The sequence below is a fragment of the Oryx dammah genome, unplaced genomic scaffold (genome assembly GCF_014754425.2).
Source record: "Oryx dammah isolate SB20612 unplaced genomic scaffold, SCBI_Odam_1.1 HiC_scaffold_29, whole genome shotgun sequence".
Taxonomy (NCBI): Eukaryota; Metazoa; Chordata; class Mammalia; order Artiodactyla; family Bovidae; genus Oryx; species Oryx dammah.
The window spans coordinates 42,493,462-42,554,561 of record NW_024070213.1 but is presented as its reverse complement, the minus strand read 5'-3'; the positions used below and the strand labels follow the sequence as shown (position 1 = coordinate 42,554,561).

The 61,100-nt window shown below is 46.0% G+C and overlaps 1 protein-coding gene across 3 annotated transcripts; it reads left to right on the top strand.

The window, feature by feature from the left end:
- The first annotated feature begins 505 nt into the window (after positions 1 to 505).
- On the top strand, positions 506 to 35,021 carry LOC120858551 (ubl carboxyl-terminal hydrolase 18-like). Of its 3 annotated transcripts, none has more exons than XM_040234680.1 (11): positions 506 to 585; positions 15,560 to 15,670; positions 16,718 to 16,814; positions 17,866 to 18,011; positions 24,979 to 25,058; positions 25,308 to 25,454; positions 25,780 to 25,875; positions 26,300 to 26,467; positions 31,861 to 31,992; positions 32,463 to 32,512; positions 34,073 to 35,021. In XM_040234680.1, exons 2-11 carry the CDS (start codon positions 15,667 to 15,669, stop codon positions 34,116 to 34,118), a joined length of 966 nt encoding a protein of 321 aa, XP_040090614.1. In that variant the 5' UTR covers positions 506 to 585; positions 15,560 to 15,666; the 3' UTR covers positions 34,119 to 35,021. The 3 variants fall into 3 exon arrangements, with proteins under 3 accessions (XP_040090614.1, XP_040090613.1, XP_040090616.1); XM_040234679.1 differs by having other exon boundaries at positions 517 to 760; XM_040234682.1 differs by lacking the exons at positions 506 to 585; positions 15,560 to 15,670; positions 16,718 to 16,814 and adding an exon at positions 17,476 to 17,583.
- Positions 35,022 to 61,100: the final 26,079 nt, after the last annotated feature.

Here is a 61,100-nt window from a genome sequence, read left to right as displayed (position 1 = left end):
AGCAGCAGCAGCAGCAGCAGCAGCAGCAGCAGCAGCAGCAGCAGCAGGGAGCCTGGCATTTCTCAGTGTACGTGAGGTTCTAAGGTGGAACAGTTAGTTCACTTTCTGTTCCCCACCAGCTCTGCGTCACAGCGGGTTCCCCGTCCCCGCCCCCGCGGCACCCCAGGGGCACCAGAGGACAGCGCGCTTCGTCTTGCATCTATCTACCGTCTGTCATCGAATCTACAAGCCAGGCAATTTTAAGAAAGAATAAAAATGCTGCCACGTGTATTACGAAATGCCAAACGATTGTAATACACCTCCGAATGACTACGGAGATCTTAAAACGTCCAAACAAGAGCTTATTCTAGGAACCAGTTTAGGCCGTGTTCTGCAAACAGCGCGGACGTTTAAACGCGAAACCACGGACTTCGCGTTCACTAGCCCTTCTCCGCTGAGTTTCGCTTTCAGTTCGCAGGAAACGAAAGCCTAGCGCCAGGGCTGGGGCGGGGACGGGGCGGGGACGGGGGTGTGGGCGGGGACAGAGATGCTGGTGCAAGGGCGCCCGTGCGCGGCGACCCAGAGGGCCAGAAGTAGGGGACCGAGGTGAGTAGGGAGGCGCGGGGACAGCCGGGGGGACCGAAGTGGGGGGACCGAAGTGGACGGACCGGGCGTCGCCCGCTGCGCCAGCCCCGCAGCCTCCTGGAGGGCCCCACACTGTGGCTGTACTTCCCCCGCATTCGACTGGGCAGCACGGGTCTGACGCTTGGCGGCTCTTAAGGCAAGTTTGGTGGTGAAGATAAGGCGGGGCTCTGCTCATTGCCTCGTGGATACTGATGGGATTTATTTGGGCTCCGCGGATTATAATAATGGTCTGTATTCGTTAATAGGTGTATTGGATCGATGCAGTTTCCCCACGCTGATGTACTGATTTAGACTTTTTAAAATTTTTTTTAAAAATTTTACTTTATTTTACTTTATATTACTGTATTGCTTTTGCCATACATCAACATGCATACGCCACGGGTGTACATGAGTTCCCAATCCTGAACCCCCCCCTCCCACCTCCTTCCCCATACCATCTCCTTGCATGACTTTAATTAAAGAAGAAACTGCAAAACTGTCTAAGTTTGTAAAAAAAATTCCAAAAAATGCAGACAAACCTGTGAGATAGAAATAAGGTTTCTTTTAATCCTCAACTCGCTATCATTTTATTGGGTACCTTGCCAGAAATTTTTATATGTACAACTCCAAAATTGCTCTGTAAATTTGCTTTCCCCCCACCTAACAGTATATTATGGACATCTTTCCACGGCAAGAGATACAGTCCACCTCATTTTAAAAACTGGTGAAAAATATGAGAGGTACGTCTTTCTATTTAAACACTTCATGGACGTTTAGGTTCTTTCCTGTTTTTACCGGTATGGATGATACAACAGTATCATTTATAGTCACAGTTGTGTGAATATATAAGCATATTTGTGGAAAGTTCCTATAAGTAGAATTGCTGGGTCAGTGGGCATACAAACTGAGAAATTTGAAAGATTTTGTTAAATTGTGCAAATCAGAATATTTTAGTCTGAATTTAGACCTTTAAACCTAAAACTCTATTCTATGACCCCTGAAAATCTGGACTTAAAAGTGTTTTGAAAATTAAAGCAGAGCCTTTACTTTCATGCTTTACAGCACTGAGGTAGCTATACTTTGAAATCATTGAAATAGGGGCACATATTTAAAATATTTCTTTTTGGTGGCTCAGACAGTGAAGAATCTTCCTTCCATGCAGGAGACCTGGGTTTGTTTGATCCCTGGGTTGGGAAGATCCCCTGGAGAAGGAAATGGCAACTCACTCCAGTATTCTCACCTGGAGAATTCCATGGACCTAGGAACCTGGTGGACTGCAGTTCACGGTGTCACAAAAGAGTCAGACATGACTGGGTCACAAAAGAGTCAGACATGACTGAGTGACTGACACATACTTTCCATTTGGTGTTACACTGTGAGGGTGAGGTGGGGGCTTCAGCCTGGACATTTAGGAGGTCTGCTGTGCTCATAGGAACCAGACAGGCCATCAGCTAAGAAGTACATGGCTTCATCCTGGTTTTTGGATTTCTATCAAGGAACTGGGGGAAAAAAAAAAAACCTTTAATTTTTTTTAACCAATAAAAATTTGGTGCACAGTATGGATGCTTTTATATTAAATATAGTGATGAGCTTGCAAAGAGGTTTCATCTGGAGTGTTCCAGTCTGTGTGCCCAGCGCATTACCGTTCCTGGAGCAGCACACACCAACGTGAAATGTGAGATCTAGATCTGTTGCCATGGTGGGTTGCGTTTGGAGTGTGAGCTGCCTCACATACAGTCCAGGCATGTAGGTTTTGTTCCTCTTTGGGCATTTAAGGACGGAGCTGGTTTTCCTTGCAGAGAGTCTAGTAGTGAGTGAAGAGCCCAGTTATAGCCCGGGGCCAGCCCAGGTTTCCTACGTCGAGTCTTAGGCTGTTTCTCTGAAGTCTCTGGTTGTTTCTGTGGCTGCAATGGTGGCTAGTCTAAGCCAGCTGTTTCTGTCCTTCACATTTCCCATTTATAAGCGTAAAAATTTTAGGAAGAGTGGGTTAAGTTAGTTTTGTTCTTTGGAACCTAAGATTTTATTAAATAGGAGACTATTTTTCAGAGCAATTTTAGGTTCACAGCAAAATTGAGTACACAGAGTTCCTATATACCTTCCGCCCCTCCAGCCTCCTCCACTGTAAATAGTTGTTACAATTTATGAACGTAGGTCATTATCATCCAAAGTCTGTGCTTTACATTAGGGTTCATTGTTTTGTGCATTCTATGAATTTTGACAAATGTATAATGGCATGTATCGACCATGTATCAGTCAGAATAGGAATAGTCTCACTGCCCTAAGAATCCTGTGTTGGAGCCCATTTTTCAGTCAGGCATTGAGTTTGAAAATTCAGCATCCTTAAAATATTCCTCAGAATATATCCATTCTCCTTTCCCCCATCACCACTTGCTTAGCTCACTTTCCCCATCCTTCTCAGATCTTTAAGTTTCGCTTTCCTCTCTTTTTTGCCCCACCTACCTGTCTCCTCTATGACTAGCTTTGACGTTTCCTGCCTTTCTCTGTTGACTTTTTGGGATCTGGCCTCTCACCTCTCCAGATGATACCTCTACTGGGTTTTACCGTCTTATTTTCAAGGCTGGCAGACTGCAGAGTAATCTCTCTGGAAAACAGCCTGATCCCTTCCTACTGTTTCATCAGATTTCCTTCGATGTGGTCTCAAAGTCCTAGGTTTTGCTCATGGAATTGTCAACCGCCATCATTTCTCTGTCAGTTTAACTTTTCTAGGCTGATCCTCATTAGAGGAATAACTGTTTATGACTATTGAAAATATTTACTAAGAAAAGAGAGAGTGTTACTGAGCCATTTAACATGAGCCTATTAATTATGCCACTTATATTTAGCAGTTTCCGAGCTTCTTATGTTCTCCTCCCTTCACCTTTTATAAAAGGATTGAGAAAAAATTGTAAAACTTCTCATTCCTAATTCACTAATTTTTTTGATCTTAAAATAGAAACACTATTGCTAACAAAGACTTCCTTAAAAGATTTTAAATCTTTGCCTTAAATGATTTATTGCTTATTTAAAATCATATTAATTATAAGAAATTAAGAAATTAGAGAAATAATCCAGGGAAAGACAAAAATGATTTGTAACCAATTGGAATTACCCTTTAATGACATTTTTGATATGTTTTGTCCCAGTCTTTTTTTCTCTGTGTGTGTAGTTATATTTGATAAAATTGAGTTCATACTATGTAATTTGTAAAAATTACAAAGAAAAAGAAAGAAAATAGGCTGTAAAAATGAATTTTGGTGAACAGTCTTCACATAGATCTTTGTATGTGTCTTTATTTCTTGAAGCCATAGTCCCAGAGCAGAGTCATGTTAACCAGTAGTCTTTCAGCTAAAAGTGTCAGGAACTCATTTCAGGCTAATTTTAAAAACAGGAGAGGGGGTTCTGAGTGGAGACCTCTGGGGGCAGGCATCTGGAGGCTGGGTTGGTCCAGGGCCTCAGCTGACCGTCTCGGGTCTCTGTTTCCTTCTCCGTCTCTTGGTTCTGTTACCTGTCATTGGCTCTTTTCCTTGGCTGGGGTTTTTTCTTCCTGTAGTGGGAAAGATGGTCTGATTTACAATCTTCTGGTCTAAAATCTCATCTAAGAAGTCTAAAGGCTGATTATTATCAGTCCTGATTGGGTCGCGTTTCCATTGATGAAACAGCCACCATGAGCCCTGTGAGGCCAGGCCTCTGAGCCAGGCAGTGGGTGTGGGCGCCAGGCAGTGGGTGTGGGCTCCACCCAGTCTTCATAGTCTAAAAGTTGAGAGTTTTTGTAAAGAAAAAGTGAGTCTGCTACCAAAAGGTGGGGTACTGGGCTGCAGAAATGACAGCTGTCCACTGGAGTCATTTTTGAGATTGTGGTGGGCTTTGCCGAGTGTGCGCCCAGGCTGACTGTGGTTGTCTACTCCTCGTGGCCATGTGTGGAGGAGGAGCTGCTGCTCTGCACCTAGCCTGTGTCTACACAGGTGACACCATGAGATCTTCACTGCTGACGCCTTAAATGGAAATAAAGCAGCCAGGAAATCATGCCCCTTTAGGGAGAGCAATACTGGAACTGAACTGAAAACAGTCTTCATGAAATGACTTGAAGGTAGCTGGTCTGCACACACACCTCTGTGCCAGTGGTCAGCCCCCTGAAACCCGAACTTGGTCAGTGCTTGTCCAGAATAGCCTCTCAGCCTTAATGTGCCCGTAGGCGCATTCACCTGGGAACCTTGTCAAAATGCAGGTTCCAGTCCTGCCTCTTTAACAGACTTCAGGTGGTGCTGATGCCACTGGTCCAGAGACCTGCCTTTCTAGTGACAAGGTGTTAGACAAGTGGTTGCCAATATTTCAGCAAAATGAAAGAAAACCTCCCCTTCAGAAAAGAATTATACTCTCAGTATCCATTAATTGAGAAAACACATTGGAAATTACTACATATTCAGAAAAGCTTTTACACCTTTTGGCAGAACACTAAAGGACTGAGTGTTAAACTCAATGTTTGGTTACAGGTGAGGCCATCTGCCTCTCGCCTGTGCTGAAATGCACTCCAATTTCAGCACATTGCTGGGGTTGAAGAACGGGAGGATCTTACAGCTGGTGTCCCCTGAGAACTGTTTAGATTCTCAACAAGGCTTTTAGTGTGGTTACTTCTTCAGTAGTTTCCAGTGAACAAACTGCAGGTGCTAAGTTCTGCAAACTACAGCATTAGGGTGTGTGTGTGTGTGTGTGTGTGTGTATTATTGTTTGAGTAGCCTTTTAATCACATAGTGTCTGCTATTCCATAATGTTTGAACATCTTATAGTAAGTTTGTGACAAAACCATTCCAAAATCTCTGATGAAGGATGGCAAAACTGTCTCGCTGTCTTTCTCTGACCTTACATTCTTCTGTGCTATAGTTACCTCCTGGACACATACTGAAGGGTGTGAACAAAACACTGTATGCCAGACTTGCCATATAATTTGTGGGTCCCCTAGTAAAGTAAGAACATGGGGCTCCTTATTAAACAATTGCGAAGAATTTCAAGACTGCAACAGGGGAGCGTTAAACCAAACCAGGCGCTTCTGAGTATGTCTTTGAAGCTACACGGGTTGTGTACTCATCAAGCCAGCCCTTGACTATGTCTGTGACTGCCAAACCATTCATAGCCTTCATCTTGTTTGTTCCACTGTTGATGACAACTGTATGACATTGACATTTAAAAAACTGCTTTTCCAGTCTATATATATTTTTCAATCAGACTTTTTAGGAGAGAATCTGACTGGACTCACCATTAACCCATCATGCTGTTTAAAATAGGCTCTGGTTGTTTCTGCCTGTTCAGATGCTCGGTATATATGATATAGAAGTAGCACATTTAAAATAATCACTCTTTATTTGATGTGTACAGCAGAATGTTATTCAGAAAATTTATTTCTAGAAACATATTTTCCAGAGCAGGTTGTCCTTAGGATTCATAGTTTAGGTAACTGTCAAAAGTCAAGCATTTGATTTCCAACCATTGAATTGAGTGACCATCTAAAGTCATCATTCAGACAAGAGTTTTTAACCTCCGCAAGTAGACCAGATCTTAAAAAGAGTGCTTGATTCATGTCTATAGTCTGTGATTTTTGAAGTTTGACAAGTGTGAACAAATTGTGTTTTTGGTGTTTGGTTTCTTTTCAGATTTTTTAATATTGTTTCTTATACCTGCAGTGAATAATGATTTATTCTTAATTTTTTGTAGATATTTTTGGAGTTTTTCCTCCTGATAATAACTGGTAAAACTGATGTTCTGGTTTAAATTCATCTACACAAGATCTGAAGTATTTGCAAAAAAAAAAAAAAATTGCAGATATGGTTTTTTTCTTGAAAGACTTGTGACTTAATTGGAATTACATAATTAAAATTTAAATACAATTCTTAGAGATTATTTTGTTTAATATGAGAAGTCTGACATACCAAACAATTTTGCAAAGTGTAGAATTGTTACAATCTAACTCTGTTATTCTAAATTACTTTAAAATTTAATAAAATTGCCTAAATAGCTTTGTAAATCAGCTATATTCTAATAAAAAATTTTCATAAAGTTGTAAGCCAAAAAAGATACAATATTGCCTGTAAGCTATTTAGCAAACTTATTCACTCTCTTTACTACAGGTATTTTCCATTTCTTTTCCTTTTTTAATATTTTAAAGTAATTTTATGCATATAATTAGTGGTCCAAACCATTCACTGTTGCAGCGTCTTTCTTTTGCAGTGAAAATTGTGCTTTAGTGTCTCAACATAGAAAGTGTATGAGATTCTCTACCCTAAGTTGTGTGGATCGTTTGCAACTGGATCTTCAGATATTAACAGTCAGTCCAGGTGACCCCCCTTTTCGGTCACACTGGTCACCTGGGTGGTCACCACAATGGCCATTCAACCATGTGCCAGTGCAGGGACACCGGAAGGGACACTGAGCTAGGCGCTTGGTGGTCGGCCTCTCAAAGGCTGAGGCCAAGGAGTGGATGCATCTTAGCTGAATAATAATAAAAGGGAAGCCATGCTCTGGTACTTCCTACCCCAACTGAAAAATGGAAGTCTTCATACAGGGTTTAGCGTGCGTTTGGATACAGTGCCACTTTCGTCCAGAGCTTTGTCTGTAGATGGGAACGACTGGTCTTTCTGTCAGATCTAGGGTTTGGTATTTTGTCTTTTACTATCTGTTCTTCAGTGTGTGCTCTGCTCTGCAGACTGTCTTCAGCCTATGTCTACCCGGTCATTCCCCTGCATCCCACTAGGGGGCGGGGCTGACACACCCACATGATTCCGCTTCTGCTTTGCTCGCTGGAGACAGTTCTGAGGGAATCTGCCTTTAAGTTTAGGGTTCTTCTTAATTAACTTAAGCAAACTGAGTGTCTTTGGGAAAAATCCTGGGAGTGATCTGTGATTCAGATTTGTCAGCAATAGGTCAGGTCTGCCTTCCCTGCTGGGCTGTGCAATGTGAATGACTCCTTCATACCCGGGTCAGACCTGTCTCTTCACGCCTGTGTCTCGTCTCCTCAGACTACTGCCCTTGACTCCAGGTTCTAATTAATTCATTAGCTCCTGCTGCTAAGTCGCTTCAGTCGTGTCCTACTCTGTGCGACCCCATATATGGCAACCCACTAGGCTCCAGCGTCCCTGGGATTCTCCAGGCAAGAACACTGGAGTTGGTTGCCATTTCCTTCAATGCATGAAAGTGAAAAGTGAAAGTGAAGTCGCTCAGTCGTGTCTGATCTTTGCCACCCCATGGACTGCAGCCTACCAGGCTCCTCCGTCCATGGGATTTTCAGGCAAGAGTACTGGAGTGGGTTGCCATTGCCTTCTCCGATTCAGTAGCTCAGTTCAGTTCAGTCCAGTTACTCAGTTGTGTCTGACTCTTTGCAACCCCATGAATAGAAGCACGCCAGGCCGCCTTGTCCATCACCAACTCCTGGAGTTCACCCAAACTCCTGTCCATCAAGTCTGTGATGCCATCCAGCCATCTCATCCTCTGTCGTCCCTTTCTCCTTCTGCCTCTAATCCGTCCTAGCGTCAGAGTCTTTTCCAGTGAATCAACTCTTCCCATGAGATGGCCAAAGTACTGGAGTTTCAGCTTTAGCATCAGTCTTTTCAAAGAACACTCAGGAATGATCTCCTTTAGAATGGACTGGTTGGATTTCCTTGCAGTCCAAGGGACTCTCAGGAGTCTTCTCCAACATCACAGTTCAAAAGCATCAGTTCTTCAGCGCTCAGCTTTCTTCACAGTCCAACTCTCACAACCATACATGACCACTGGAAAAACCATAGCCTTGACTAGACGGACCTTTGTTGGCAAAGTAATGTCTCTGCTTTTGAATATGCTATCTAGGTTGGTCATAACTTTCCTTGCAAGGAGTAAGTGTCTTTTAATTTCATGGCTGCAGTCACCATCTGCAATGATTTTGGAGCCCCTAAAAATAAAGTCAGACAGTTTCCACTGTTTCCCCGTCTATTTCCCATGAAGTGATGGGACCAGATGCCATGATCTTAGTTTTCTGAATGCTGAGCTTTAAGCCAACTTTTTCACTCTCCTCTTTCACTTTCATCAAGAGGCTCTTTAGTTCTTCTTCACTTTCTGCCATAAGGGTGGTGTCATCTGCATATCTGAGGTTATTGATATTTCTCCTGGCAATCTTGATTCCAGCTTGTGCTTCTTCCAGCCCAGCATTTCTCATGATGTATTCTGCATATAAGTTAAATAAGCAGGGTGACAGTATACAGCCTTGATGTACTCCGTTTTCTATTTGGAACCAGTCTGTTGTTCCATGTCCAGTTCTAATTGTTGCTTCCTGACCTGCCTATAGGTTTCTCAAGAGGCAGGTTAGGTGGTCTAGTATTCCCATCTCTTTCAGAATTTTCCACAGTTTATTGTGATCCACACAGTCAAAGGCTTTGGCATAGTCAATAAAGCAGAAATAGATGTTTTTCTGGAACTCTCTTGCTTTTTCCATGATCCAGCATGCCGGGGTCCAGCCCCGGTTGATCCAGGGAAATTCGAAGCGTGGATGGCGTAGGCGAGGAAAACTTGTTTATTAATATAATATTAGATTATGAAGAAATAGTGTAGTAGGAAAATTAAGTGGAGAAAGAATGCTGAATAACTTGGCTTACGGGGTAGGCCAATAAAGTTCCAGACAAGGAACTTGCACCATCTACGTTGGGCCACCGGCACCCACGTGAATATCAAAGGGTGCCCCACCTTAGGCTCCCTTTCTCGCGGGTCTTAAAAGCCAGGACAAGTAAGTAGACTTGGTGAGCCGCCCCGCTCCAGATGGGAATTCAGCCTGAAATTAGAGTAAAGAGGAGACACAGGGGAAACCAGTCCAGCGACTCGCCCCAGCCTTTATTGTCTAGAAAGGCCTTTTATATCTTTTTGATTGTACATAGAGATCAATGGGTAATACAAAATTATGCAGTGTTAGCAGCCGAGACTCTTATCAAAACCAGGCTTTTCTCTCTGCATACCTAGTTGTATACACAAGTCTTAGGTAATTTACATCATCTTCCAGCCAAAAGGGCCAGTTAACATTTTACAGCCTATTTTCTGATAAGGGTTTGTCAACCAGAAGACTTATTTGTGTTGATCTTCCGAAAGTCTGGTGCCACTCTCAGAAAGCACTAAATAAAGTTACATTCTTACATAGCAAAGATACAGCAACTTATAACAAGTAAAAGGAGTACAGTGATTTATAACAAAAGAAAAGTAATTAACTCAAAAGTTTAGTGTTGCTAACATCAAAACTACTATATATCTTTTTCCATATCCCATTTACATTGATTAACATCCTCCCAGGTGCCTAAAAGATAAAGAATATGGAGGTCTGGCAGCAATCATTGAGTCAACAGTGAAATCCATCACCAATATGATTTTTAGCTCTTTAGAAAAGGCTCTGTATCTTTAAGATGCTTTTAAGCTTCATGCCTCTCGCGGTTGGGGGGCTGTAAGCAATTCACAAGCTGTAAGAGGTCCGGGGGAACCTGTTGGGCAAGCTAGAGAGTTATCAGAGGGTGTTTAACTGAAACATCCCTTTCAAATGCAGAAGACTAAAGCCCTGATTTGACTTTTTCCAGAGAATATCAGAAGAGCAGAGTACAAAAGCCGGCAGATTTTTGTTTTTTTGGGGGTGCATGCTCAGGAAATTCCAGGGGGAAACCCTGAAGCCTGATCACGTCCTTCCATTTTGTCAGGTTTCCTTCCTCATGACCTTGTCACGGGCGGGATTCCTCACGCTGGCCCCCGCACCAGCAGATGTTGGCAATTTGATCTCTGGTTCCTCTGCCTTTTCTAAAACCAGCTTGAACATCTGGAAGTTCATGATTCAGGTTTTGCTGAAGCCTGGCTTGGAGAATTTTGAGCATTACTTGACTAGCGTGTGAGATGAGTGCAATTGTGTGGTAGTTTGAGCATTCTTTGGCATTGCCTTTCTTTGGGATTGGAATGAAAACTGACATTTTCCAGTCCTGTGGCCACTGTTGAGTTTTCCAGATTTGCTGGGATTCATTAGCTAGTGAATAATAAATAAATGTTTATGAACTCCTTTCCCCTAGCTGCAACGTTACTGGCAAGTACATGCTTTCGGCTTGTCTCTTCCCTCTGCTTCCCTGTTGGAGCTAATGGCCTTTTTGATCATAGTTATCCATTTAACAAGCTTTATCTCCCGTGCCCATTGATGCCTGAACAATGTAATATCTCATTTTCCTTGAGTTTGAATTACAAAAGAAATATTATATATTATCTTCTAAGAATTGTCCTTTGACTCAGCACTGTTTCTAAGATTTACCCTTTCAGGACATGTTCACTCAGGTGCAACTAAAGAGTATAATTTCACTGTGTACATTTATTACAGCCCACGTACTCATTCTTCTGCCTTTGGGCCAAGTGCTTGGATTGTTTCCACGTTTTTGCTGTACAAACAAGACTGATGTGAACTTTCTTGTGTATGTCTCCAGGGACACATGTAAGAATTTCTCTTTAGAATTTTTATTTATCTACATTCTTCCCAACACTTGGTTCAATCAGAATTTTTTTTTTTTTGGCTGCACTGAGCCTTGTTACATGAACCGTGAACTTCCAGATGTTCAAGCTGGTTTTAGAAAAGGCAGAAGAACCAGAGATCAAATTGCCAACATCCACTGGATCGTTGAAAAAGCAAGAGAGTTCCAGAAAAACATCTATTTCTGCTTTACTGACTATGCTTTATTGACTGTGTGGATCACAATAAACTGTGGAAAATTCTTCAAGAGATGGGAATACCAGACCACCTGACCTGCCTCTTGAGAAACCTATATGCAGGTCAGGAAGCAACAGTTAGAACTGGACATGGAACAACAGACTGGTTCCAAACAGGAAAAGAAGTACGTCAAGGCTTTATATTGTCACCCTGCTTATTTAACTTATATGCAGAGTACATCATGAGAAATGCTGGGCTGGAAGAAGCACAAGCTGGAATCAAGATTGCCTGGAGAAATATCAATAACCTCAGATATGCAGATGACACCACCCTTATGGCAGAAAGTGAAGAAGAACTAAAGAGCCTCTTGATGAAAGTGAAAGAGGAGAGTGAAAAAGTTGGCTTAAAGCTCAACATTCAGAAAACTAAGATCACGGCATCCGGTCTCATCACTTCATGGCAAACAGATGGGGAAACAGTGGAAACAGTGGCTGACTTTATTTTTCTGGGCTCCAAAATCACTGCAGATGGTGATTGTAGCCATGAAATTAAAAGACGCTTGCTCCTTGGAAGGAAAGTTATGACCAACCTAGATAGCATATTCAAAAGCAGAGACATTACTTTGCCAACAAAGGTCCATCTAGTCAAGGCTATGGTTTTTCCAGTGGTCATGTATGGTTGTGAGAGTTGGACTGTGAAGAAAGCTGAGTGCCAAAGAATTGATGCTTTTGAACTGTGGTGTTGGAGAAGACTCTTGAGAGTCCCTTGGGCTGCAAGGAGATCCAACCAGTCCATCCTAAAGGAGATCAGTCCTGGGTGTTCATTGGAAGGACTGATGTTGAAGCTGAAACTCCAATACTTTGGCCACGTGATGCGAAGAGCTGACTCATTGGAAAAGACCCTGGTGCTGAGAGGGATTGGGGGCAGGAGGAGAAGGGGACGACAGGATGAGATGGTTGGATGGCATCATCGACTCGATGGATGTGGGTTTGGGTGGACGTGTGCTGCAATTCATGGGGTCACAAAGTGTCGGACACGACTGGGCGACTGCACTGAACTGAAGCGAGCCCGTGGGTGGTGCACAGGCTTTCTCCAGCTGTGCAGTGCTGGCTCTAGAGCACGGGCTCAGTAGCTGTGTCATATGGGCTGAGTTGCCCTGTGGCGTGGGGGATCTTCCCTGGCCAGAGATTGAACCTGTGTCCCCTGCATTGGAAGGTATATTCTTAACCACTGGACCACCAGGGAAGTCGTCAGAATTCTTAACCGATGCCAGTTGAACAGTGTAAAATGGTACCTCATTATGGTCAAGGTTTGCAGTTCTCTGCCCACTAGCGACCATTAACTTTTTATAAAACTTCAAATTCTGGAACTCTACATATTTTCCAGTCCTGACTTGGATTCAGTTCTGCAGATTTGCTCAGAGTCCTTTGCACACAATTCCCACATGCTCCTCCCCCAACCATTGGGCTTCCCTGCACATCACCTGCCTTGCCCCAAAGTGTCCTTTATTTTACACCATACCCTTTCCTTCATAATCAACTCAGATCCAGACCCACTTTTCCCACAAAACTTGCCCTTGTGAACATCAGGGAATTTAGGTCACTTCATTTAAACACTGAGTCCTAATGGGCCTTTCAGCCAGTGGCTAAAGTGCAGATGGGTGCAAGGCGTTTAGCTACGTTTATTAATAACCTTAAGGGGGAGTTCCCTGGTGGTCCAGTGGTTAAGACTCTGTTCCCCATGAAGGGGCCTGGGTTCAATCCTGGTCAGGGAACTAGATCCTGTCCACTGCAACTAGGAGATCCCTCGTGCTACAGCTAAGATCCACCGCAGCCAAATAAATGTTTAAAACCAAACCCTTAACTTTGTACACTGTGACCTTGTAATTATATTTTTAAGAATCTCTCCCAAATACTGATTTAGCGACTGGTTGTATCTGATGGTCAGGTAAGTTAGAAAGCCACAGACTTATTTGCACCAGGATAGGGAAATGATCAGAGTTGGACACAACTGAAGCGACTTAGCAGCAGTAGCAGCAGCAGCAGCAGCAGCAGCAGCAGCATGGAAATGATGGTCACGAGTTTGCACAAGCTCTGCAAGATAAAGAACAGGGAAGTCTGGTGTGCTGCAAGCAGTCCATAGTGTCGCAAAGAGTTGGACACGACTGAGCGACTGAAGAACAAGGGAATGATTGAGCAAACAGTATGGGTTGTGGCCTCAGCTTAGAATCTGGGCAGGCCTGAGCCCTGAGCTGCTGGCAAAGCTGAAGCCCTTTCAGCAGAACTTCGTGAGATGAAAAGGCAGGAGGCAGTGGGAGGCCTGGGCGCGGATCCCACTTCCTTGTCAAGTCTGCCTGTAGACACGAGGGAATCTTTGTGCATGGATCGCTGTGTTGGGCAGTGCCCTGCAGACACCTGTGTGCACTCTGGGCAGGTACGGACAGGGTATGGTGCTTGGGACCTGTTCTGAGACTCCTGAGATTCCAAGCATACCTGGAGAGGATGCACAGGTAGCTGAAGTCTGTGCTGTCTGGAGAAAGTGGGTTCTGGTTCACATGACCTCGTTTACAGCTGTGGTTTTGTTGCATCTGTGACCTTTGGTTTGACTGAGGAAAAATCAGATAGGTAGAGAAAGATTTTATACCTAAAGATATTCCCTGTATTTTTTTTTTTTTTAAGTAATGGTAAATAATTGAAAACAACCAGATTATTCTACAATGTTTGTTGATATATTAGGAATCATTTTGAAATGGTTGATGATGTACTCCTTTTTCTATCTCATGTTACAACAATTTTCCCAAGTCATTTTAAGCGCTTTACAAATTTTCTTGTGTGCTGATATAGCAACAAAATTACAGGTCTCTGTCAGTGACCCGTGAACATGGAAGGGGAAAAGGAGAAAGCCCAGGGCAGAAAAGAATGTGTGATAAAGTTGATTATGTGACTGTGCATACATGGGTGTAGTGTTTGGGTTCCCAAGGACATTTGCCAGTCAGTGCTGGCTGAGCGATTGGCAAATGTCCTTGGGAACCCAAACACTATGCCTATGCGTGCACAGTCACATAATAAACCTTATCACACACTGATCCCAGGGGCGGAAGAGCCTGCTAGGCTGCAGTCCATGGGGTTGCGAAGAGTCAGACACAACTGAGTGGTTTCACTTTCATACATTGGAGAAGGAAATGGCAACCCACTCCAGTGTTCTTGCCTGGAGAATCCCAGGGACGGCGGAGCGTGGTGGGCTGGTGTCTATGGGGTCGCACAGAGTCAGACATGACTGAAGCGACTTAGCAGCAGCAGCAGCTGGCTGAGTGTTGGCATTTCTTGGTGGAGCCTGTTGAGAAGAAGAGTATATACTCTGTGTGTGTGTGTGTGTGTGTGTTGTCTAAGAAAACTCAATAGACTGAGGACCTGCTAATGACTTGCTCCTCCGTTGATGATGTCTTCCCAGCTGAGATGATCGTGGGAGAGGTGTGCTGGGGAGCACCCCTGGGAAGACACCAGGGCAGGGGGCAGGGAGAAGTGAGCACAGCAGGGTGGGCAAAGGGGGGACTTGAACTGCCAGACTCTGCAACAGAGGCCTCAGCTGATCCTGACGGGAACTCGGGACGGGTGACCCTTCAGAGCTGTCACACCTTCAGGCAGGTGGTAAGGCCCTCATGCCCCTCATTGTCCAACCCCTGGAGAGGGACTGGGCCAGCTGTCTTCACTGGGGTGAATTCCTCAGGGGCCTCAGTGAGGGGCTGTCGACCACCACACCCTTCGGCCTGGGGAAGGGCTTCTGTCCTGCCAGAGTCTGGGTGTTGCCACCTCCCACCACAGGCAACATAGCTGTTCCCACATCAGGGTACAATGAGCCAGGGACTGGGATGGTCCTTGCGCTGCACCCATGGGGCATCAACAGCACCCTGGCTTCCCCACTGAGGAACCAGGACAGGCTTCCTCGGGTCCAGCGTGCAGACAGCCTTCGGGCAGTGGCACTGATGGCCTCCAGGGATGGTTTGGGCCTGGGATTGAGCAGCAGGGAGACCCAGGTGTATGGCTTGGACCCTTGGTGAATATAGAGCCGTTTGCCTGAATAGAGAGCCCGGAGGTAGGGGGAGAGGTTGTGGCTGTGGGTCCTGATGAGGAGACCGTGGGGACGAGGGACCATGGGGACAGTGCTCACCGAGTTGTCGTTTCTCGCCCTAGAGCTTTGTGGCTGGTCTCCCCAGACACTGACCCTCTAAGACTGGCTGTTGGAAGTCAAAACTGGTCACACAGATGTTCTTCCTCTTCACAGAGGGCCTCCCAAGGCAAGCTCATGAGAGCTCTTCTGGGAAGTGAGGTCGAGCTGTCCTGAAGACGCCTGCAGCAGCTGTCGGTCCAGGGACCTTGGAGCAACCACTGATGGGTACGTGCCGGGACCCCCACCGATCCTGGCTATCTCCACGTTTCTTGGCAGAGCCCATTGAGGATAAGGCAGAGGAAGCCCAAGCCCACCAGCCAAGACCCCGCTTCTTCTCTTTTGTCTGCATAGAAATGCTTTGCTTGTCCACTGGACCCTGAAGCCATGGAGCCGTGCAGTCCATGAGGCCTGCTTTCTTGTGCCTCCACTTCGGCAGCCGTGAAGTGGGGACTGTTGAGCTCCTGAGCACATAGGCTTGTTGGGAAAAATGGGGACTGCTTTTCCCCGCACCAGGGGCTTCTGCTGAGTGGGGAGCAGACATCTGTGGCCCTGCTGGCCCAGATTCCTGGTTCTTGTTGCCCTAGCATGTACACCAGAGCCCTTTCCCCAGGAACTCTGAGAAAGTGGACTCCCTCTTAAATGACACACCTTGTAGGGTCTCCTGAGCACAGGGTGGGTGGGAGAGGGGAGGTTGGTGGTTAGTGGGTCAGAGAAATGCTCTCTTGGTTTTCCCACATCCACGGAGTTCCCTGTAGCTGGCAGCCTCTTGAGGTGAGTTTAGATGAGGTGGGTCCCCCAAGCTTTCTCTTGATTTCCTCCCACCGTGTGGTAGGGCCTGGGTAGGGCGTTTGCACCAGGGTCTGGAATAGATTGTCTGGGAGGGTGCCCTCGGCCCTGACCCCGTGGATGCCCACTGTGACCCAGCACTGTGCGGCAGCTGCCGGGCAGGGCTCCAAGCTCCCCCAGGTGCTGTCTGTAGTCTTCTCTTCCTCTGCTCTTACTGCTGCACTGTTACCAGTTTGACAGCGAGTGATGCCCCTCGTGGCAAATCTCCTTCCTGGACGGTGGAGACTTTGGCTGCTATTTCACTTTTCAGAGGCTGGTGTTTCTCTCTCATTTCCAATTTGGTTGCAAGCTCCTTAGTGAATTCTTTGTGCCCCTGGGAGTCCTTTGTAGGATTTCACGTCCTCATGAGGGCTGAGAAGAATGTTGGGTGTTTGCTGAGTTCCATGGAGGGCCTTTCTCTCAGTGTCTTCCCTCTGCTCCTTGCAGGCCCGGTCGGTTTACACAACATTGGACAGACATGCTGTCTTAACTCCCTGATCCAGGTGCTTGTTAGAAATGTGGGATTCGCCAAGATACTGAAGAGGTAGGACCATTGTTAAGGAAGATAAATGTGTGTATTGCTTTTTGTTTTCGTTTATTCTGTTATTCACAGTTATTTGGACTTGGAGAAGTCTTCTTTTAAAAGCTGCCAGAGAAGAGATCTTGTTTTGTACAGTCTGGACTATACATTGTAATCATCTAGGAAGTTTAAAAAAATATGAAATGCCTTTCCCATCCCAGATATTTGGTATCACTTGGGGTCTGGATGGGTTTCTAGGGTGGGGCCCAAGCATGGGTACTTTCCAGAAAACTCCCCAGATGATTCTAAAATGCAGGCAGACCGAGAACCACTGATTTGGTTAAAAGGAAGTTGGGGTAGTATCAGTGGGCGGGTCCATGAGTCTGTTGATTTTTCTCAAACAGCACACACACACACACACACACACACACACACACACACACAGAGTATATACACACACAGTACACACACTGTGAAAACCCTTCTTCTCAGTGGGTTCTGCCAAGAAGTGTTGAGGCTCAGCCAGCAGTGACTGAGTGAAACACCCTGCCAATGTGTGCATATTCACATAATACACGTCATCGCTCATTCTTTTCTGCCTTGAGCTTTCTCCTTTTCCCGTTTCATGGACACAGGAAGTTGCCCATAATTAAACAAATCATTGCCAGAATACACCGACGTTCCTTCCTGTGTCCCTCCCAGGACTAGACCTTACTTGCTGTTTCCCTCTGAAGGACTTCAGGCTGGGCATGTATTGTGGACCCAGGACCTAGTGCTCTTGCCCTTCGTCTTGGTGTGATTCTCGTGCAGGGTGGGGAGAGGGTGCCCCGTCTCGAGAGGACGCTCTATAGCTGATGTGCTGACATGGCTGCCCTCAGCCTTGTCTGTACATTTTAGTGATCTGGGAAATAAAAATTTTGATAAATGGGCCCCGGCCCCAGAAATCCTGATGTGGTCCATCTGCAGAGTGGCCCGGACATGGAGATCTTTGAAAGTTCTCCCAGGTAACTCTAGTGTGGCCCTGGCGTTGAGAACAGTTGGGACAGGGAGGTTCATGGCTCTTCTCACCCGGCAGGATAACGGTACCAGGCGGAGCTGAGGAGCAGAGGAGGAGTGTCCCCTTCCAGCTGCTCTTGCTGCTGGAGAAGATGCAGGACAGTCGGAAGAAGGCGGTGCAGCCCACGGAGCTGGCCTACTGTCTGCAGAAGTACAACATTCCGCGTAAGATGGTCCTCCCGCTCTGGCTCCTGGCCTGGTGCTCTGAGGGGAAGGGGAGCTCTTGGAGGGGTGAGGGGGAGGGAGCAGAAGAGAGGAGAGCGGAGGAAAGGAGGGGCCTGATGGCCCTTGAGTGCACAGGAAGGAAACCCTCCTTGTGTTGGAGGCCTGTGTGTGGATCTGAAATACCTTAAACAACCCTCATCTCGCAGGGACAGCATTTGTTTCGTTATTCATGTGTTTCTTTCGAACTCACTCTTTTCCTGCCTCTCAGTGGAGAAAGTCAGCCTAGGAGTCTCCTCAAAGCTGGTTCAGCTGCAGGTAAAGCATCCTAAAGAAACAGGATAAAGGATTTGTAAGGAGAAACCATGTTCTACGGAAGGAAACTCTTAAATAGCTTAGTTTTTTTTTTTTTTTTAAAAACAGACTCAAATGAAATATACATCACATACTATAAATTTAGTCATTTAAAAGTATACAATTCAGAGGTTTTTAGGATTTCACAGAGTTGTGGAATTATCATCACAGTCTAAATTTAGCAAATTTTTATCATCCCCCCAAAGAAATCCTCTACCCATTAATAATTGCTCCCCATTCTCCTTTGTCTTCTTCTAGGTTTCATATATCTAGCCCTTAGATCTAGACCCGTGTTTCATTTAGAGTTAAATTTTGTGAATGGGGTGAGGCAGGGGTCCGGCTTCAATCTTTTGTGCGTGGCATCCAGTTGTTTCAGGGCCACTTGTTGAAGGTACTACTCTTGCTCAGCTGGTCTAGCCTCTTTCCTTATTCCAGTGAGCATCCTCTCACTTCAGCCTGGCAGACTCCTCTCAGCCATCCTTGTGAGGCAGGCCTGGTGGTGATGATCTCTTAGCATTTCTCTGTCTGGGAAAGCCTGTGTCTCTCCTTCATTTCTGAAGGACAGCGTTCCTGGATGAAGTTCTGTTTCTTAGCAGTTTCTCCTTTCATCTCTCTGTATATACCTTCGTACTTTCTCATGGTCTGTAAAGTTTGTGCTGAGAATGTACTGATACCCTTACGAAGTGGGTTCCCTTGTGGATGACAGGCTTCTTTTCTCATACGGCTTTTAAGGTCTCTTTGATTAAAAGAAAATTATTTTTGGTTGCCCTGGGTCTTTGTTGCTTTGCATGGGCCGTTTCTCTAGTTTGGGGGAGTGGGGGCTACTTTTCCTTGCGGCGTGTGGGCTTCTCATTGTGGTGGCTTCCCTTGTTGCGGAGCACTGGCTCGAGGGCACGTGGGCTCAGCAATTGCAGCTCCCAGGCTCTGTTGCACAGGCTCAATGTTGTAGCCCATGGGCTTAGTTGCTCTGTGACTTGTGGGATCTTCCCAGACCAGCGCTCGAACCTGAGTCCTATCCACTGCACCACCAGGAATTCCTGTCTTTGACTTTTGACAGTATTATGATGTGTCTTAGAGAACAGCTGCTGCTGCCGCTGCTGCTAAGTTGCTTCAGTTGTGTCTGACTCTGTGCGACCCCATAGATGGCAGCCCACTAGACTCCCTTGTCCCTGGGATTCTCCAGGCAAGAACACTGGAGTGGGTTGTCATTTCCTTCTCCAGTGCATGAAAGTGAAAAGTGAAAGTGAAATCGCTCAGTCGTGCCTGACTCTTAGTGACCCCATGGACTGCAGCCTACCAGGCTCCTCCGTCCATGGAATTTTCCAGGCAAGAGTACTGGAGTGGGTTGCCACTGCCTTCTCCAGAGAACAGCTAGTTGAGAGGAATATGTTTGGGGACCAACAAGCTTCATGAACTTCAATGTCTGAATATCTCCCCGGATTTGGGACGTCCCAGCCACTGTTTCTCGAGATAAGTTTTCTACCCTTTCCCTTTTCATCTTCTGGGACGCCATCAAAGTGTAGGTTGTTTCCATGCATTGTAAGTTAGGTTGTTGATTTGAGATCTTTCTTGTTTTTTAACATAAGCATTTGTAGTCTGAGTTTTTCCTCCAGCTTTGCTTTCACTGCATCCCATAAATTTTGGTATGTTGTGTTTTTATTTTCATTTGTCTCTCAATATTCTCATTTTTTTCTGTTACACAACAAAGTGATTCAATATTTCTATACATTTCAAAATGAACACCATAGGTCTAATTACCATGGGTTACCACGCAAAGATATTACATAACTATTAACTCTGTTCCCCACACTGTACGTTTAATACCTGTGCTTCACTTATTTTGCTGCTGGAAGTTTGTGCCTCTTAATCTCCCTCACATATGTCTCTCCTCTCTCCATGTCACACTGGAGACTGCTCGGGTTCCTTTTCTATTGTTATTCAGTCGCTCAGTCATATCTGATTCTTTAGAGACTCGCATGGAGTGTAGCATACCAGGCTTCCCTGTCCTTCAGTATCTCCCAGAGTTTGCTCAAACTCATGTCCATTGAGTTGATGATGCTATCTAACCATCTCAACCTCTGTGGCCCCCTTCTCCTCCTGCTCTCAGTCTTTCCCAGCATCAGGGTCTTTTCCAATGAGTCAGCTCTTTGCATCAAGTGGCCAAATTACTGGAGCCTCAGCTTCAGCATCAGCCCTTCCAGTTAGGTTGTTTGTTTTCTTAGTGTTGAGTTTGAAGAGTTTTTTGTATATTTTGTGTCTTTTTAAAATATCTCTTTTGTAAATATTTTCTGTCAATCTTTAGTTTGCTTTCTCATGCTCCTGACAGAGCAGAAATTGTTAATTTTAATGAAGTCCAGCTTATCAGTTCTTTCTTTTATTGATTATACCTTGCTGTCATATCTAAGAAATAATCACCAAACCCAAGGTCGTGTAGATTTAGTCTTATATTATCTTTAGGAATTTTATTTACAGTTTTGCATTTTACATTTACGTCTGTTATCTATCTTATTCATTGTTTTCTTTTTTAGGATATAAGGTTTGTGTCCAGATTGGTTTTTTTCATGTGAATGTTCAGGTATTTTAGCAACATTTGGTGAAAACGCTGGTTTCTATTGTGAAAGAGCAATTGACAATTGTTTCAGCCAGTTCAGTGGTTCAGTGGCATCTGACTCTTTGTGACCCCATGGACTGCAGCATACCAGGCTTCCCTGTCCATCACCAACCCTCGGAACTTGCTTAAACTCATGTCCATTGAGTCGGTGACGCCATCCAACCATCTCATCCTCTGTCTTCCCCTTTTCCTCCTGTCTTCAGTCTTTCCCAAGATCTTTCAATCTTTTGACATTGTTAATTTTGATGTATTTTTGGGTTCTCTATTCTGTCCCATTGGTCTATTTTTCTATTCTTTTGTAATACCACTTTGTCTTGATAACTGAGGCTCTGTAGTTTGATATTATCTGATTTTATTTGATTTTTTCCTTCAGTACTATGTTGGCTATTCTGAGTCTTCTGCCTCTCCAGGTGAAGTTTGGAATAAGTTTATCAATATTCATGAAATAACTTTCTGGCATCTTGATGGGAGTTGCATTGAGTCTAGAGATCAGGTTAGGAGGAAGAACTGGCATGTTGACAATTTTTAGTCTTTGTATCCATGAACATGGACTATCTCTCCATTAGGTAGGTCTTTTGATTTTATTCATCAGTCTTTATAGCTTTTCTCATATCGATCTTATACATATTTGGTGAGATTTATATCTTAAGTATTTCATTTCATGTGCTCTAATATAAATTATATTGTGTTTGAAATTTAAAATCTCACTTGTTCATTGCTGACATATAAGAAAGTGATTGACTTTGGTATATTTGCCTTGTAGCCTGCAATCTAACCATAATCACTTATTAGTTCCAGGAGTTTTTGGTTATTTTGCATTTTCTATATGAATGATCATGTCATCTGCAAAGAAGGACATTCTTAAATCTTCCTTTCCAGTCAGTATACCCTTTATTTCCTTTTCTTATCTAATTGGCTAGGGTTTCCAATACAACATTGAAAAGGAGTGGTGAGAGGGAACTTTCTTGTTTATTTTCCTGATCTTGGAAGAAACACTGCTAGTTTCTCATGATTAAATGTGATGTTAGCTGTAGGTTTTTTGAAGATGTTCCTTATCAATCTTAGGAAGGTTCTGTCAGTTCTTAGTTGGCTGAGAGTTTTTATCATGAATGGGTTTTGGATTTTGGCAGATTATTTACTGTATCTATTAATGTACTCATGTGAATATTCTTTAGAGCCTGTTGATGTCATAGGTTCATGAATTGATTTCCAGTTGAACTAGTCTTGCATGCCTGGGATAAGTCTTGGTTGTGGTGTATAATTCTTTTTACACTTTTTGGATTCTATTTGCTAATATTATCTTATGGATTTTGAATCTGTGTTCATGTGAGATATTGATCTGTAGTTTTCTTTTATTGGAATGTTTTTGTCTGGCTTGGTATTAGGGTGAAGGTGATCTTATAGAATGAGTTGGGAAGTATTCTCTCTGCTTCTGTCTTATGAGGAGATTTGGGGGAATTGGAAGAATTCCTCCCATAAGTGTTCGGTTGAATTCATCAGTGAACCCAGTGGATCCTCTGTTCATTTTTCCTCATTCATTTTTCCTTTCATTCCTCAGACTTTATAACCTCCATTGACCTATTTGCAGGTTTGATGATTCCTTTGCCAACTCAGATATGCTCTTTATTTCTGGTGAGCACTTCTGTCCTTGTACTCTTCCAGTCAGGAATTTCGATTTGGTCTTTTACATATTTTTTTTTCTCTATTGATACTTTTTATTTGGTGAGACATTGTTTTCATTCTTTAGTTATTTTGGGTTTTTGGATGCTTTAGTTCTTTGAACATATAGTAGTAACTAATCTGAAGTCTTTGTCTAGTCCGATAACATCTGGGGCGTTTCAGTGAGTTTCTAGTGATGGCTTTTTTCCCTGTGTGTGCACCGTATTTCTGTTTCCTTGTGTGTCTTGTAATTTTTTGTTAGAAACTTGACACTTTAGATAATGTGACAACACTGAACGTCAGAAACCCCCACAGTGGGGTCTGTTCTTGCTGTTGTTTTCCCTGTGGCTGTTCGTTTAGTCTTTCCAAAACTGATTCTGTAACGTTTATATTCCCGGTAGTATGTGGCCATTGGAGTTTTTATATGGTTAGCTAAGTGTCAGGTAGTGATTGGCTAGAAATTTCTTTAAATGATTTGCACTTAACAAGTCTTCTAGTCTTTGCCAAGGGGCCCTGTGTGTTGGTTGGGTGCATCTTCAGAGCCCAGGCAGTTTATGATGCTTTGAGCCTTCATTTCATACTTGCACAGAACCTTAAAATCAGTCAGATGGAAGAGACCGGGGTCCTTTCGGGTCCTGGGCGTGAAATTGACCTTCCAGATCACCAGGAATATGTCAGAGCCTTTGAAAGTGTGAGGGCTTCCCTGGTGGCTCAGACCGTAAAGCGTCTGTCTGCAATGCAGAAGACGTGGGTTCGATCCCTGGGTTGGAAAGATCCCTTGGAGAAGGAAACAGCAGTCCACTCCAATACTCTTGCCTGGAAAATCCCATGGACGGAGGAGCCTGGTAGGCTACAGACCATGGAGTTGCAGAGTCAGACACGACTGAGTGACTTCACTTTCACTTTGAAAGTGTGCAGTGAACATCTTATTCCCTTTAAGATCTTTCCTTTGAGTTTCTGGCCAGGCTTTTCTTTCCTCAGCTGGCATGGTTGCTTTGCTGCTGCTGCTGCTGCTAAGTCGCTTCAGTCGTGTCCGACTCTGTGTGACTCCATAGATGGCAGCCCACTAGGCTGCTCTGTCCCTGGGATTCTCCAGGTAAGAGTACTAGAGTGGGTTGCCATTTCCTTCTCCAATGCATGAAAGTGAAAAGTGATAGTGAAGTCGCTCAGTCATGTCCAACTGCACTGTTTATTGTCGCTAAGCATTTTCCATAGACGCCCTGGGAATACTACAGGCTTTCAGCTCTGAGTCAGGTTAAATAACAACAACCTCCTTTAAATGGGCTTTTCCCTGGAGCTGCTGCAAACAGGTCAGATCTTGGGCATGCTCCTGGCCAGGGCTTTCCTAGGTGCCCAGTCTAGCCCTAGCCTGTCGCCTCTAGCAACTGCAAGGCTTCTCGTTTTCAAGGCTTCTGCAGAGCATTGAAGAGGGTGTGGAAACCAGCCAAGTTGAGAAAGCTGCAGTTCCTGCTCTACAATTTTTCTTGAATTCCTAAGATTTTTGTAAATTCTTGGTTTTGTTGCTTTTGTGGAGGAGTGGGTTTAGAGAGACCCTCTCTCTGCTGCCCCAGGTATAACTCATGTTTCTCTAGTTTTCCTAACAGTTTGTACGCCTGGGGAAGTCTTCTCTAAATTGTGAGTCCATAGATGTGAGTACGTGGATACTCACCTTCTGCTAGAATGTAGGTTTCCTGGGGACAGGAACTTTCTCTGGCTTCCGCAGTAACTGCATGTAGCAGGAGTGAAGGAAATTATAGGTTGGGCAGGGCCCCGGTGTTTCTCAGATGAATTGGGACTCCTGGTTCTGGAATGAGATGAGGCAGGACGTCTCTGCCTGTCAAGGTGACCTGACCCTCTTCAAGTCCTGTGCTGGCTCTGGGGAAGGCAGCCTGCTGAAAGAAATTCTCTGGAGACAGCATCAATTCAACCTGCTACTAGCCTGTTAATCCCTGTTTGGGGATTATTAGCTTGGAATTTGGATTGATTAACCATTCAGCTGGGCTTTCCGGGTGACTCAGATGGTAAAGAGTCTGCCTGCAAAGTAGGAGAACCCCGGTTCGATCCCTAGGTGGATGATCTAATAAGTAATGCTCACCGATTACGTGCCGGTTACTGAGTTGGCAAGGGAATTAGACTGACAGAGTCTTTGCCTCCATGGAGCTGACAATTGAGAGGAGAGACAAGCCAAAACAAAATAAAACCCCCAAACATTGAGTACAAATTGTGATAAGTATCACAAAGGAAATGGTGTTAACAGGTATGAATACTTAGTCTGGCAGCTGGGGCAGGAGGGCATGACCGGCATCCTGGGCCCTTACCCTGGGAGTTGCTTTTCTCTTTGGCCAGTGTTTGTCCAGCATGACGCTGCCCAGCTCTACCTCACAGTCTGGAACCTGATCAAGGACCAGATCACAGATGTGGACTTGGTAAGTCCTAGAACGGAGAGCTCAGAAAGGGAGGGTGCTGTCCTTGTGCACATGGAAACCAAGAGGAAACGTGCAGAACCACAGTTGTGCAGGGTGACCACTCTGACTTCTCTGCACCTTAGTGAGCAGGGGCGGGGGCAGCCGCTGTTTCTGGAGCTCTGTGTGGCACCTCCAGCTCTGGACGTGGCTGACCTGCTCACTCAGGCTCTCTCTGCCCCTCTTCCTCCTGCCCCCCCCCCTACCTTGCAGGTGGCAAGGCTGCAAGCCCTCTACACCATCCGCTTGAAGGAGTCCTTGGCCTGTCTTGAATGTACCGCAGAGATGGGCAGAAACAGCAGCATGCTGGCCCTCCCCCTGTCTGTCTTTGATATGCACTGGAAGCCCCTGAAAACACTGGTGAGATTCCTCCTGGGGAGTTTGCTATTCCCTGCAGCCCAATGTTGCAGCGCTCCCTTGCTTCTTTAATGCCCCCTTGGCTTTTAAAAACTAATTTCCATTTCCTAACCATGGATCTGGCTAAGTTCTCCTTTGATTTGCAGGAAAAAAAAGTCTCTCCTCTTGCTCCCCTTGTCCTTCCTGCTCAACAAGTAGATCCTCTCTGAGATCCTGGCATGTGCACCATGTGGGCTGATGACAGGGGGACTTGGGGAGAACCCTCATCTGTGGGGAGAGGGGTGACCCCAGGTGGAGTAACCATGGCTTTCCCTGCTCTCTGGGGCAGGAGGATGCCCTCCACTGTTTCTTCCAGCCCCAGGAGCTGTCCAGCACAGACAAGTGCTTCTGTGGGAGCTGTGGCAAGAAGACTCGCTGGAAACAGGTACTCGCTGCTGATCAGAGGCTTCCCTGGACCTTGGGGTGGGGGGTGGGGGCTCTTGGGGAGGGGGCACGCTGAGGGAGGAAATCCGCCTGGCTGGGTCCAGGATCCTGGGGCTTCTAATGCCCAGAGCTGTGGATGCGCTCCTGGGGGCCCATCACTGTGGGGGTGGGGAGGGCACAAGAGCCACACTCAGGCCCACCGTTGCCAGGGCTCAGGGAGCAGACTCCACAGTCCCCTACAGACCCCTGTGGAGCCCTGGGCTGCTCAAGCCTTCTGTGGGAGACCCAGCAGATTCTGAGGAGGGGTGCTGTTCCATTCCCTTCTTTTTGGGGAGGAAGAACATCCCGTTGGCCTTGGTGTTTCTTGGAATTGACCTGTTTCAAGTGCCTGGGACTCATCTCCATGGTGACTGTGTTTTTTCCAGGTCTTGACACTGACCCACCTGCCCCAAACACTGACCATCCACCTCATGAGATTCTCCATCAGAAACCTGCGGGCAGAAAAAGTCTGCCACTCCTTGTATTTCCCCCAGAGTCTGGATCTAACCAAGCTCCTTGAGACAGAGGGAGAGCCTTGCAGTGCTGAGGAGCAGGTGAGGGCCCTCGTGCTCCTTACACACACACGCACACACACACCCCCGCCACACACACACCCTGGCCTCATCAGAGTTCTGTCTCCCTCCCCACCCCTATCAGACACCACGTCCTTTGTCTGTCTTCTTCCCCTGAGCCGCCCAGCGTCACACACACCAGCGATGCGTTTTGGGTTTGGGGTGTCAGCCTCTCCTCTGTGGCTGAGCTCAGGACGCACAGGGAGGAACACTCACCAACGCTCAGTGTGATTTGCGGAAACATACTCATACATTCAAGAAACACTGATCTTTCAAATAAGGAGTTTAGAGTCTTCTCGAATAACAGCCATGGGGCTGTTAGCTTCACATTCCCACCTGCGTTGCTGTTGGCAGCTGCATTTCTGTTAAGACTCAGAAGACTTGATTTCTAATGGCTGGATTTGTGCTCAGCTATCTCCCAGCACTGACGGAAGGAACCATACTTCAGAACCTTCCTTTTACATAGGGTGTGCCACAGGTGACCCACATCCTGGGTGCTAAGCAGCACCAGCCTTGCTTCCTTCTCCTGACAGATTACACTCACCTTGGGGAAAAGAAAGCAGCCAGCACTTGGGGCCAAATTGATTTAGAGTCAAGTTGGATCCAGTTGTCTTGAGCTAGTAAGTTGTCGGGAGATTCTGAGAAGAGTGACATAAATGTCTTTTCTCCATAGGTTTAAAATCCTACATTTATTGCCGTATATACATGGGTCAATTTTTGGACTGTCTGTTTTGTTCCACTGGGCTGTTTACTATCCATGCTCTAGAACTATGGGTTTGTGTTTTTTTTGAAAATTGAGGTCTGACCATGGTGACTGTGTTTGAGTGGCTCCTATTATAACAGTGTTCCTTCCCTGTTTGGGGCATAGGATTCTGTTTTTTCCTTCTAGGTTCCTTATTTCCACTTGCACAGCCTACCTAATGAAGTATCTTAAAATTCTTTTACCTTGAAAAGACGTGTGAGGAATTATATAATGTCTCCCTATCTACCAACAGCCTAAACAGTTGTGCAGACTCACAACCAGTATTTCTTTACTTGCACCCCATCCTCTTCCTTCTCCAAACCTCTACTGGGTTATTTTGAAGCAAATCTCAGATGCCACGCGTGTCCTTTGCAAGTATTTCATTATGTCTGTCTGGGGCTTCCTCGGTGGCTCAGACGGTAAAGAGCTGGAGACCTGGGTTCAATCCCTGGGTCAGGAAGATCCCCTGGAGGAGGGCATGGCCACCACTGCAGTATTCTTGCCTGGAGAATCCCCATGGACCGAGGAGGCTGGCAGGCTACAGTCCATGAGGTCTCTAAGAGTTGGACATGACTGAGCGCACAGCACGTGTCTCTCTAAAGAAGAAGCACACTTTTTCCAAACATGACCAGTTCCATCTCATGATTATGTAATATCCTCTAATATCCAGTCGGTATGTGGATCTCCTTGACTGTCCTGTAAGATGTTTGCTGTGTTTGAATCTAGGTCCACATAAGGTCTACACTTGCATTTGCCTCGGTTTGCTCCCTCCCTCCCTTGGCCTTTCTTTTTTCCGTAGGTTCTGTTTCTTTGGTGTTCTCTCTCCTTTTCTTTTCCTTGAGATGCATTTGTTCGAAGGGTTTTGTGTACACCCAGAATTGGCTAGTGGTCTTGTTTGGTGCTTTCCTCTCTTCTCGTATTTCCTGTAAACTGATAGTTCCATCCAGAGTTTGCCCCAGCATAATTTAAAAACCCAGCATAATGTCCTCACTTGAAAATAGAGAATGATTTGAGCCCTCCCTTTTAGGGACTAAGCTTCATTCTGTCGACTAAAAAATATAGTTACAACCTGAAAGAAGAGAGTTGTTTTATTTGGTGGGAATGTTTAGGACTCAGAGTCCCAGAGACAGTATCTCAGTAGCTCTGAGAAAACTGCTCCAAGGAGGCAAGAGGGCAGTGAACCAGAGAGGTTGCTCAGTCGTGTCTGACTCTTTGCAACCCCATGGACTGTAGCTTACCAGGCTCCTCCACCCCTGGAATTTTCCAGGCAAGAGTACTGGAGTGGGTTGCCATTTCCTTCTCCAGGGGATCTTTGTAACCCAGGGATCAAACCCAGATCTCCTACATTGCAGGCAGATGCTTTACCAACTGAGCCACCAGGGAGTCAGGCTATATACAAGTTTGCAATGGAGGGAGCAGGCAGTCTGAACATCAAAGGTCAGGTATGAAGCTAAGGAGTTTGGCACTCTGTGTCTGGCTGCAAGCCTCTGGGCTTGAATTTACTCCTTCCATGTGCAGCTCAGCTACCTGAGCACCTCAGCCAATCCTGTTTCTTTGTTTGCCTGGCTTCTTGTACCCCCCACCCCCAACAGCAGTCACTGTGGGGTGGCAGCATCTGCTGGACCTCAGTTTTGGGGAGCCCTCATTCACATTTGGAGGTCAGAGATCGCTGGTGGCTGTGACATTTCTTGTTTATTAATAGGCAGAAGATATTTTCATTTCACAGTTTGTACCACCTTCATCCTGTCCCCTTCATAATCCCATTTCAGAGTCTCAGATAAGGGACATTATTTGACTGTATTGAGAAGAAAAGTACAATTTCTTGACTCTTGTGGAGATCTTGCTCAAAATGAAAACTCTCACCACTGTTCCCTTTTCACAGAGAATTGTCTCCTACCTAGCCTTTCTGAGACCAAAGGGAGCAGGGTTAATTACCCCAAACCTGGTGACTATGCTGGTCTTTCCCTTACCGTGATGCTGTCTTACTGATTCTGCTCTGCTTCACATCTGTCTCCTCCAGGCCTCTCTCCTGGGGCTTCTTTCTCTGTTTCTGGATCCTTTCCTGCCCATTTTTATTGGTATTTAGTTTTCATCACATTCCTTTTTCTTCCCATTGTTCAAATGTCTTCTCATTAGTTTTTGTGGTTTCGATCATCTGAAACTGAGGACTTCCGAGTCCCTGTCCCCTACCCAGGTCTCACTCTTGATCCCCAAACCAGGGTGTCCACCTCCGGCTGAGTCCTGAGAAACTCGCTGTCTTCATCCCCAGACACCTCTGTTCCATGTGTAACTTTATAGCACCAATGTCTTCCTGATTTCCAAGCCAAGAATCTGGGGTTCATCCTTGCAGTGCCCCCTGCTTACTCTTTCCCACCATATCCATCAGTTGCAGAGTGACTTACTGTTTTTCCTTGACTTTGCACAAATCTGTCCCCCACTTCCTCAGTACTGGAGTCAAAAGCTGGCACTTCAGAGCCAGGCAGGCTTGGGTGGAGGTCCCGCCTCTTGATGAGCTCTAAATCTGACGTGAGTTACTCTACTCCCTGAGCTCAGATTCCACGTCTGCAAAATGAGATTAATGCCGACACCCCGTGTACAGGTTCGCTGTGGATATTAAATGAAGTAGTGCATATGAATCACATTTATCTCTAAACATAGAATCCTATTTAGTCATTAGCTCTCATCAGATGCAAAATCCATTTCAGAATGCATCATGTTAGATGAAGGCATACCATATTGTCTTAATGAGCCTTGAATGTCTTGTTCTGAAGATGTATTATTGTTTTAAACAGTGGACCTTCAGGGAAGTCCCCATAGCATCTTTATAAAAAATTTTATTTATTTTGACTGTACTGGGTCTTTGTTGCTTTGCACTGGCTTTCTCTAGTTGTGGAGATTAGGGGCTACTCTTTATTGTGGTGAGGGGGCTGCTCATTGTGGTGGCTTCTCTTGATGCGGCTCGCAGGCTCTAGATGCGTGGGCTTCAGTAATTACAGCACCCGGGCTCAGCAGTTGTGGCTTGTGGTTAGATCTGCAGCATGTGGAATCTTCCCAGACCAGGGATCGAACCTGTGTCCCTTGCATTGGCAGTTGGATTCTTATCCACTGTGCCACCAGGGAAGTCCCTGAAGATGTATTATTAAGTGAGGTGCAAAGTGCTTCCTGCTTCTGATTCTTACACTTCTCATGAAAGGTGTGAAGGCAGTTTTCTCTCAGTGGCTAGACATATTTAGGCATATTTTTTATATACAGCGTAGATGTGTGAGCATGTCTGCAGTTAGTAAAATTGTCATCACGAGACTGCTAAAGGCACTGTAAAATCATAAAAAGCTGTAACTTTTAGCAAAGCAATAAATAATACAAATCTAACAAAGAACCAGAATAATAACGTTTAAGCTTGTTTTGAAGTAGTTCACTTGAACAAGTATGTCATAAAATATTTGAGTAATGGAATATTTGCTAATGGAAATATTCACTTTTCAAATTTTATATTATATATTATATAATATTATATATTTATATTATATATACATTTGTCTGTCACCTATCATATAACAGTTCCAGTATGCTATTAATATTATAGCACATAAATTATATATTTATGCTCATTATTTTTCTTACAGCATGTGAACCTTAGGTTTCTAAAGAAAAAAATTATAGACTCAGCATCTAGATAAGACTCTGTAATTGGTCAGGAGGAATAAGAAACATTTAATTCACAACGCAAAATAATTTTTTTCTTTGAGGGTGCTTTATGATGTAATATGTAGAAGAATATTGTATTTGAAAGTGAAAGTCGCTCAGTTGTGTCCGATTCTTTGTGACCCTGGCAAGAATACTGGAGTGGGTAGCTGTTCCCTTCTGCAGGAGATCTTCCTGACCCAGAAACTGGGGTCTCCTGCATTGCAGGTAGATTCTTTACCAGCTGAGCTCCCAGGAAATATTGTATTTAAATCATGGAAAAATAAAATATTAGTTCACTTTTGGGATTACAAAAAAGTAATGTTTGTGAAGACTCAGCCAAATGCTGGAAGTTAGCTGGTAATTATGTTTATAATGCTTGTTGTCATTTCGTGGTGCTTCTTGCGGGTGGTCAGTCTCTCACCATTTCTTCTGCTCTCAGCTGTGACTCTGCCTCACTTGGACTCTCAAGCCATTTTCATATCCCTTCACTTTGGTGTTCTCAAACACAAATCTGATGCTGCTGCTCCTCTGCGCAGAGCCTCCCAAGACTGCTGCTGCTGGGATGTTCTGACTCCTGACTTGGCCTCAGTGGCTCCCTGCACCCCTGCCCCCCTGCCCCATCCCTCAACCCCATCCCCCACCACCATCCCCCGGGGCGTGCTGCTGGACCTCCACAGATCCTTCAGGGTCAGTTTAAGCACATTGTCTCTGGGGAGCTTTCCTCAACTGCTCATTCCTTCCTGTTTTGGGGTAGAGACTGGTTCCCAGATTTATCTGTAAACCTGGTGTGAAACTTTGCTTTACGGCTGTGCTGTAATTAGGTATGAGCATCTTGTGGTCAGAGATGGTCTTCTGGGGCCGTGGGTGCACCAGTGCCTGGCAGAGAGGCACTGAGAAGCAGAGGGTCGGAAGAGGTGTGATAGGGGTCCCTTATCCTTGTGTCCTTCAGCGTGGAGGGCACTATGAGCTCTTTGCTGTGATCGCCCACGTGGGGAATGCTGACTACGGTCACTACTGTGCCTACATCCGGAGTTCTGAAGATGGAGAATGGTTCTGCTTCAACGACTCCAATGTTTGTTGGGTGAGAAGCGTCCTCCCAAACTGCCTCTTGCCCTGGGTTCTCCATCTCTAATGGATTCTCAGCCAGGACTGGAAGGCCATTGGGACCCAGACACACTGAGGTCCTGTTTTCTGTGGCGGGGGGACCTTTGTGAAATTTGAAGCCCTTTACTGCATGGAGCCCCGTCTGGTTCACAGCTCTGCTACAGTCTGCTTAGCCTAGTGTCCCGGTTTCTGGAATTCTCAGCTCAGGGCCCTGCAAGCTTGTGCTCTGGGCTAACCTATGAAGGCAAGAAGCTCTAGAAAGAGTTACAAAATCTGGGCCCGGCATAACCAAGTGTAGACAATGCACTCGGGACTCCGTGTGCCAAGCGCCTATCACTGGGTGGTCGGGCCTGGGAGTAGTCAGACTGGTCTTTCTAGGGGAGTGAGGGCAGCTGGCAGCACCATCACTCTCAGGCCACTTAACCTGGTTTGTCTTTGTCCTTGCAGGTGTCCTGGAAAGACGTCCAGTGTACCTATGGAAATCACAGCTACCGCTGGTGAGGAGGGCTGGGTGGTGGGTCCCAGGGCACTGGGATGCCCAGCTCACTCAGGGCATCTGTTGCTATAGGAAAGGGCTGCCACTCAACTTTGGAGGCCCAGAGAATATGCTCAGCCTTGTTTTTAAGCCCCATCCACTGCACTGCTCCTCTCCTAGTTTATTTTTTAAATTTTTTTCATAGATAAAGGTTTGAAATTACATATGTATTTTTAAATTAATTTAAAAAATTTTTGTGAGTGCTGTGTCTTCGTTGCTTTCTCTAGCTGTGGCGAGCGGGGGCTCTTTGTTGCAGGTGTGCAAGCTTCTGACTGTGGTGGCTTCTTTTGTTGCGGAGGACAGGCTCCAGAGCTTGCAGACTCAGCAGCTGTAGCGCACAGGCTTAGCTGCTCCACGGCACGCGGAGCCTTCCCAGACCAGAGATGGAACCCGTGTCCCCTGCACTGGCAGGTGGAGTCTTAACCACTGCACTGCCAGGGAAGTCCTCCTCTTGCAGTTTAGACCCAGCAGTGCTAAAGTGTCTGAGGCTCCCAAACGTCACACCATCCCTGGCTTTGCACGTGCTGTCCCTTCCCCTAGTTTGTCCCTGAGGCAAACCACCTTCATGCTTCCGTGCTTCTGCTCATGCCCACCTGCCCTGTAATGCCTTCCCAGCACCATTCAGGCAGGTTTGCAGGAGCCTCTCAGGTGCTTTCCGTCATGTGTTCACCTCCTCACAGCCAGGACCACGCTGCTCAGTCATTGTTCACCTGCATAACATTCTTTCACGTTAGCCATGAACTCTTCGGAGGCAAGGGTCACTCTTGTCCTCCGTTGTCTGGTACGGAGGCTTAAATTTAATCAATAACAGTAAATATATTGTTGAAAATCAGTAACTACACAGAGGGGAGGCTGGAGAGGAAAAAGCTTGGCAGAGATAAAGCAGAGACTTTGCAAGTTTTTCTGCAGAGCTTCTGGGTCAGAGGTGACATTGCACACTAAGCGTGGTGTGGGACGTGGCCCCAGCTGCACGAGTAGGTCTTCACTTGGAAACTGATAAATTGGGTGAAATTTGTGCTTGAAATTCTGCTCCCCCCGCCCCCACAACCTGCTACTTTTCCTCTTCTTTTCTTCTAAGCATCTCCCTTAGATACACACTTGGTCATCTTTTGGTTGTCAGTGATCCCCCGTTATTTAGATCAGGGTTTGGCAGACTTTTTCTGTCAAAGGCCAGAGAGCGAATGTTTCAGTTTCTGGGATACACAGTCTGTGTCTCGGCTCCTTGGCTCTGCTTCTGCAACACAAAAGCAGCCACTGGTGGTACATGAGTGAGCATATGTGGCTTTGTTCCTGTTACATTTACTTAAGTTCATAGGCTCACAGTTTGTCAACCCCTGCTTGAGATGTTAGCTAATGTTACCCAGGTCCCCAGTTTTGTCTGCTCTGAGCTGATAGATAGAGGAAGACCTGATCCAGTAACCCAGGAAGTTTTCTGATGGGTGTTCTAGCATGAAGTAATAATGTAGTAATGAACTCTGAATGTTTCGTCTCAGCAATGCCCTTGCACTTTTTTCCTTTCTAGGCGGGAGACTGCCTATCTCCTGTTTTACGTGAAGACTGAGTCCTAACGGATGTTCCCTAAACCGTCAGAGGCCTGCAGAGTATCATCTTCCTTTTCTGTTCCTGTCTCTGCAGAGTCTTTTAAGAAACTCTGCAGTGAGGAGAGGCACCATTTTCAAACTGTTTACATTTTATTTATAATCAGTGGTGATTATTAAAATATTTAGCAGTGACACTACACAGGTCTGGATCGGTCAGAATGGGTGCCACTGGTGGATTCAAGGCTGGATCAGGTCTGGATTGTTCCTGCTGCACAAGGCAGAGATCCTTTAGCTGGGACCTGCAGAGTCCACGTGCTCCCAGGGGAGGAGAGACCAGGCCAGTGCTGGTAGCAGGAGGCAGTTGGGTAACAAAGGGCTGTGGTCAGGAATTATTTCAATATTCTACAGCTAATGTGACTATACTGGTAGGTACTGATTGTATATCATTTCTGTTTATAATTTTTAAAACTTTGAGGGCTTCTCTAGTGGCTCAGTGGTAAAGAATCCACCTGCCAATGCAGGAGACATGGATTTGATCCCTGATCTGGGAAGATCCCACATGCTGTGGAGCAACTAAGCCTGTGCACCACAACTACTGAGCCTATGCTTAGAGCCCAGGAGCCACAAGGATGGAGCTCATGTGCCCTAGGGCCTGTGCTCCGAAACGGGAGAAGCCACTGCAGTGAGAAGCCTGTGCACCACAACTGGATAGTAACCCCCGCTCAACACAGCAAGAAAAAAGCTCTCGCAGCAACAAAGACCCAGCAGAGCCAAAAATGAAAAAAAATTTTTTTGATGTGTATCAATTACATGAAACTCAAGTGCTTTGTAATTGTTATTCATTTATTTGATGAATATGTATTGATCACCTACTCTGTGAAATGGTATGCCAGACATAGTAATGAATACAATTTTTTCTCTCAAAAAGAACTTTTTAAGTTAATGGGGGTTGATTAAAGTACACGATACGGAAGATTTATGCTACAGGAATTTAAAGGAAAATAAATGAAAATGCGTCTGCTGTGCGCCCTCAGGGGAAGCCTGAAGGCTGGAAGCGGGCTGAGAGTGAGGACAGTTTGTTTACAGGGAGAAGCAGACCCAGTGGCATGGCTCAGGGTTCAAAGACCCTCTGCACACCCGGATGGAAGGGAGGTGGGGCTTAGCACGTTGATCTTGATCCAGGCTCAGAAGTTTGGGTCTAACTTAATAAGTAATGAGGATTTCTTTTTTTTTTTTTGGAAAGTGTTCAAAAAGGAAAGGAACACTTAGTGGTGTTTCAGTAAAATGGATTTGCTGGTGATGTGGGTTTGAGACAGGTTGGCAGCATGGGTGGACAGGCGTGCACGGTCCCTGGAGCCATGTCAGAGGAAGAACATGAATCGTGGGGTGTCCAGGGAAGGGAAACTCTGCACCAACCTGGGAAGAAGTGTGTGGACACCCCTCACCAACAAAGGAAGTGACTCAGTCATTCACGTGTTTAACAACTTGTTGGAGATTTCATATTTTGTAAGTGGCAGAGCTGAAACCTCCAACGTGAGATGAGGGTGATTTATTCTTTATTGGCAAGAATTTAGCCACACGAGAGTAAATTCTCACTGTATGATAGCCACACAGTGTAGTCATGGACAGATCCTCTTCCTCAGTGCTAACCGTCGCTAAACAGGTGTGTGTATATTCTTATCTCTGCCATCACAAACTATCATAAAGCACGTGGCTGAAAGCCACAGAAGCTGTGTTTTTTTCGTGCAGTCTGGAGGCTGGGGTCTGAAATCAAGGTGTCACAAGGTTGGTTTCTCCAGGAGGCTGTGAAGGAGAGTCTGTCCTGACTTTCTTCTGGCACCTGGTCGTGCCAGCCCTGCTTTCGTCCCCTGCGTGGACCTCAGTCCCTCTGGCCTCCACCTCCATCTTCACGCGCTGTCTTCCCTACGTGTGTTAGTCGAGGACACCAGCCAGGGGTTAGGGGCCATCCCAGTGTAGCATGGCCTCGCCTTCACTTGGCTAATTTCATCATTCTGAGGTTCCAGGTGGGTGGGAATTTCAGGAGGACCCTATTCATAGTAGTAAAATATATTGATCCCTCTAGGCCTTATTCTAGGTGTTGGCATGCATATTCACAGATATGAGTAATTTTTACATCATGAATTCTACTGGACACATTATTCTGCTCATTGTTTTTTCTCATAATAGTGTCTTAGGAAAGTTTCCAAGTCTGTATGTAAATGGAAAACATTCTTTTGAATTGTTACATTTACTCCATAAATAGATATACTATATTTTTTCCATTCCCATATTGGTAAATATTTAGGGCATTTTCATTTTTTCACTATTTATAGTGCAGAGTGAATGAGTACCTTTAGATGTGTTTTTGTATATGAGTAAATATTTCTGTAGGTACTGAGGAGTGAAATTATGAATCAAAGAGACTGTAGGGAGAAGTTACATGTAGACTCCAACTTAAAGAGAAAGGGTACTAATAGATCATTTTTAATGTCCTAGATTGAAGGAGAAGAAAAAGGAATCAATTGACTTGAGTCTCTGGAAGTAGCTGATTTCTATGCTATTTTGTTTCTTCTCCAAAGTGCTCCCTTACTCATCCATATGTCCATTTGTCCAAAAATCAAGGTTCACAGTGATGCCCGGTGCCTGACCTTGTGTGAACTTTTCCTGTGATCTTGTTTTGAGGATTTGAGGTCTGTTGTTATTTCATCCCTATGTACCCCTGCTGGCTGCCACCCCAGACTTCTTCAGCACGTACACCCAATATCTTTGTCCCCTCGTTTTCTCCTTAAAAGTAGTACTTTAAGGAATTCCCTGGTGATCCAGTGGTTGGAACTCCACAGGGTGAAGGGCATGGGTTCAATCCCCAGTAGCCACCCAGACCAAGGCCAAATCCTGCCTACTGGGGTGCCCACAATAGCCTGCCCACATAGAGATCCCATAGACCATAAAGCTCCATTACTGGTGACCAGACAGGAGTGTGTTGTTGGGCCCCATAGAGTGTCTCCTGTATGAGGCCACTTCTCCATAACAGGGAAGCATGAGCAACCTGCGTAACATACAAATAAGCACAGAGATTTAGGCAAGATGAGGCAGCAAAGGAATGTCTTCCAAACAGTGGAACAAGATAAGATCTAAGTGAAGTGGAGATGACAGTCCACCCAGTGGATCTCAAAGCCCTGATCATAAAGATGCTTAGTGATCTTTGGAGAAGGCTGGGTGAACACAGAAGTTTAACAGAGACGATATTAAGAAGAAGCCAGTGAAGCTGAAGAATGAAATCACTAATGCACTCAAAGAAAACAGTGGCGGATTAGATGACACAGCGGAATGGACAGTGACCTGGAAGACCACAGTGGGAGTCACTCAAGCTGAACAGAAAGAAAATTTTAAAATGGCAGTTTAGGGACTTTCCTGGTAGCCCAGTGGTTGAGAATCTGCCTTCCAAGGCCGGGGATGAGGTTTCCCACCTTGCTTGGGGTGCTAGGGTCCCACATGCCTCGGGGCAACTGAGCGCATGTCCCACAGCTAGAGAAGCCCGTGTTCCAGAGCCCACGAGCCACAACTTCTGAGCCCGTGCTCACCTCTGGCCTCACTGAGTTTAATCTTCACCCTTCACCATAACTCACCTTGAGTATAACAGCTTCAGGGACTTCTGGGAGCCTCCATGTAAAAAGAGGCCGAGGAGGGGGTCTCTGGATCCCTGACTCTGGGGTCAGAAGCAGGTGGGGGGAGCGTGTCGTGGGGCCCTCTCCCAGGGAGGGGCAGGAGATCCCAGGTGGTAGTTCGATGAGTCCAAGGCCCTCCTGGGTAGGAGGCATCCTAGCCCCCTTAGTGAATCACAAAGAGACCAGATCCCTCCCCACCTCAGTCCTCAGGCCTGGTCCCTGCTTCTGAGAAATTTCCTAGGGTGTGTCCTGGTGCTGGAGGTACCCCATGCTGTGGGCTCCTGAGTCTCTAGGGACGATAGTGGAGTGAGGGGAGACTTGTCCTCAGAAAGAGAGCATCTGTCAGAACAGATCCCGGGGCTGCTGCACCCCAACCTCCACCACCATCCCCAGGTCACTGAGGCAGGACCATGAGAGCAAGGCTCCTTCCTTCCACACGACAGAGACACAGAGGAGACACCAGGTGAAGGCAAAGATGGGAGGGAGGGGCCTGCAAGCCCAGGGGTGCCTGGAGACCCCAGAAATTGAAAGGGGCAGGAAGGACTGTCCACTGGAGCTTCTGGAGAGAGCACTGCACTGGGACACCCTGATCTCAGATGCCTGGTGTCCGAGACAGAGAGAGGACAGGCTTCTGTTCTGACCATCTGCCCCAGGAAGCTCATGCAGCTGGTGGGAAGCTCCTGCTCTGATCTAAAGCCTCCCTCCCATTAGGTGAGGTAGCCCTACAGATTCCACCTCTTCCATGTCTAGTAGGTGGGAGACCTGCTTCTCCTTGCTACTCCAGGAGCGGCTCTGAAGCTGATGGGAGTGGTTCTGCGGTTTTGCAGGCTAAGCCCCTGTTGCTGTGCCCCTGTTTTCCCATACGAGCATCCAGAGCTCTGGATGTCTGCCTTACTGCCTGAATCCCTCCTCCCCCAACCCAGTATCTGCAGGAAGTCAGGGATTCTGTAGCAGGGTGTGCAGGCAGTCTGCGTCTGGACCCATGTGGGAACTCCATGTTTTACTGTTTTCTCAGAAATGTCTCCTGGAATTTAATCTTACTTATTCTCTCTTCCTGATCTCTCTCCCGTACCCTTAAGTTAGATGTTCTGGCTGACCTGTCAGCACTAGTTAGATGCTGTTCTGCATGCAGAACAAGCCCCCTTATCTTCAAAAACCTTTCTTGATGACTCTTTTGTGATTACCTCTGGAATTCCAGGAGGAAGCCTCCTTAATCCCTGCATTCTGGTATCTGTCTTGCTTTACTGCTTTTAGTTAAAGATTACAAGATAAGTTACCAATAAATATGTGCTCAGCATTTTCTCGGGAAGTTGCTTCTCTGAGAGCTTTCCCTGTACTCTTACAATGCTATGCACCTCTTCCCTGTAAACACAGTGAGAACCTCCTCTGACCTCACGCCCCATGCTGACCACCTCCACATCTGGCCACAGGCCCAGTGCAGGTGTAAGACTGACTGCCTTCTCAGCCTCCTCCTTGTGTTGTCAGAGCTGCTGCAGCCCTTGGTCAAAACCTGTGAACCCACTTTAATAGGGGTGTCCTTGCTCACAACCCTCCAAGCACCTCTTTTAGCAAGAGTTAACAGAAGTCTTTAAGTCAAAGGGTCCAGAGAGAAGAAAGGAAGCTACAAAGAAAGAAAACCAGATGGAGCCAGCTGGGACCAAGATGGCAACAGATTCTGACCTCCGGCAGACCCTGAATTTCATTGTATGTTGATTTTACTGTATTATCTATCGTATATTAAAAAGCAGAAACATTACTTTGCCAACAAAGGTCCATCTAGTCAAGGCTATAGTTTTTCCAGTGGTCATGTACAGATGTGAGAGTTGGACTTTAAAGAAAGCTGAGCACTGAAGAACTGATGTTTTTGAACTGTGGTGTTGGAGAAGACTCTTGAAAGTCCCTTGGATGGCAAGGAGATCCAACCAGTCCATCCTAAAGGAAATCAGTCCTGAATATTCATTGGAAGGACTGATGCTGAAGCTGAAATTTCAATAGTTTGGCCACCTGATGTGAAGAGTGACTCATTTGAAAGGACCCTGATTCTGGGAAAGATTGAAGGTGGGAGGAGAAGGGGATGACAGAGGATGAGATGACTGGATGGCATCACCAACTCAATGGACATAAGTTTGAGTAAATTCTGGGAGTTGGTGATGGACAGGGAGGCCTGGAGTGCTGCAGTCCATGGGGTCACAAAGAGTCAGACACAACTGAGAGACTGAACTGAACTGAACTGATCTATCGTATTCAGTGACACATCTACCGGTGACCGTGACCAGACAGGAAGAACCTAAACGGTAAAAAGGAGGTGGCCTTCCTCTCCCCTTCCCAATGCACGTGCCTCCCCAGCGTTAGCCTCACTCCTCCTTTTCTTTACTCTGGAGAATTAAATCCCTCTCTGCAGAGGGCCAGAAGCTGAGCTGTGAACTTGCTTTCTTCTCTGTTCCTTGACCTCTGAGTAAAGCCTGTGCTGTGTTGGTCTTGGCTTTGGTTTCATAATCGCCTACTTGAACCTGCTTGGAAAAAGGAAACTTTCCTTGTTGAGGCAGAGAGCCTCGGCCAGGCTAGGGCCCGAGCAGGGTCCATAGGACTTAATGGTAACAATCTGTAAGGGACGGTGGTCTGTGCCCCGTGGAGTAGGTGGAGGGCACACCTTCAACCACAGCACCTGGTCTGTGGACAGCATGGCCCCTCGTGGGCCTGGACTGTGTGCTCCTGTCCCCCTACCCCTGACACCACCTGACAGTCTGACTCGCTGACAGTGACTGGTGGGCCTCCAGTCAGGAGGGGTCCAGAAGCAGCACTTTGAGTCAGATCAGACATGTCTTTTCACGGGCAGTGGCAATACTGGATATTAGGACATTGTTTCTAGAAAACACACAGCTGCTAGAAGCTGATGTATGCTCTGGATTTTAAACCCATGTGCAAGACAAGAGTTCCCACCAGTCCCTGGCTTGGAAGCTTCTGTACACGTGATGACCACACCAGTGCTTCCTTGCTAAGTCCTCTAGGCCTGGTGGGCACAGCTGGACTCACACTCCACAGGCTCCCCAACTCAAAGCCTGAAGGGCCAATGCTGGCAGGGCCTGGGGATGAGAGCATCACTCCACCAACCACCAAAACCAAGCCCATCCCAGGCTCTGCTACAAGTCTGCTTGCATTTGCTCTCTGGATTCTGAGGACAGACCTGCAGGAAATGGGCTGTGAGTCCCATATTGATGGTGTGCTGTGGAATTTCCATGAGACCCTTTTCTGCCCTGTCCTGAGCAAATGACTAGTCAGTCCATGCTACCGTCATTCCACAAGCAGGCTGAAGCTCTGAGAAGCCAAGTAACCCACCCAGAAGGACAGACGTGCGGCCACAGAGTAGAGTCTGTGCCTGCTGCCCGCACAGGGTGACTGCCCATTCACAGCGGGTTCATGCCTGTCCCCTTCACCCATCCGGGGCAGCTCACAGAGCCTCCTCTTAGGGGGTTGACTTGTCTTATTTTCCAGGACTCTTGTCTCACTTCCTGTCTCTGGGATCATCCGGAAGGCTTGTCACTCTGAAGCAGGGTCAGTCTTATGTCACGAGGGCTGCTTTCTTGGCCCACACTCACCACCTGCTCTTCCACTCCCAGCTCAAACCAGAAAGGCCCCTTGGGTCCCGAGCCCCATGGCTCTGCCTGGGCGCCCGCCCCCCTCCTGCCTGGTCCTTCTCTCTCACATCCCTTCAGGATCACCAGGAGCTCCCACCACCCAGGGAAGGCTGTCTGCTGTGTCCTGGGGAGGCCTCTGTGGTGTCAGGTGGAAGAAAAAAGAGGTACCTGTGTGGCCTCCCACACACAGCACAGTGGCCAGCACCCGCCTACTGACTGCTTCACTCTGGATGGGCCCAGGGTGGGTTCAGGGGCCCCACTGCGTGTCCCGGTTCTCATCCCATCCCAGCGCTGCCTACAGGGAAGTCAGTCACTAAGCTACTCTGTGCTGGCTTCACAGACAGGATGCTCATTCATACGCCCCTTCCAGGACCACGGGGTTCTGGTGGGAAGGCTCCTCACAGGATATGGGGCTCACTTGAGCAAGTACCTGCAGGGCTCAGGACCCAGGAACCACGCACAGAGCCCTCTTTGCAGAGCACGTCCAGCCCACCTGTTGGTCAGGCCTGACCCTGAGCCCCTCAGAACAGGACCTGAACTAACAAACAGCTGCTCATGGACAGGTCAGTAACCCTGGGCTTCACTATGCAGCCTCCCTCCAGTGGGTCTTCCGGAGCCTTCCACTGCACCTGGGCACTGGGCCCCTGTCTTCACCACAACCCCTCCTCTCCCTGACTCCTGGGTTCTTCTTGAAATCACCTCCCAGTTGTGGGCCAGATAAAATGACTACAAAACAAGCCACAGCTGCAGCCCTGTGTCTATCCTGACCCTCAGGACCCACAAGTGTGCACCTGGCAGACACAACGTGGCCCATTTTCTGCAACTGTGAGCCCCCGATGGGTGAGGATTTGGCTAATCTGACCTGGCCGGCCAGCCCTTCCCAGATGTGCCTGGGTTGAGGTCTATGTAAGCGGGTGTAAGAGTGCCTGCAGCTATACTCTATGCCATACTCTGTTGAATGTGTGGAGCTGGGCTGGCAAGAGGGCCTTGTGGATTGCTGTTTGTGATCAGGTCTTTTGTAGACCAGCTAAGAAAGGGGTGTGTCACCTGTACCTGCTGTTGGACCTCCCCAGGCGGGGGTGAGGAAACAAGAGAAAAGGCAGTGGGAGCCAGGATGGGAAGGATAACTCAGGCAGGGAAATGGAAAGCTTCCAGAAGAGCCCCTGGGGCCAGGACCATCCTGCCTGGCCTGCACAGGCCCACTCAGCAAGCGTGCTGTCCCTGGGGTGGCTCCTGCCTGTGAGGTCTTTACTCGTATTTGGGTGTTTTACCTGGGAAGGGTGGATGAGGTTCAGGAACAGCTAGCCTGGGGGCCAGCCAAGGTTTTCTTAGAGATGCCTCTGATTGTTATCCCAGCTTCCCACTGAGGACTCTTCTTAGGGGAGTAGGGGCAGGGGGTGAAGGGGATACAGGGGTGGAGGAGGGGGTGGGGAGGGAGGAAGGGCTTCTGCCTGCACCTAAGTCCCCACCCCTGACCATCTTCAGAGTTGCTCCTTGGTGTAGCAAGCATCCTAATTGGGTTTTTACCTGTGTAGCTCGTGACTTCTTAATGAGCAACGTGAACAGTGACATTAAATGTCCTCATTCAGTACTAAATACTTACTATACCATGTGTACAGTGTAAGAACCTGGGGAAGCATATGCAGCTGGTACCCCTAGGGACAGCCTTCAGACTTGACCCCTCAACATTCTGGTGTCCAGCCACTGCTTTAGGATTTGGTGGGGGGGACCAATGCTGACTCTAAGGGTTCTGTAATCCAGCCTCCATCTGCCTTTGGTGAGACCCATACTTCCAGGATCCTACAGAGCAGGGTCTGTGTGGCTGCTCTATGGCTTCTCTAATAAATGACCACAAGCTGGGTGATTTAAAACAATAGGCGTTCATCCTCCCCCAGTCATGGAGACCAGACACCTGAGATCAAGGTGGTGCAGGGCTGAGGTCCCTCCAGAAGCTCCAGGATAGGGCTCTTCCTGCCTTTTGCAGCTTCGGGGGCTCCAGGGGTCCCTGGGCTTGTGGCCCCCTCCCTCCCATCTCTGCCTCTGTCTTCTTGCAGCTTGTCCTCTGTGTCTGTATCTCCCTTCTTTTGTCTCTTGCAAGGAACTTGCCAATTGGATTGAGGGCCACCCACACCCAAGATGACCTCACCTTGACATCTTTAAATGCATCTACAAAAGCCCTTTTCCCAGATGCGGTCTTGTACATCTTTTGATGCCACCATTCAACCCATTAGCTGTGTACAAACACCCTCATTTTAGGAGATTACCAAGGTCCCATATAGACTGGCACAGACAGCAGCCATGTGGGTGGGGGTCTGGGGAGAATGAGGACCATGGAATTCCCTAGACAGGATCAAGTCCTGGATTCATCAGAAGGTGAGCTCTTCCTCCGTAGGGCCTGTGAGAGCAGTCACTCCATCCTACCCATGGAAAGGGGCCCAGTGTCAAGCCCAGAAGAGTCTACCTTGCAAAGCTGGCTTTTCTGAATGTCATCATCAAGACCATCCTATAACCAGTAACTGCGGGCTTCAAGGTAGAGAGGAATTAGTGTGGGGACTGGCCATGGGCTCTGGAGGAGGTGCTAACAGTCACTGGGGCACAAGGAATTGGGAGCCTGGGGGACCCCAGTGTTATGGACCAAACCGGTCCACACTCCTGAGTGCAATAAAGCCAGTCTACTGATGCCAGGTTGTGGTGAAGGAAAGTGAAAGTCACTCAGTCGTGTCTGACTCTTTGTGACCCTATGACTATACAATCCATGGAATTCTCCAGGCTAGAATACTAGAGTGGGTAGCCTTTCCCTTCTCCAAGGGATCTTCCCAACCCAGGGATTGAACCCAGGTCTCCCCTACTTCACATAGAATGATCACCTTTACTTTCCTCTCTGTGGCTGGAAGTGTGATTATTTGATCCTTTTTAATGGCTGAATAGACCATTCAGGTATGACCTAAATCAAATCCCTTATGATTGATTACACAGTGGAAGTGAGAAATAGATTTAAGGGACTAGATCTGATAGACAGAGTACCTGATGAACTATGGACGGAGGTTTGTGACATTGTACAGGAGACATAGATTAAGACCATCCCCATGGAACAGAGATGGACAAAAGCAAAATGGCTGCTGGGGAGGCCTTACAAATAGCTGTGAAAGAAGAGAAGTGAAAGGCAACGGAGAAAAGGAAAGATATAAGCATGTGAATGCAAAGTTTCAAAGAATAGCAAGGAGAGATAAGAAAGCCTTCCTCAGTGATCAATGAAAAAAAAAAATAGAGGAAAACAACAGAATGGGAAAGACTAGAGATCTCTTCAAGATAATTAGAGATACCAAGGGAACATTTCATGCAAAAATGGGCTCAATAAAGGACAGAAATTTTATGGACCTAACAGAAGCAGAAGAGATTAAGAAGAGGTGGCAAGAATACACAGAAGAACTGTACAAAAAAGATCTTCATGACCCAGATAATCGTGAAGGTGTGATCACTGACCTAGAGCCAGACGTCCTGGAATGTGAAGTTAAGTGGGCCTTAGAAAGCAGCACTATGAACAAAGCTAGTGGAGGTGATGAAATTCCAGTTGAGAGATTTCAAATCCTGAAAAATGATGCTGTGAAAGTGCTGCACTCAATATGCCAGCAAATTTGGAAAACTCAGGAGTGGCCACAGGACTGGAAAAGGTCAGTTTTCATTCCAATCCCAAAGAAAGGCAATGCCAAAGAATGCTCAAACTACCGCACAATTGCACTCATCTCACATGTTAGTAAAGTCATGCTCAAAATTCTCCAAGCCAGGCTTCAGCAATACGTGAACCGTGAACTTCCTGATGTTCAAGCTGGTTTTAGAAAAGGCAGAGGAACCAGAGATCAAATTGCCAACATCCGCTGGATCATGGAAAAAGCAAGAGAGTTCCAGAAAAACATCTATTTCTGCTTTATGGACTATGTCAAAGCCTTTGACTATGTGGATCACAATAAACTGTGGAAAATTCTGAAAGAGATGAGAATACCAGACCACCTGATCTGCCTCTTGAGAAACCTATATACAGGTCAGGAAGCAACAGTTAGAACTGGACATGGAACAACAGACTGGTTCCAAATAGGAAAAGGAGTACATCAAGGCTGTATATTGTCACCCTGCTTATTTAACTTCTATGCAGAGTACATCATGAGAAACGCTGGGCTGGAAGAAGCACAAGCTGGAATCAAGATTGCTGAGAGAAATATCAATAATCTCAGATATGCAGATGACACCACCCTTATGGCAGAAAGTGAAGAGGAACTGAAAAGCCTCTTGATGAAAGTGAAAGAGGAGAGTGAAAAAGTTGGCTTAAAGCTCAACATTCAGAAAACTAAGATCATGGCATCTGGTCCCATCACTTCATGGCAAATGGATGGGGAAACAGTGGAAACAGTGTCAGACTTTATTTTTTTGGGGTTCTAAAATCACTGCAGATGGTGACTGCAGCCATGAAATTAAAAGACGCTTACTCCTTGGAAGGAAAGTTATGAGCAACCTAGATAGCATATTCAAAAGCAGAGACATTACTTTGCCGACTAATGTCCGTCTAGTCAAGGCTATGGTTTTTCCTGTGGTCATGTATGGATGTGAGAGTTGGACTGTGAAGAAAGCTGAGCACCGAAGAATTGATGCTTTTGAACTGTGGTGTTGGAGAGACTCTTGAGAGTCCCTTGGACTGCAAGGAGATCCAACCAGTCCATTCTGAAGGAGATCAACCCTGGGATTTCTTTGGAAGGAGTGATGCTAAAGCTGAAACTCCAGTACTTTGGCCACCTCATGCGAAGAGTTGACTCATTGGAAAAGACTCTGATGCTGGGAGGGATTGGGAGCCGGAAGAGAAGGGGATGACAGAGGATGAGATGGCTGGATGATATCACTGACTCGATGGATGTGAGTCTGAGTGAACTCTGGGAGTTGGTGATGGACAGGGAGGCCTGGCGTGCTGCGGTTCATGGGGTCGCAAAGAGTCGGACACGACTGAGTGACTGAACTGAACTGAAGTGAGCCATTAGTGATCAGTTCAGTTCAGTTCAGTCGCTCAGTCGTGTCCGACTCTTTGCAATCCCATGGAATGCAGCTGGCCAGGCCTCCCTGTCCATCACCAACTCCTGGACCTTACTCAACCTCATGTCCATTGAGTCAGTAATGCCATCCAACCATCTCATCCTCCGTCATCCCTTTCTCCTCACACCTTCAATCTTTCCCAGCATCAGGGTCTTTTCAAATAAGTCAGTTCTTCACATCAGGTAGCCTTAGTATTGGAGTTTCAGGTTCAACATCAGTCCTTCCAATGAACATTCAGGACTGATCTCCTTTAGAATGGACTGGTTGGATCTCCTTGCAGTCCAAGGGACTCTCGAGAGTCTTCTTCAACACCACAGTTCAAAAGCATCAATTCTTTTGCATTCAGCTTTTTTTATAGTCCAACTGTCACATCCATACATGACCACTGGAAAAACCATAGCTTTGACTAGACAGACCTTTGTTAACAAAGTAATGTCTCTGCTTTTTAATATGCTATCTAGGTTGGTCATAACTTTTCTTCCAAGGAGCAAGCATCTTTTCATTTAATGGCTGCAGTCACCTTCTGCAGTGATTTTGGAGCTCAAAGAAATAAAGTCTGTCACTGTTTTCCCATCTGTTTGCCATGAAGTAATGGGATCAGATGCCATGATCTAAGTTTTCTGAATGTTGAGCATGAAGCCAACGTTTTCACTCTCCTCTTTCACTTTCATCAAGAAGCTCTTTATTTCTTCTTTGCTTTCTGCCATAAGGGTGGTGCCATCGGCATATCTGAGATTATTGATATTTCTTTCAGCAATCTTGATTCAGCTTGTGTTTCACCCAGCCCGGCATTTCTCATGATGTACTCTGCGTATAAGTTAAATAAGCAGGGTGACAATATACAGCCTTGATGTACTCATTTCCTAATTTGGAACCAGTCTGTTTCTGTATTGTAGCCACGCATTACGGGAAACAAACTCACTCAGAAGGACAATGCAGAGAGTGGAGTGTAGTTTATTACACCGGTGGGCCCAAGGCAGAGTCTCCTCTTAGCCAAGGACCCTGACCAGTTTTTGTGAAAACCTTATATACCCTAAGCGTATGTGCTTAAACCCATCTCTCCAGATTCTCTGAAACTAGTCTGAACAAAGGACAAGAAGGATACAATCAAAGTTAACCCGTGATTCATATGCCTTAAACCTGTGATTCGTATGCCTTAAGCCTAGATAGTTAACAGTGGACAATTATCAGTAGGCATATGGTCACACCCCAATAAGCATAATAGAATTTATGATTCTATTCAGTTACACAGATAATTAGGGTATTCTTTTAGGCAACAGAGAGTCTAGGTACAAGCCCTGGGGCTCTTCCATCCAGGGGCTCTGGTTTTCCAGTTGGTAGTCATTTCCATAGATACTGGAGGACATATAGCTCAAAGTCCACAGTCCGGCCCACAATGGAGTCCTGCTTTCAAGATGGAGCCTGTTCTGTCTGTTTCCTCCTTCAGTTCCATGTCCAGTTCTAACTGTTGCTTCTTGACCTGCGTACAGATTTCTCAGGAGGTGGGTCAGCTGGTCTGGTATTTCCATCTCTTGAAGAATTTTCCTCAGTTTGTTGTGATCCACACAGTCAAAGGCTTTGGCATAGTCAGTAAAGCAGAAGTAGATGTTTTTCTGGAACTCTCTTGCTTTTATGATGACCCAACAGTTGTTGGCAATTTGATCTCTGGTTCCTCTGCCTTTTCTAACATCTGGAAGTTTATGGTTCATGTACTGTTGAAGCTTGGCTTGGAGAATTTTGAGCATTACTTTACTAGCATGTGAGATGAGTGCAATTGTGTGGTTAAGCATTCTTTGGCATTGCCTTTCTTTGGGATTAGAATGAAAGCTGACCTTTTCCAGTTTGGGGATTAGAATGAAAACTGACCATTAGTGATCGATGGAGGAGGGTTCTCATTTCTCCACACCATCTCCAGTCTTGGTTCTTTGTAGAGTATTTGACAATGGCTATTCTGACTGGTGTGAGGTGATAACTCATTGTAGGTTTGATTTGGATTTCTCTAATATTTAGCAAGGTTGACATCATTTCCTGTGATTTTTTTGAAAGGATATGAGTGAAACATCTTGCAGTTGAGTCTTGAACATCTGCTGGGTGTTTTGATGAACACTCCGAGAACATTTCTTGAAGGCAGGTGTTGTTTACTCACAACCCCATGGCCCTTCTGAATATTAAGTGCCCATCAGCACAGCTTTCAACGTTGTTGTTATGGAAAACGGCCACAAGGTGGCAGCATTTTTCATGCCCCTTTTTTCTTTTTCGTTCTGTGCAATTTCATTTTGATCTTATATTGAAATAGAGTTGATTTCCAATGTTGTGTTTGTATAAGGCGTACAGGAACTTAATTCAGTCATGCAGAAATGCATATCTATTCTTTTTGAGGTTCTTCTTCCCATATACAGAAGATCCTAAAAAGTACTGAGAAACAAGAGTCAGAGAAGGGAATAAAAATGCAGCAAGAGGTGGTGGAGGTTTTGTTTCCAACAAATGCAAAATCTGAAAAAGTGTAATCCTGTAGAAGCAGAGCTCTACAAATTTAAAGCATGGAAACTGGATTCCGAAATTTTTTACAGTGGGTGCGTTTTCTCTAAGAAACTGCCAGAGAAGCCACCCACCGTGCCTATTGGCTTTGATTTTGAAATGGAGAAAAGAATCAAACAGCGAGAAGCAAAGAAGATATTGGAGGATAAACAGTTTAAATTTATGCAAAGCCTTGCCCTTATTGTATCTTGTTAGGTGTTGTGGGTGTTCCCGATAAGAAAGAAATTCCACTCACTATCCCCAGGACTCCTGCCTTTGGAAGACAAGAACCCCAAAACCCCCCCAGAGGGTGAGGATGAGAAGCAGCCAGGAGTGATAAGAGCTTAACAATTGCCCCATTATGGAGTACATTTTAAGCCCAAAATCCTGGTGAGGAGAACTGTGGAAATACGCCCTTTCTCTTTTGATTCAAAAAAGTCACTTACAGAAAGAAAAGAAAATAAAACAGCTGCAGGAAGGGGAGGTGTCCAAGTTCTAGGGACTTCCTTTGCCTCATTTTACTGCCATTAACCTGCAGGAGAAGATGAAGAACGTAACTCAGGCTGAGCCTTCTGCTTGGAGCCTGGCAGAAGAGGTGCATGAAGGCACAGACTTGGGTTCTCTTCATACCCTGGTGACAAAGAAGGCTCCTTCTGATGTGATGAAAAGAGCATCTCTGGTTCCCAGATGGTGTCTGCAGCCACGTCTAGTGGTGGAGTTGACTGGAGAACTTGGGTGGTACCCACATAGTCAAGGGCTGCTCACTTACAGTAGTTTGTGAGGCTTCCATCCTCCTCTTTTTTATATGTCAGAATATATAGTTGATTTAGTGTGTAATTTATTCACTTAAAGTGTAATTTTTACTGATTTTATCCTTCACTTTTTAAATTTAAAAACAGAGATACTTGATTTAGTTTATAGTTTAAGTCTGATTCTTTCCTCGTCTCTGTGCAAAATAAATTTGGATTTAAGGAGTGCTTTGCTATGAGCAGGGAGCCTTGTTAACCACCTGACGAGGAAGAGGCTTGACTTTTGTGTTCCTCACTGAGGCTGTCGGCCGGCTTTGGGCAGAGCTGCTGTTCAGGCACCTTCTTCCCTTGCTGGCGCTGACAATAAGGGAATGCTGAGCAGGACACGTTTTAAGTCCTCCTGTGACCTGATCTGGAATCAATATGTTTGTCTTACTAAAAATTAACAAAGACAGTTCCATACTCATCTCAACAGTGATTCTTAGCATTTACATCTCATCAGCACCCTAGGTGTTCTCTTTCCTCCATGTCTTCTCCACCATTTTCCTTTGTAGACTGAGAATGGCCTTTCAAACAGGTGCAGAGCATTCCCTTGGTGTGGTTTTGATTTGCACGTTTCTAACAAGATTACTGGAGAAGGCAATGGCACCCCACTCCAATACTCTTGCCTGGAAAATCCCATGGATGGAGGAGCCTTGATAGGCTGCAGTCCATGGGGTCGAGAAGAGTCGGACATGACTGAGTGACTTCATTTTGACTTCTCACTTTCATGCATTGGGTAAGGAAATGGCAACCCACTCCAGTGTTCTTGCCTGGAGAATCCCAGGGACGGCGGAGCCTGGTGGGCTGCTGTCTATGGGGTCGCACAGAGTCGGACAAGACTGGAGTGACTTAGCAGCAGCAGCAACAGCAACAAGACTTCCAAGAGAAATATCAATAACCTCAGATATGCAGATGACACCACCCTTATGGCAAAAAGTGAAGAAGCACTAAAGAGCCTCTTGATGAAAGTAAAAGAAGAGAGTGAAAAAGTTGGCTTAAAGCTCAACATTCAGAAAACTAAGATCATGGCATCCGGTCCCATTTCTTCATGGCAAATAGATGGGGAAACAGTGGAAACAGTGCCTGACTTCATTTTTCTGCGCTCCAAAATCACTGCAGATGGTGATTGCAGCCATGAAATTAAAAGACGTTTACTCCTTGGAAGGAAAGTTATGAGCAACCTAGACAGCATATTCAAAAGCAGAGACATTACTTTGCCAACAAATGTCTGTCTAGTCTAGGCTATGGTTTTTCCAGTGGTCATGTATGGATGTGAGAGTTGCACTATAAAGAAAGCTGAGCACCAAAGAATTGATGCTTTTGAACTGTGGTGTTGGAGAAGACTCTTGAGAGTCCCTTGTACTACAAGGAGATCCAACCAGTCCATCCTAAAGGAGATCAGTCCTGGGTGTTCATTGGAGGGACTGATGTTGAAGCTGAAACTCCAGTACTTTGGCCACCTGATGAGAAGAGCTGACTCATTTGAAAAGACCGTGATGCTGGGAAAGATTGAGGGCAGGAGGAGAGGGGGATGACAGAGGATGAGATGGTTGGACGGCATCACTGACGCAATGGACATGGGTTTGGGTGGACTCCGGGAGTTAGTGATGGACAGGGAGGCCTGGCGTGCTGTGGTTCATGGGGTCGCAAAGAGTCAGACACGACTGAGCCACTGAACTGAACAATTCCTGATGTGCAGCACATTTTCATAGGCTTTGACTTTAACCAGTGTGTGTGGAATTGATTGTGGAAATTGTCTTCTTCACAGTCTGCCCAGTTTTTATTTATTTTCAGTTAGTTACCTATGGAAAATTTTAGAGTGCTGATATCATTTAGAGCCCAGCTGCTGCTGCTGCTGCTAAGTCGCTTCAGTTGTGTCCGACTCTGTGCGACCCCATAGATGGCAGCCCACCAGGCTCCCCCGTCCCTGGGATTCTCCAGGCAAGAGAGTGGGTTGCCATTTCCTTCTCCAAATGCATGAAACTGAAAAGTGAAAGTGAAGTCGCTCAGTCGTGTCCTACTCCTAGCGACCCCATGGACTGTAGCCCACCAGGCTCCTCCATCCATGTTAGAGCCCAGCAGTCCTTGTGAATATGAAGTGTTTATAAGTGTTGCAGTGAAATAAGAAATAGTTTTTTTCTCTGTTGAATCTTTGTCTACTTTAACTGTTCCTGATCTACAGTCTGCACTGTTAAGTTTCCTTCTTTTCAGAAGACTAACCCATTATGTAAGCTATATCCTGCACCTGTGTGTGTGTTAGTTGCTCAGTCGTGTCTGACTCTTTGTGATCCCATGGACTGTAGCTCACCAGGCTCCTCTGTCCATGAAGTTCTCCAGGCAAGAATACTGGAGTGGGTTTGCTGTGACCTTCTCCAGAGATATCCATCCCATGCCTATCGCCCTCTAACTGTGCATGAACTATACTTTGCATCTATTATTTTTTTAATTTCATGCTAGTCACATCCTTAAGTGATGGTTAATTTTACGTTTCTCTCTGCAAACTCTCCCTTGTCATTTGTTTGTCCCTCTTTTTGCCTTATGGAAAGAAAGCCGCAGTGTAGTCCACAAAAGGCAATGGACCCAACTCCTGGGACCACCTGCTGGACCCAAGATACTGGGCTCCCTGATGCCAGCCTGTTGACTGTTTTGAAACAATGCAAAAAGAAAGAATACAGGATCCTTACATATTTGCTCTTTATCTCCAGCCTCTGAGTATGAGGCCCAACTGTGTGACCTCCTTGATTCCCCATCTGGGGAGACACAGTTCTTGAGGCACAAGCCTAGTGTGTTCTCTCCTCTGCCAGCTTGGGGATTAAAGCCATCTTTATATTTCCTTCCCAAAACATTTATTTCCACAAAGGTATAAGGTTCATATTGTTCCTTCCTGCATTGTTTCAAAACAGTCAATTGATTAACTTTCTGAAAAGAAGGAAACTTAGTTATCAATGCAGATTGTAGATCAGGAACAGCTAAAGTAGAGAAGGAATCAAAAGACCAAAGAGAAAAAAGTTTTTCTCATTTTACTGCAGCATAAGCAATAGCTTTAAAGTTTCTGTTGTGCGAAATGGCCACAAGGAGACAGAATTTCTTCATGCTACTCCTGATACTATAGTAACCAGAACTTTAGGGTTACTTCTAGTCCGTGGTTTCTTCTGAGACATGCCAGAAACCTGTGTCTCATTAATCCTTGTTTTTTATTTTTTTTAAAACTTAACGTTTACTTCTTTTGGAGGATAGCTGGCTTACAATATTGTGTTTGTAGGTGGAGAGATTCTTCATCAGTTATCTCCATACACATATTGATTCATCCTTTTTTTTTTCATATACACATTATTTTAGGGTGTGTAGCACACCGCCGTTTCTAAAGTATGTCTGTGTTGATCCTATATTCTATATGTATTTGTGAGTATACATTAATCCCAACCTCCCAATTTATCCCTTCCACCCATAACTCCCCTTTGGTAACCATGCTTGTTTCCTAAGACTGTGCGTGTATTTCGCTTTTATAAAGTAGCTCATTGATATCAGTTTCTCCTTCTGAAGTCCTTCACTTACTGTGATTGTTCTAGATTAATCTATGATAGTTCTAGATTATCCCTGAAAATGGCATTCTATTTTTTCATGGCTGAATCATAATCCATTCTACGTACGTATGACTTCTTAACTCACTCATCTGTCCATGCGCATTCTGGCTGTTTCCCTGTCTCAGCTGTTGTTAACTGTGCTGCAGTGCATGCTTGTGGGCATTCTTGTTGTTCAGTCATTACTTCTATCTTGCAAAACTGAGACAGTTCCCGTGAGACACTCAGTTCCCTTTCCCCTCCCTCAGCCCCTGACACCCAGCATCCTGCTTTCTGTGAATATGGAGCCGACTGCTCTAGGGGCCTTGTATGAGTGGACTCAAACATCCTTTGTTCTTCGTGTCTGGCTCATGTCACTGAGCATAATGCCCTCAGGGTTCATCCACGCTGCAGCATGTGTCAGCACTGCCTTCCTTTCAGGCTGGACAACGTTCCTTGCGTGGATGGGCCATGGTCTGCTTGTCCATTCCTCTGTTGAGGGTCACATGGAATATCTACATTCATCTCTCATGTCTTTAATATTTGCGGAATAACTTCAGAAAGTCCCATGAACCAAAAGTCATTCACCATTAGCTACTTTATAAGCCTTTTATTTTGAAAACTATCAAAGCTCAGAAGAAGGGAAGAGTGCATGTGAGCTTCACTTGTGTTTAGGAAGGCACGCTTTAGGGTATTCGTTTTATTCTCCGTGTGTGTGCTATGCCTGTGCGTGCGCACATGTACTGTTTGTGTGCACGGTGTAGGTGCTCAGCGCATATGTGTGTGGCGTGTGTGTGTGTGTGTGTGTGTGTGTGTGGTAATGCGTCATGGGCTGGGGGTTTGGGGCCTGGGGTGGGCAGGCAGGCGCAGGTGGGAGCTCCCCGTGGGTTCTCTGCTCTGAGGCGTCTGTGCCCCACCTCTGCCTGAATTCTCTACTTGGATTCAGTGCGGTGCCCTGTGGGCGTCAACCTCTGCATGAAGTCACTTGACCGAGAGTCTAGAAGGCGTCGGGCCCCCTCCCCACGACTCTGTGGGGAAACAGGACCTGAACGTGCTCCACCCCTAACTGACCATCAGGATGGACGGACCCGCCGTCTCCGCCAGACCCTGCAGGACAGTCCTGCTTGGGCGACTGGGGCAGCGCCTCCTGCTGGAAGCCTGGGACGCTGCAGCCGGGCCACTTCCGGTCTGTCCTTGCCGGACACTGGGCTGCGCTCCAGGAAGTTCTTGGCTCTCTCCTGGGCCCTGACCACCACGTGTCCGCAGAACCTGGTTACAGTTTTGTTTTACCTGATGAAATGTTTAGTGACAAAGCTTTTGTTCCGTTTCGTGATGTGGGTGAAGTGTGGAGCCAGTGATGATTTCTTCAAGAAAGATCCTAATTCCCACACACAGGTGAGCCCCCTGTCCAACGATGAGAGACCCCAGGTGTGTGACCTGTGCCTCCTGGGAGTGCAGCTCTAAGCTACTGACCAAGTTCTGTCTACACGGTAGATTCAGACCTCTCCAAGTCCTGTCTGCACTGATTATGTTTAGATGAGACCGTGTGCTTCTATAGTAAGAACATGTACACCTGACCGGGCTCTCTGTGCAGTAGGACAGGGAAACCTGGGTAGAGACCCGGCCTGGCCTCTTTCCTGGAAAACTCCATGCCTGTGTCTGAACGTCAGTGCTCAGATGTCTGGATCCTGGAGCTGAGGTGGGTTTCTCTGGGTAACCATGGGTTCCATGGCCCTGCCCGGGGTCATTGCTGAGGTAGGGTTCTTAGTCTTTCCCTCTGGCAAGTCCACCTCCCCTGGGGCTCATCGAGACACCCCAGGTAGGCTCCCTGGCTGGTGTTCTTCAGTCTCTAAGTTGTGTCCAAGTATTTGTGACCACACTGACTGCAGCCTGTCAAGCTTCCCTGTCCTCCACTATCTCCTGGGTGTTTGCTCCAACTCATATCCATTGAGTTGGTGATGCCATCCAGCAGCTCATCCTCTGTCGTCCCCTTCTTCTCCTGCCTTCAATCTTTCCTAGCATCAGGGTCTTTTCCAATGAGTCAGCTTTTCCTATCAGGTGGTCAAAGTATTGGAGCTTCAGCTTCAGCATCTGTCTGTCCAGTGAATATTCACAGTTGATTTCCTTTAGGATTGATTGGTTTGATCTCCTTGCTGTCCAAGGGACTCTCAACAGTCTTCTCCAGCACCACAGTTTGAAAGCATCAGTTCTTTGGTGCTCAGCCTTCTTTATGGTCCAACTCTCACATCGACCATAGCCAAGGTGTCCTGACCAAAGGAATGTGTGACTCCAGTTGGGGAGGGGTCTGGGGACTGTGTGAGTCTCACCCCACCTGCATGGGTCAGAATCATGTACAGAGGGAGACCATTCACTCAAAGCTAAGAAAAAGGGAAGAGTACATGTGAGCTTCACCTGACTCGTATTTAGGAATTAATGCTTTACAGTATCATTTTATACAGGCCTGTGCCTATCCCGTTTACCCCTGCAAGCTGCCCCATCCCTGGGGCTCCTGGAGACTCCTCAGGTGAGCTACCTGGTCATTATTCCAATTCACCAGCACGAGGATGGCAAGAAGGGAGCAGGTTTACTTTTGCAACTGATTGCAGGGCACATGAATCAGGCAAAAAGCCAGTGAGCAGCAGGTGAGGTTGCTGCTGTGATCTCCTTCCAGTAGACCGTCCATACTCAGCAGAGACCAGGCCTGCCCCTCGTCTTCCAGCCCCGCGTCTGGTGTGTTTTCGCAGCACCTCAGCAGGACAACAAAAGACCGAGACTGCCAGCACCAAGGTAGTGTGTTCAGCATTACCATGACAGCTGGAAGAACAGTTACTGTCACATAGAACCGAAGGGAAAAGAGGAAGACTTCTTTGGAACAAGTGTGGCAGAAGGAGACCGACCCAACACTTCTATCTACCAAGCCAGGAGGTTATAGGAACTCACTCGTTTCCACCATAGGGGCCCAACCAGCAGAGACCTGGTATCCTAACCAGGGGTCTTGCCACCACAGGTGTAGGGTCTGGGAAGGGGGTTCACCCTGGAGACTGTGGACCTGTGACCCCAGGTACAGGGTATGGGAGGTGTTACCCTGAGACTGTGGACATGTGACCTCAGGTACAGGGTCTGGGGGGTCACCCTGGAGACTGTGGATGTGTGACCCCAGGTACAGGGTCTGGGGATTATATGGGTCTCACCCCATCCACGTGGGTCTCACCCCACCCACGTGGGTGTGGATCCTGTACACAGAGACCCCACATGTGCTCTTTACCTCAGTGTGTCTCTTCCACTCTGAGATTTCCAGCATCTGAATTGAGGGTGTTGCCCTGATTAACCTGTGGTCCTTTTTCTTTTCTTCAAATTGTCACATTCACATGAGGTCAGGCACCTTTGAGTGAGTTGCTGCTCTGCATTCTGCTGAGTGAAAAAACCTTTGGTGGTGTCATGTTAATATCATAGCATATCATATATCTAATTCATAGAGTCACCACTGTCTGATTTCCTCCAGACCAAGTTCGTGTAATTTAATGTGTAATTTATTGTTATCTTATATTGGGGGTAGAGTTGATTTCTGAAGTTTTGTTTTAGATGTACATGAATTTGATTCAGTTATACATAGATGTATATCTGTTCTTTTTTTTAATATAAGTTATTAAAGTTTGTTCAGTAGAGTCCTTAGTTCTATTCAGTAGATCCTTTTTCATTATCAACTTGATGTATATTTTCATCCCAAACTCTTAATTTATCTGTCCCTTCTAACTTTCCTTTGATAGTCATAATTTGATTTTCTGCGTCTATGAGTCTGTTTCTATCTTGTAAATTAGTTCATTGGTATGAACTTATAGATTTCACCTGTACGTGATATCTTAGGATATTTGTCCTTTTCTCTCTGAAAAGTACGTATAGTATGATAATTTCTTGTATAGCCAGGCTGCTGCCAATATCATTATCTTGTTCTATTTCATGGCTGAGCAGCATTCCAGTGTCTAGACGTACCATGTAGTCTTTTTTCTGTCAGTGGACATTTTGGTGGATTCTGTGTCTTGACTATTGTAGATAGTGCTGCCCTGAAAATCAAGGTGCACGTGTCATTTTGAATGGTGATTTTCTCTGGACCTAAGTTGAGGAATGGGATTGCAGGATCATACGATACCTCTATGTTTAGTTTTTCCAGGAAACTCCATGCTGTTTTCCATCGTGGCCTCACCATTTACATCCCACCAAGACTGTGGGAGGATTTTATTTTTCTGTACATTCTCTGCAGTAATTGTTCTTTGTAGATCTTTTCAACGATGGCCATTGTGCCAGTGTGAGGGGATACCTCATAGTTTAGTTTGGCATTGATCTAATAATTACTGATGTGGGCTATCTTTCCATGTGCTTTTATTTTTATTTTACATCTTGTAAGAACAGTTTACCTCTTCAATCTGGCTTCTTCAAAGTTGGCCCTGTTTAGAAATTTTTTTTCAATGATTTACCCCAGGACATTTCTTGAGGGCAGGTGTCATTTACAGCCCTCTTGGACTTGTGACTATTATGAGCCCTTTAGCATCTCTTTTAAGGTGTATATATTGATCTGGACCAGCTAATTACTCCCTGTCCCTCTGCCTTCCTTTTTTGGTAACCATGAGTTTCTCTTCTAAGTCTGTGAGGCTGTTTCTCTTTTGTAAGGAAGTTTATTTGTATCCATGTATAGATTCCACAGGAAGTAGTATCCTACACTTGTCTTTCTCTTTCACTTACTTCGCTTAGTATGATTATCTCCAGATTCTTCCCGGTAACTGGAAGTGGCATTATTTCATCCTTCTTTACATCTGAGTAATGTTGGCATTGTGCACATGTACCCTGTTTCCTGTCTTCGTTCACCTGTCCTTGTACACTTAAGTTGCTTCTGTGTCTTGGTTATTGTACCTAGTGCCGCCATGATCGTTGGGTGCAGGTGTCTTTTTAAATTTTGGTTTTCTCTGGATCTATGCTTAGGTATGGGGCTGCTGGGTCACTGGGTACTTCTATGTTTAGTTTTTTAAGAACCTCCATAATGTTCTCCCTATTGGATGTACTGACTTACGTTCTACCAGCAGTGTAGGAGGGGTCCCTTTTCTCCACACCCTCTGCAGACTTTATTGTTGTAGGGTTTTCAATATGGCCATTCTGATCAACGTGAGGTGATACCTCGTTGTACGTTTGATTTCCCTTTCTATAAGAACTAGTGAAGAAAGCTGAGCACTGAAGAATTGATGCTTTTGAACTGTGGTGTTGGAGAAGACTCTTGAGAGTCCCTTGGACTGCAAGGAGATCCAACCAGTCCATTCTGAAGGAGATCAGCCCTGGGTGTTCTTTGGAAGGAATGATGCTAAAGTTGAAACTCCAATACTTTGGCCACCTCATGCAAACAGTTGACTCATTGGAAAAGACTCTGATGCTGGGAGGGATTGGGGGCAGGAGGAGAAGGGGATGACAGAGGATGAGATGGCTGGATGGCATCACTGACTCGATGGACATGAGTTTGAGTGAACTCCAGGAGTTGGTGATGGACAAGGAGGCCTAGAGTGCTGCAATTCTTGGGGTCGCAAAGAGTCGGACACGACTGAGTGACTGAACTGTACTGAAGAACTAGTGATGCTGAGCATTGTTTCATGTGCTTTATGGCCATTTCTATGACTTCTTTGGAGAAATGTGCATTTATTCTTTGGCTGATTTTTTATTGTGTTGTTTGTTTTTTTGATATTGAGCTGTACTAATGGTTTGTTTGTGTTGAAGAGAATTCCCTATAGGTATCTTTGTTTGCAAGAATTTTTTTTCCCTTCTGAGGGTTGTCTTTTTCTTTCACTGATGGTTTCCTTTGCTGTGCAGATGCTTTTAATGTTTATTAGGTCCCATTTGTGTATTTTTGTTTTATTTTCATGATTCTATGAGGTGGATCAAAAAAGAACTTGCTGCATTTTATACCAAGGCATGTGCTTTTTTCCTCAAGAGTTTCATAGTATCTGTCCTTTTATTTAGATCTTTAATCTGTTTGGAGTTTATTTTTTTGTGTGTATGGTGTTAGGGAGCATTCTAATTTCATTGCTAAGGAAGCTGCCCGACGTTCTCCATGGTGGCTGCTTCCAATTTCGATCCCCAGTGTCAGTGTAGGAGGGCTCCCTTTGCTCTACACCCTCTCCAGCATTTATTGCTTGTAGAGTTTCCATCTGTGGCCATTCTGACTGTTAAGAGGTGATACCTTCTTGAAGTTTTGTTTTGCATTTCTCTCATATTTAGCGATATTCACATTTTTACATGTGATTTTTTTAAAACAGTGTGAGTTAAACTTATTCAAATTGGCTTCTTGAATGCCTGTTTTGTCTTTAATATTTTTCTGTTGATGTTCCCGAGGGCATTTCTTGAGGGCAGGTGTTTTTTACTTACAGCCCACAGGCCTAGTGGGGCCTAGTGGCACCCCAGTGCCAGTGAGCAAAGGATTTAAAGTTGTTGTTATGGGAAATGGCCACCAGGTGGCAACATGTCTTATGCCCCTACCCTGGTTACTGGGGGAACCAGAGCCTTAGGGAAAGTCCTGTTTGTGGATTGCCAATTAGAGTGGAACGTGCCAGAAGAAATACCCAAAGCTTGTGCCCTATTCCTTCTTCTTTCCTTACCCCTATCTCCTGGACACATCCCACTTCCTGCAACACCACTCTGTGGAGGGTGCTTTAATCATAGGTGGGGTGACCCTAAGGAAGGAAGCTGGAGGTGGGAACCCCATCACCCGGAAGCATGGAGCCCAGGGGGCTTTTCAAAGCTCCTCCAGTCCAGAGGCTCCACATCCTTTGGGTGCAGTAGGTGTAGTTTCACTGCAGGAGGACCTGCCAGGATCTGGTGGTTGTGGGCCGGTGCATAGGGGAACAGGCTTACCAGGTCCATGGGGCAGGGCTCATTGGCTGGCACATCCTTCCCAGCTCCCTCAGCCCAAGACAGTCCATCCAAGGGACCCAAGCCTGCCCAGGCTTCAGGGATATGGCAGCAGCCCAGGTCACTAAGGCCTGAAGAGAATAGAGTCAGCACTCTCTTTTTGTAATTTGTATTTTGTCATGGTGTAGAGGTGACTTACAACGTTGTAGAGTTTATTTGTTTCAGGTGTACAGCAAACGATTCAGTCATGCATAATGACGCATAAATGTTCTAGTGATGCATAGCACATGTTCTCTTTTAGGTTCTCTTCCCATATGGTTTTTTATGCAGTGTTGATTCGGGGTCCTCGTCCTATAGTGGGTTCTTGTTGATTATTTTACAAAGAGTCGTGTGTGTATGCCCATGTCCACCTTCTCATTTCCTTTGCCCACCACCTTTCCCTTTTGGTAACCATAAGGTGGTTTGCTATGTTATGAGGCTGTTTGTTTTTGGTAAAGAAGTTCATTTGTATCCATTTTTAGAATCCATCTCCAAGAAACATCATGTGATACTTGTCTTCCTTTGTCTTACTTCACTTAATGTGATCATCTCTACTTCCTTCCTTGTTGCTGGACATGGCATGATGTCACCCTTTTCATGGCTGAGCTGTAACTACTCTATGTGTGTGTATACATCTTGTTTGCCCATTCATCTGTCCTTACCCACCTAGGCTTCATCCATGTATTGGCTATTGGACATGATGCTGCCAGGAACACTGGTGCATCTGTCTTTTAAAATTACGGTTTTCTCTGGATCTGTGCCCAGGACTGGGATTGCTGGGTCCTCTGGTACTTCACTCTTTAGTTTTTAATGACCCTTTGTCCTTAGTGACTTTCATTCC

What these genes read in the sequence shown, in the direction of transcription:
- LOC120858551 (XM_040234680.1), top strand. An exon ending in AGATCACAGATGTGGACTTG is followed by an intron (nt 25,059 to 25,307) that starts GTAAGTCCTAGA and finishes CCTACCTTGCAG; the next exon opens with GTGGCAAGGCTGCAAGCCCT. An exon ending in CTTGCAGTGCTGAGGAGCAG is followed by an intron (nt 26,468 to 31,860) that starts GTGAGGGCCCTC and finishes TGTGTCCTTCAG; the next exon opens with CGTGGAGGGCACTATGAGCT.